The following is a 72,089-nucleotide window of genomic DNA, read 5'->3' as shown; positions in this document are numbered from 1 at the left end:
TTCACTTTGTTATCAGAGGTATTTCCTTTGGCCCTATAGTCTTCAAAGGGATCCGAAATATCTGTTCTCAGATTCCACAGAAATAAGGCTTGCAAAGAGATCCACGACATACAGATGTAACTCTGTGAGTGGAAGTCACACATTACAGAGCAGTTTCTCAGAAAGCTTCTTTCCAGATTTCATCTGAGGATATTTCCTTTTTCTCCATAGCCCTCTAGGGGTCCCAAATATCACTTTGCCAATTCCACAAGAACTGTCTTAGCGAAAGGCTTCTTGAGGGGAAAGCTGTAACTCTGTGAGATGATTTCACAGAACACAAAGAAGTTTCTCAGAAAGCTTCTATCTCTTTGTTATCAGAGGATATTTCCTTTGGCCCTATAGTCTTCAAAGGGATCCGAAATATCTGTTCTCAGATTCCACAGAAATAAGGCTAGCAAAGAGATCCACGAAACACAGATGTAACTCTGTGAGATGAATGAACAGAACACTAAGCAGTTTCTCAGAAAGCTTCTTTCCAGATTTCATCTGAGGATATTTCCTTTTTCACTATAGCCCTCTATGGGCTTCCAAATATCACTTTGCCAATTCCACAAGAACTGTCTTAGCGAAAGGCTTCTTGAGGGGAAAGCTGTAACTCTGTGAGATGATTTCACAGAACACAAAGAAGTTTCTCAGAAAGCTTCTTTCTCTTTGTTATCGGAGGATATTTCCTTTGGCCCTATAGTCTTCAAAGGGATCCGAAATATCTGTTCTCAGATTCCACAGAAATAAGGCTAGCAAAGAGATCCACGAAACACAGATGTAACTCTGTGAGATGAATGAACAGAACACTAAGCAGTTTCTCAGAAAGCTTCTTTCCAGATTTCATCTGAGGATATTTCCTTTTTCACCATAGCCCTCTATGGGCTTCCAAATATCACTTTGCCAATTCCACAAGAACTGTCTTAGCGAAAGGCTTCTTGAGGGGAAAGCTGTACCTCTGTGAGATGATTTCACAGAACACAAAGAAGTTTCTCAGAAAGCTTCTTTCTCTTTGTTATCAGAGGATATTTCCTTTGGCCCTATACTCTTCAAAGGGATCCGAAATATCTGTTCTCAGATTCCACAGAAATAAGGCTAGCAAAGATATCCACGAAATACAGATGTAACTCTGTGAGTGGAAGTCACACATCACAGAGCAGTTTCTCAGAAAGCTTCTTTCCAGATTTCATCTGAGGATATTTCCTTTTTCACGATTGCCCTCTATGGGCTTCCAAATATCACTTTGCCAATTCCACAAGAACTGTCTTAGCGAAAGGCTACTTGAGGGGAAAGCTGTAACTCTGTGAGATGATTTCACAGAACACAAAGAAGTTTCTCAGAAAGCTTCTTTCTCATTGTTATCGGATGATATTTCCTTTGGCCCTATATTCTTCAAAGATATCCGAAATATCTGTTCTCAGATTATACAGAAATAAGGCTAGCAAAGAGATACACGAAATACAGGTAAAACTCTGTGAGTGGAAGTCACACATCACAGATCAGATTCTCAGAAAGCTTCTTTCCAGATTTCATCTGAGGATATTTCCTTTTTCACCATAGCCCTCTATGGGCTTCCAAATATCACTTTGCCAATTCCACAAGAACTGTCTTAGCGAAAGGCTTCTTCAGGGGAAAGCTGTAACTCTGTGAGATGATTTCACAGAACACAAAGAAGTTTCTCAGAAAGCTTCTTTCTCTTTGTTATCGGAGGATATTTCCTTTGGCCCTATAGTCTTCAAAGGGATCCGAAATATCAGTTCTCAGATTCCCCAGAAATAAGGCTAGCAAAGAGATCCCCGAAACACAGATGTAACTCTGTGAGATGAATGAACAGAACACAAAGCAGTTTCTCAGAAAGCTTCTTTCCAGATTTCATCTGAGGATATTTCCTTTTTCACCATAGCCCTCTATGGGCTTCCAAATATCACTTTGCCAATTCCACAAGAACTGTCTTAGCGAAAGGCTTCTTGAGGGGAAAGCTGTAACTCTGTGAGATGATTTCACAGAACACAAAGAAGTTCCTCAGAAAGCTTCTTTCATTTTGTTATCAGAGGATATTTCCTTTGGCCCTATAGTCTTCAAAGGGTTCCGAAATATCTGTTCTCAGATTCCACAGAAATAAGGCTTGCAAAGAGATCCACGAAATACAGATGTAACTCTGTGAGTGGAAGTCACACATCACAGAGCAGTTTCTCAGAAAGCTTCTTTCCAGATTTCATCTGAGGATATTTCCTTTTTCACCATAGCCCTCTAGGGGTTCCAAATATCACTTTGCCAATTCCACAAGAACTGTCTTAGCGAAAGGCTTCTTGAGGGGAAAGCTGTAACTCCGTGAGATGATTTCAAAGAACACAAAGAAGTTTCTCAGAAAGCTTCTTTCTCTTTGTTATCAGAGGATATTTCCTTTGGCCCTATAGTCTTCAAAGGGATCCGAAATATCTGTTCTCAGATTCCACAGAAATAAGGCCAGCAAAGAGATCCACGAAATACAGATGTAACTCTGTGAGTGGAAGTCACACATCACAGAGCAGTTTCTCAGAAAGCTTCTTTCCAGATTTCATCTGAGGATATTTCCTTTTTCACCATAGCCCTCTATGGGCTTCCAAATATCACTTTGCCCATTCCACAAGAACTGTCTTAGCGAAAGGCTTCTTGAGGGGAAAGCTGTAACTCTGTGAGATGATTTCACAGAACACAAAGAAGTTTCTCAGAAAGCTTCTTTCTCTTTGTTATAGGATGATATTTCCTTTGGCCATATAGTCTTCCAAGGGATCCGAAATATCTGTTCTCAGATTCCACAGAAATAAGGCTAGCAAAGAGATCCACGAAATACAGATGTAACTCTGGGAGATGAATGAACAGAACACTAAGCAGTTTCTCAGAAAGCTTCTTTCCAGATTTCATCTGAGGATATTTCCTTTTTCACCATAGCCCTCTATGGGCTTAAAAATATCACTTTTCCAATTCCACAAGAACTGTCTTAGCGAAAGACTTCTTGAGGGGAAAGCTGTAACTCTGTGAGATGATTTCACAGAACACAAAGAAGTTTCTCAGAAAGCTTCTTTGTCTTTGTTATGGCAGGATATTTCCTTTGGCCCTACAGTCTTCAAAGGGATCCGAAATATCTGTTCTCAGATTCCACAGAAATAAGGCTAGCAAAGAGATACACGAAATACAGATGTAACTCTGTGAGATGAATGAACAGAACACTAAGGAGTTTCTCAGAAAGCTTCTTTCCAGATTTCATCTGAGGATATTTCCTTTTTCACCAGAGCCCTCTATGGGCTTCCAAATATCACTTTGCCAATTCCACAAGAACTGTCTTAGCGAAAGGCTTCTTGAGGGGAAAGCTGTAACTCTGTGAGATGATTTCACAGAACACAAAGAAGTTTCTCAGAAAGCTTCTTTCTCTTTGTTATCGGAGGATATTTCCTTTGGCCCTATAGTCCTCAAAGGGATCCGAAATATCTGTTCTCAGATTCCACAGAAATAAGGCTAGCAAAGAGATCCACGAAATACAGATGTAACTCTGTGAGTGGAAGTCACACATCACAGAGCAGTTTCTCAGAAAGCTTCTTTCCAGATTTCATCTGAGGATATTTCCTTTTTCACCATAGCCCTCTAGGGGCTTCCAAATATCACTTTGCCAATTCCACAAGAACTGTCTTAGCGAAAGGCTTCTTGAGGGGAAAGCTGTAACTCTGTGAGATGATTTCATAGAACACAAAGAAGTTTCTCAGAAAGCTTCTTTCTCTTTGTTATCGGATGACATTTCCTTTGGCCCTATAGTCTTCAAAGGGATCCGAAATATCTGTTCTCAGATTCCACAGAAATAAGGCTAGCAAAGAGATCCACGAAATACAGATGTAACTCTGTGAGTGGAAGTCACACATCACAGAGCAGTTTCTCAGAAAGCTTCTTTCCAGATTTCATCTGAGGATATTTCCTTTTTCACCATAGCCCTCTATGGGCTTCCAAATATCACTTTGCCAATTCCACAAGAACTGTCTTAGCGAAAGGCTTCTTGAGGGGAAAGCTGTAGCTCTGTGAGATGATTTCACAGAACACAAAGAAGTTTCTCAGAAAGCTTCTTTCTCTTTGTTATCGGATGATATTTCCTTAGGCCATATAGTCTTCAAAGGGATCCGAAATATCTGTTCTCAGATTCCACAGAAATAAGGCTAGCAAAGAGATCCACGAAACACAGATGTAACTCTGTGAGATGAATGAACAGAACACTAAGCAGTTTCTCAGAAAGCTTCTTTCCAGATTTCATCTGAGGATATTTCCTTTTTCACCATAGCCCTCTATGGGGTTCCAAATATCACTTTGCCAATTCCACAAGAACTGTCTTAGCGAAAGGCTTCTTGAGGGGAAAGCTGTAACTCTGTGAGATGATTTCACAGAACACAAAGAAGTTTCTCAGAAAGCTTCTTTCTCTTTGTTATCAGGGGATATTTCCTTTGGCCCTATAGTCTTCAAAGGGATCCGAAATATCTGTTCTCAGATTCCACAGAAATAAGGCTAGCAAAGAGATCCACGAAATACAGATGTAACTCTGTGAGTGGAAGTCACACATCACAGAGCAGTTTCTCTGAAAGCTTCTTTCCAGATTTCATCTGAGGATATTTCCTATTTCACCATAGCCCTCTATGGGCTTCCAAATATCACTTTGCCAATTCCACAAGAACTGTGTTAGCGAAAGGCTTCTTGAGGGGAAAGCTGTAAGTCTGTGAGATGATTTCACAGAACACAAATAAGTTTCTCAGAAAGCTTCTTTCTCTTTGTTATCGGATGATATTTCCTTTGGCCATATAGTCTTCAAAGGGATCCGAAATATCTGTTCTCAGATTCCACAGAAATAAGGCTAGCAAAGAGATCCACGAAACACAGATGTAACTCTATGAGATGAATGAACAGAACACTAAGCAGTTTCTCAGAAAGCTTCTTTCCAGATTTCATCTGAGGATATTTCCTTTTTCAACATAGCCCTCTATGGGCTTCCAAATATCACTTTGCCAATTCCACAAGAACTGTCTTAGCGAAAGGCTTCTTGAGGGGAAAGCTGTACCTCTGTGAGATGATTTCACAGAACACAAAGAAGTTTCTCAGAAAGCTTCTTTCTCTTTGTTATCAGAGGATATTTCCTTTGGCCCTATAGTCTTCAAAGGGATCCGAAATATCTGTTCTCAGTTTCCACAGAAATAAGGCTAGCAAAGAGATCCACGAAATACAGATGTAACTCTGTGAGTGGAAGTCACACATCACAGAGCAGTTTCTCAGAAAGCTTCTTTCCAGATTTCATCTGAGGATATTTCCTTTTTCACCATAGCCCTCTATGGGCTTCCAAATATCACTTTGCCAATTCCACAAGAACTGTCTTAGCGAAAGGCTTCTTGAGGGGAAAGCTGTAAGTCTGTGAGATGATTTCACAGAACACAAAGAAGTTTCTCAGAAAGCTTCTTTCTCTTTGTTATCAGAGGATATTTCCTTTGGCCCTATAGTCTTCAAAGGGATCCGAAATATCTGTTCTCAGATTCCACAGAAATAAGGCTAGCAAAGATATCCACGAAATACAGATGTAACTCTGTGAGTGGAAGTCACACATCACAGAGCAGTTTCTCAGAAAGCTTCTTTCCAGATTTCATCTGAGGATATTTCCTTTTTCACGATTGCCCTCTATGGGCTTCCAAATATCACTTTGCCAATTCCACAAGAACTGTCTTAGCGAAAGGCTACTTGAGGGGAAAGCTGTAACTCTGTGAGATGATTTCACAGAACACAAAGAAGTTTCTCACAAAGCTTCTTTCTCTTTGTTATCAGAGGATATTTCCTTTGGCCCTATATTCTTCAAAGATATCCGAAATATCTGTTCTCAGATTATACAGAAATAAGGCTAGCAAAGAGATACACGAAATACAGGTAAAACTCTGTGAGTGGAAGTCACACATCACAGATCAGTTTCTCAGAAAGCTTCTTTCCAGATTTCATCTGAGGATATTTCCTTTTTCACCATAGCCCTCTATGGGCTTCCAAATATCACTTTGCCAATTCCACAAGAACTGTCTTAGCGAAAGGCTTCTTGAGGGGAAAGCTGTAACTCTGTGAGATGATTTCACAGAACACAAAGAAGTTTCTCAGAAAGCTTCTTTCTCTTTGTTATCGGAGGATATTTCCTTTGGCCCTATAGTCTTCAAAGGGATCCGAAATATCTGTTCTCAGATTCCACAGAAATAAGGCTAGCAAAGAGATCCCCGAAACACAGATGTAACTCTGTGAGATGAATGAACAGAACAGTGAGCAGTTTCTCAGAAAGCTTCTTTCCAGATTTCATCTGAGGATATTTCCTTTTTCACCATAGCCCTCTATGGGCTTCCAAATATCACTTTGCCAATTCCACAAGAACTGTGTTAGCGAAAGGCTTCTTGAGGGGAAAGCTGTAACTCTGTGAGATGATTTCACAGAACACAAAGAAGTTCCTCTGAAAGCTTCTTTCACTTTGTTATCAGAGGATATTTCCTTTGGCCCTATAGTCTTCAAAGGGATCCGAAATATCTGTTCTCAGATTCCACAGAAATAAGGCTTGCAAAGAGATCCACGAAATACAGATGTAACTCTGTGAGTGGAAGTCACACATTACAGAGCAGTTTCTCAGAAAGCTTCTTTCCAGATTTCATCTGAGGATATTTCCTTTTTCACCATAGCCCTCTAGGGGTCCCAAATATCACTTTGCCAATTCCACAAGAACTGTCTTAGCGAAAGGCTTCTTGAGGGGAAAGCTGTAACTCTGTGAGATGATTTCACAGAACACAAAGAAGTTTCTCAGAAAGCTTCTATCTCTTTGTTATCAGAGGATATTTCCTTTGGCCCTATAGTCTTCAAAGGGATCCGAAATATCTGTTCTCAGATTCCACAGAAATAAGGCTAGCAAAGAGATCCACGAAACACAGATGTAACTCTGTGAGATGAATGAACAGAACACTAAGCAGTTTCTCAGAAAGCTTCTTTCCAGATTTCATCTGAGGATATTTCCTTTTTCACCATAGCCCTCTATGGGCTTCCAAATATCACTTTGCCAATTCCACAAGAACTGTCTTAGCGAAAGGCTTCTTGAGGGGAAAGCTGTAACTCTGTGAGATGATTTCACAGAACAGAAAGAAGTTTCTCAGAAAGCTTCTTTCTCTTTGTTATCGGAGGATATTTCCTTTGGCCCTATAGTCTTCAAAGGGATCCGAAATATCTGTTCTCAGATTCCACAGAAATAAGGCTAGCAAAGAGATCCACGAAACACAGATGTAACTCTGTGAGATGAATGAACAGAACACTAAGCAGTTTCTCAGAAAGCTTCTTTCCAGATTTCATCTGAGGATATTTCCTTTTTCACCATAGCCCTCTATGGGCTTCCAAATATCACTTTGCCAATTCCACAAGAACTGTCTTAGCGAACGGCTTCTTGAGGGGAAAGCTGTACCTCTGTGAGATGATTTCACAGAACACAAAGAAGTTTCTCAGAAAGCTTCTTTCTCTTTGTTATCAGAGGATATTTCCTTTGGCCCTATACTCTTCAAAGGGATCCGAAATATCTGTTCTCAGATTCCACGGAAATAAGGCTAGCAAAGATATCCACGAAATACAGATGTAACTCTGTGAGTGGAAGTCACACATCACAGAGCAGTTTCTCATAAAGCTTCTTTCCAGATTTCATCTGAGGATATTTCCTTTTTCACGATTGCCCTCTATGGGCTTCCAAATATCACTTTGCCAATTCCACAAGAACTGTCTTAGCGAAAGGCTACTTGAGGGGAAAGCTGTAACTCTGTGAGATGATTTCACAGAACACAAAGAAGTTTCTCAGAAAGCTTCTTTCTCTTTGTTATCGGATGATATTTCCTTTGGCCCTATATTCTTCAAAGATATCCGAAATATCTGTTCTCAGATTATACAGAAATAAGGCTAGCAAAGAGATACACGAAATACAGGTAAAACTCTGTGAGTGGAAGTCACACATCACAGATCAGATTCTCAGAAAGCTTCTTTCCAGATTTCATCTGAGGATATTTCCTTTTTCACCATAGCCCTCTATGGGCTTCCAAATATCACTTTGCCAATTCCACAAGAACTGTCTTAGCGAAAGGCTTCTTGAGGGGAAAGCTGTAACTCTGTGAGATGATTTCACAGAACACAAAGAAGTTTCTCAGAAAGCTTCTTTCTCTTTGTTATGGGAGGATATTTCCTTTGGCCCTATAGTCTTCAAAGGGATCCGAAATATCAGTTCTCAGATTCCCCAGAAATAAGGCTAGCAAAGAGATCCCCGAAACACAGATGTAACTCTGTGAGATGAATGAACAGAACACAAAGCAGTTTCTCAGAAAGCTTCTTTCCAGATTTCATCTGAGGATATTTCCTTTTTCACCATAGCCCTCTATGGGCTTCCAAATATCACTTTGCCAATTCCACAAGAACTGTCTTAGCGAAAGGCTTCTTGAGGGGAAAGCTGTAACTCTGTGAGATGATTTCACAGAACACAAAGAAGTTCCTCAGAAAGCTTCTTTCACTTTGTTATCAGAGGATATTTCCTTTGGCCCTATAGTCTTCAAAGGGTTCCGAAATATCTGTTCTCAGATTCCACAGAAATAAGGCTTGCAAAGAGATCCACGAAATACAGATGTAACTCTGTGAGTGGAAGTCACACATCACAGAGCAGTTTCTCAGAAAGCTTCTTTCCAGATTTCATCTGAGGATATTTCCTTTTTCACCATAGCCCTCTACGGGTTCCAAATATCACTTTGCCAATTCCACAAGAACTGTCTTAGCGAAAGGTTTCTTGAGGGGAAAGCTGTAACTCCGTGAGATGATTTCAAAGAACACAAAGAAGTTTCTCAGAAAGCTTCTTTCTCTTTGTTATCAGAGGATATTTCCTTTGGCCCTATAGTCTTCAAAGGGATCCGAAATATCTGTTCTCAGATTCCACAGAAATAAGGCTAGCAAAGAGATCCACGAAATACAGATGTAACTCTGTGAGTGGAAGTCACACATCACAGAGCAGTTTCTCAGAAAGCTTCTTTCCAGATTTCATCTGAGGATATTTCCTTTTTCACCATAGCCCTCTATGGGCTTCCAAATATCACTTTGCCCATTCCACAAGAACTGTCTTAGCGAAAGGCTTCTTGAGGGGAAAGCTGTAACTCTGTGAGATGATTTCACAGAACACAAAGAAGTTTCTCAGAAAGCTTCTTTCTCTTTGTTATCGGATGATATTTCCTTTGGCCATATAGTCTTCCAAGGGATCCGAAATATCTGTTCTCAGATTCCACAGAAATAAGGCTAGCAAAGAGATCCACGAAATACAGATGTAACTCTGGGAGATGAATGAACAGAACACTAAGCAGTTTCTCAGAAAGCTTCTTTCCAGATTTCATCTGAGGATATTTCCTTTTTCACCATAGCCCTCTATGGGCTTAAAAATATCACTTTTCCAATTCCACAAGAACTGTCTTAGCGAAAGACTTCTTGAGGGGAAAGCTGTAACTCTGTGAGATGATTTCACAGAACACAAAGAAGTTTCTCAGAAAGCTTCTTTGTCTTTGTTATGGCAGGATATTTCCTTTGGCCCTACAGTCTTCAAAGGGATCCGAAATATCTGTTCTCAGATTCCACAGAAATAAGGCTAGCAAAGAGATACACGAAATACAGATGTAACTCTGTGAGATGAATGAACAGAACACTAAGCAGTTTCTCAGAAAGCTTCTTTCCAGATTTCATCTGAGGATATTTCCTTTTTCACCAGAGCCCTCTATGGGCTTCCAAATATCACTTTGCCAATTCCACAAGAACTGTCTTAGCGAAAGGCTTTTTGAGGGGAAAGCTGTAACTCTGTGAGATGATTTCACAGAACACAAAGAAGTTTCTCAGAAAGCTTCTTTCTCTTTGTTATCGGAGGATATTTCCTTTGGCCCTATAGTCCTCAAAGGGATCCGAAATATCTGTTCTCAGATTCCACAGAAATAAGGCTAGCAAAGAGATCCACGAAATACAGATGTAACTCTGTGAGTGGAAGTCACACATCACAGAGCAGTTTCTCAGAAAGCTTCTTTCCAGATTTCATCTGAGGATATTTCCTTTTTCACCATAGCCCTCTAGGGGCTTCCAAATATCACTTTGCCAATTCCACAAGAACTGTCTTAGCGAAAGGCTTCTTGAGGGGAAAGCTGTAACTCTGTGAGATGATTTCATAGAACACAAAGAAGTTTCTCAGAAAGCTTCTTTCTCTTTGTTATCGGATGACATTTCCTTTGGCCCTATAGTCTTCAAAGGGATCCGAAATATCTGTTCTCAGATTCCACAGAAATAAGGCTAGCAAAGAGATCCACGAAATACAGATGTAACTCTGTGAGTGGAAGTCACACATCACAGAGCAGTTTCTCAGAAAGCTTCTTTCCAGATTTCATCTGAGGATATTTCCTTTTTCACCATAGCCCTCTATGGGCTTCCAAATATCACTTTGCCAATTCCACAAGAACTGTCTTAGCGAAAGGCTTCTTGAGGGGAAAGCTGTAGCTCTGTGAGATGATTTCACAGAACACAAAGAAGTTTCTCAGAAAGCTTCTTTCTCTTTGTTATCGGATGATATTTCCTTAGGCCATATAGTCTTCAAAGGGATCCGAAATATCTGTTCTCAGATTCCACAGAAATAAGGCTAGCAAAGAGATCCACGAAACACAGATGTAATTCTGTGAGATGAATGAACAGAACACTAAGCAGTTTCTCAGAAAGCTTCTTTCCAGATTTCATCTGAGGATATTTCCTTTTTCACCATAGCCCTCTACGGGCTTCCAAATATCACTTTGCCAATTCCACAAGAACTGTCTTAGCGAAAGGCTTCTTGAGGGGAAAGCTGTAACTCTGTGAGATGATTTCACAGAACACAAAGAAGTTTCTCAGAAAGCTTCTTTCTCTTTGTTATCGGAGGATATTTCCTTTGGCCCTCTAGTCTTCAAAGGGATCCGAAATATCTGTTCTCAGATTCCACAGAAATAAGGATAGCAAAGAGATCCACGAAACACAGATGTAACTCTGTGAGAGGAATGAACAGAACACTAAGCAGTTTCTCAGAAAGCTTCTTTCCAGATTTCATCTGAGGATATTTCCTTTTTCACCATAGCCCTCTATGGGCTTCCAAATATCCCTTTGCCAATTCCACAAGAACTGTGTTAGCGAAAGGCTTCTTGAGGGGAAAGCTGTAACTCTGTGAGATGATTTCACAGAACACAAAGAAGTTTCTCAGAAAGCTTCTTTCTCTTTGTTATCAGAGGATATTTCCTTTGTCCCTATAGTCTTCAAAGGGATCCGAAATATCTGTTTCCAGATTCCACAGAAATAAGGCTAGCAAAGAGATCCACGAAATACAGATGTAACTCTGTGAGATGAATGAACAGAACACTAAGCAGTTTCTCAGAAAGCTTCTTTCCAGATTTCATCTGAGGATATTTCCTTTTTCACCATAGCCCTCTAAGGGCTTCCAAATATCACTTTGCCAATTCCACAAGAACTGTCTTAGCGAAAGGCTTCTTGAGGGGAAAGCTGTAACTCTGTGAGATGATTTCACAGAACACAAAGAAGTTTCTCAGAAAGCTTCTTTCTCTTTGTTATCAGAGGATATTTCCTTTGGCCCTATAGTCTTCAAAGGGATCCTAAATATCTGTTCTCAGATTCCACAGAAATAAGGCTAGCAAAGAGATCCACGAAATACAGATGTAACTCTGTGAGTGGAAGTAACACATCACAGAGCAGTTTCTCAGAAAGATTCTTTCCAGATTTCATCTGAGGATATTTCCTTTTTCACCATAGCCCTCTATGGGCTTCAAAATATCACTTTGCCAATTCCACAAGAACTGTCTTAGCGAAAGGCTACTTGAGGGGAAAGCTGTAACTCTGTGAGATGATTTCACAGAACACAAAGGAGTTTCTCACAAAGCTTCTTTCTCTTTGTTATCGGATGATATTTCCTTTGGCCCTATATTCTTCAAAGATATCCGAAATATCTGTTCTCAGATTATACAGAAATAAGGCTAGCAAAGAGATACACGAAATACAGGTAAAACTCTGTGAGTGGAAGTCACACATCACAGATCAGTTTCTCAGAAAGCTTCTTTCCAGATTTCATCTGAGGATATTTCCTTTTTCACCATAGCCCTCTATGGGCTTCCAAATATCACTTTGCCAATTCCACAAGAACGGTCTTAGCGAAAGGCTTCTTGAGGGGAAAGCTGTAACTCTGTGAGATGATTTCACAGAACACAAAGAAGTTTCTCAGAAAGCTTCTTTCTCTTTGTTATCGGAGGATATTTCCTTTGGCCCTATAGTCTTCAAAGGGATCCGAAATATCTGTTCTCAGATTCCACAGAAATAAGGCTAGCAAAGAGATCCACGAAATACAGATGTAACTCCGTGAGATGAATGAACAGAACACTAAGCAGTTTCTCACAAAGCTTCTTTCCAGATTTCATCTGAGGATATTTCCTTTTTCACCATAGCCCTCTATGGGCTTCCAAATATCACTTTGCCAATTCCACAAGAACTGTCTTAGCGAAAGTCTTCTTGAGGGGAAAGCTGTAACTCTGTGAGATGATTTCACAGAACACAAAGAAGTTTCTCAGAAAGCTTCTTTCACTTTGTTATCAGAGGATATTTCCTTTGGCCCTATAGTCTTCAAAGGGATCCGAAATATCTGTTCTCAGATTCCACAGAAATAAGGCTTGCAAAGAGATCCACGAAATACAGATGTAACTCTGTGAGTGGAAGTCACACATCACAGAGCAGTTTCTCAGAAAGCTTCTTTCCAGATTTCATCTGAGGATAATTCCTTTTTCACCATAGCCCTCTATGGGCTTCCAAATATCACTTTGCCAATTCCACAAGAACTGTCTTAGCGAAAGGCTTCTTGAGGGGAAAGCTGTAGCTCTGTGAGATGATTTCACAGAACACAAAGAAGTTTCTCAGAAAGCTTCTTTCTCTTTGTTATCGGATGATATTTCCTTAGGCCATATAGTCTTCAAAGGGATCCGAAATATCTGTTCTCAGATTCCACAGAAATAAGGCTAGCAAAGAGATCCACGAAACACAGATGTAACTCTGTGAGATGAATGAACAGAACACTAAGCAGTTTCTCAGAAAGCTTCTTTCCAGATTTCATCTGAGGATATTTCCTTTTTCACCATAGCCCTCTACGGGCTTCCAAATATCACTTTGCCAATTCCACAAGAACTGTCTTAGCGAAAGGCTTCTTGAGGGGAAAGCTGTAACTCTGTGAGATGATTTCACAGAACACAAAGACGTTTCTCAGAAAGCTTCTTTCTCTTTGTTATCGGAGGATATTTCCTTTGGCCCTCTAGTCTTCAAAGGGATCCGAAATATCTGTTCTCAGATTCCACAGAAATAAGGATAGCAAAGAGATCCACGAAACACAGATGTAACTCTGTGAGAGGAATGAACAGAACACTAAGCAGTTTCTCAGAAAGCTTCTTTCCAGATTTCATCTGAGGATATTTCCTTTTTCACCATAGCCCTCTATGGGCTTCCAAATATCCCTTTGCCAATTCCACAAGAACTGTGTTAGCGAAAGGCTTCTTGAGGGGAAAGCTGTAACTCTGTGAGATGATTTCACAGAACACAAAGAAGTTTCTCAGAAAGCTTCTTTCTCTTTGTTATCAGAGGATATTTCCTTTGTCCCTATAGTCTTCAAAGGGATCCGAAATATCTGTTTCCAGATTCCACAGAAATAAGGCTAGCAAAGAGATCCACGAAATACAGATGTAACTCTGTGAGATGAATGAACAGAACACTAAGCAGTTTCTCAGAAAGCTTCTTTCCAGATTTCATCTGAGGATATTTCCTTTTTCACCATAGCCCTCTAAGGGCTTCCAAATATCACTTTGCCAATTCCACAAGAACTGTCTTAGCGAAAGGCTTCTCGAGGGGAAAGCTGTAACTCTGTGAGATGATTTCACAGAACACAAAGAAGTTTCTCAGAAAGCTTCTTTCTCTTTGTTATCAGAGGATATTTCCTTTGGCCCTATAGTCTTCAAAGGGATCCTAAATATCTGTTCTCAGATTCCACAGAAATAAGGCTAGCAAAGAGATCCACGAAATACAGATGTAACTCTGTGAGTGGAAGTAACACATCACAGAGCAGTTTCTCAGAAAGATTCTTTCCAGATTTCATCTGAGGATATTTCCTTTTTCACCATAGCCCTCTATGGGGTTCCAAATATCACTTTGCCAATTCCACAAGAACTGTCTTAGCGAAAGGCTACTTGAGGGGAAAGCTGTAACTCTGTGAGATGATTTCACAGAACACAAAGAAGTTTCTCACAAAGCTTCTTTCTCTTTGTTATCGGATGATATTTCCTTTGGCCCTATATTCTTCAAAGATATCCGAAATATCTGTTCTCAGATTATACAGAAATAAGGCTAGCAAAGAGATACACGAAATACAGGTAAAACTCTGTGAGTGGAAGTCACACATCACAGATCAGTTTCTCAGAAAGCTTCTTTCCAGATTTCATCTGAGGATATTTCCTTTTTCACCATAGCCCTCTATGGGCTTCCAAATATCACTTTGCCAATTCCACAAGAACGGTCTTAGCGAAAGGCTTCTTGAGGGGAAAGCTGTAACTCTGTGAGATGATTTCACAGAACAGAAAGAAGTTTCTCAGAAAGCTTCTTTCTCTTTGTTATCGGAGGATATTTCCTTTGGCCCTATAGTCTTCAAAGGGATCCGAAATATCTGTTCTCAGATTCCACAGAAATAAGGCTAGCAAAGAGATCCACGAAATACAGATGTAACTCCGTGAGATGAATGAACAGAACACTAAGCAGTTTCTCACAAAGCTTCTTTCCAGATTTCATCTGAGGATATTTCCTTTTTCACCATAGCCCTCTATGGGCTTCCAAATATCACTTTGCCAATTCCACAAGAACTGTCTTAGCGAAAGGCTTCTTGAGGGGAAAGCTGTAACTCTGTGAGATGATTTCACAGAACACAAAGAAGTTTCTCAGAAAGCTTCTTTCACTTTGTTATCAGAGGATATTTCCTTTGGCCCTATAGTCTTCAAAGGGATCCGAAATATCTGTTCTCAGATTCCACAGAAATAAGGCTTGCAAAGAGATCCACGAAATACAGATGTAACTCTGTGAGTGGAAGTCACACATCACAGAGCAGTTTCTCAGAAAGCTTCTTTCCAGATTTCATCTGAGGATAATTCCTTTTTCACCATAGCCCTCTATGGGCTTCCAAATATCACTTTGCCAATTCCACAAGAACTGTCTTAGCGAAAGGCTTCTTGAGGGGAAAGCTGTAACTCTGTGAGATGATTTCACAGAACACAAAGAAGTTTCTCAGAAAGCTTCTTTCTCTTTGTTATCAGAGGATATTTCCTTTGGCCCTATAGTCTTCAAAGGGATCCGAAATATCTGTTCTCAGATTCCCCAGAAATAAGGCTAGCAAAGAGATCCACGAAATACAGATGTAACTCTGTGAGTGGAAGTCACACATCACAGAGCTGTTTCTCAGAAAGCTTCTTTCCAGATTTCATCTGAGGATATTTCCTTTTTCACCATAGCCCTCTAGGGGCTTCCAAATATCACTTTGCCAATTCCACAAGAACTGTCTTAGCGAAAGGCTTCTTGAGGGGAAAGCTATAACTCTGTGAGATGATTTCACAGAACACAAAGAAGTTTCTCAGAAAGCTTCTTTCTCTTTGTTATCGGATGATATTTCCTTTGGCCATATAGTCTTCAAACGGATCCGAAATATCTGTTCTCAGATTCCACAGAAATAAGGCTAGCAAGGAGATCCACGAAACACAGATGTAACTCTGTGAGATGAATGAACAGAACACTAAGCAGTTTCTCAGAAAGCTTCTTTCCAGATTTCATCTGAGGATATATCCTTTTTCACCATAGCCCTCTATGGGCTTCCAAATATCACTTTGCCAATTCCACAAGAACTGTCTTAGCGAAAGGCTTCTTGAGGGGAAAGCTGTAACTCTGTGAGATGATTTCACAGAACACAAAGAAGTTTCTCAGAAAGCTTCTTTCTCTTTGTTATCAGAGGATATTTCCTTTGGCCCTCTAGTCTTCAAAGGGATCCGAAATATCTGTTCTCAGATTCCACAGAAATAAGGATAGCAAAGAGATCCACGAAATACAGATGTAACTCTGTGAGAGGAATGAACAGAACACTAAGCAGTTTCTCAGAAAGCTTCTTTCCAGATTTCATCTGAGGATATTTCCTTTTTCACCATAGACCTCTATGGGCTTCCAAATATCCCTTTGCCAATTCCACAAGAACTGTCTTAGCGAAAGGCTTCTTGAGGGGAAAGCTGTAACTCTGTGAGATGATTTCACAGAACACAAAGAAGTTTCTCAGAAAGCTTCTTTCTCTTTGTTATCAGAGGATATTTCCTTTGGCCCTATAGTCTTCAAAGGGATCCGAAATATCTGTTCTCAGATTCCACAGAAATAAGGCTAGCAAAGAGATCCACGAAATACAGATGTCACTCTGTGAGATGAATGAAAAGAACACTAAGCAGTTTCTCAGAAAGCTTCTTTCCAGATTTCATCTGAGGATATTTCCTTTTTCACCATAGCCCTCTATGGGCTTCCAAATATCACTTTGCCAATTCCACAAGAACTGTCTTAGCGAAAGGCTTCTTGAGGGGAAAGCTGTAACTCTGTGAGATGATTTCACAGAACACAAAGAAGTTTCTCAGAAAGCTTCTTTCTCTTTGTTATCAGAGGATATTTCCTTTGGCCCTATAGTCTTCAAAGGGATCCGAAATATCTGTTCTCAGATTCCACAGAAATAAGGCTAGCAAAGAGATCCACGAAACACAGATGTAATTCTATGAGATGAATGAACAGAACACTAAGCAGTTTCTCAGAAAGCTTCTTTCCAGATTTCATCTGAGGATATTTCCTTTTTCACCATAGCCCTCTACGGGCTTCCAAATATCACTTTGCCAACTCCACAAGAACTGTCTTAGCGAAAGGCTTCTTGAGGGGAAAGCTGTAACTCTGTGAGATGATTTCACAGAACACAAAGAAGTTTCTCAGAAAGCTTCTTTCTCTTTGTTATCAGAGGATATTTCCTTTGGCCCTATAGTCTTCAAAGGGATCCGAAATATCTGTTCTCAGATTCCACAGAAATAAGGCTAGCAAAGAGATCCACGAAATACAGATGTAACTCTGTGAGTGGAAGTCACACATCACAGAGCAGTGTCTCAGAAAGCTTCTTTCCAGATTTCATCTGAGGATATTTCCTTTTTCACCATAGCCCTCTATGGGCTTCCAAATATCACTTTGCCAATTCCACAAGAACGGTCTTAGCGAAAGGCTTCTTGAGGGGAAAGCTGTAACTCTGTGAGATGATTTCACAGAACACAAAGAAGTTTCTCAGAAAGCTTCTTTCTCTTTGTTATCGGAGGATATTTCCTTTGGCCCTATAGTCTTCAAAGGGATCCGAAATATCTGTTCTCAGATTCCACAGAAATAAGGCTAGCAAAGAGATCCACGAAATACAGATGTAACTCCGTGAGATGAATGAACAGAACACTAAGCAGTTTCTCACAAAGCTTCTTTCCAGATTTCATCTGAGGATATTTCCTTTTTCACCATAGCCCTCTATGGGCTTCCAAATATCACTTTGCCAATTCCACAAGAACTGTCTTAGCGAAAGGCTTCTTGAGGGGAAAGCTGTAACTCTGTGAGATGATTTCACAGAACACAAAGAAGTTTCTCAGAAAGCTTCTTTCACTTTGTTATCAGAGGATATTTCCTTTGGCCCTATAGTCTTCAAAGGGATCCGAAATATCTGTTCTCAGATTCCACAGAAATAAGGCTTGCAAAGAGATCCACGAAATACAGATGTAACTCTGTGAGTGGAAGTCACACATCACAGAGCAGTTTCTCAGAAAGCTTCTTTCCAGATTTCATCTGAGGATAATTCCTTTTTCACCATAGCCCTCTATGGGCTTCCAAATATCACTTTGCCAATTCCACAAGAACTGTCTTAGCGAAAGGCTTCTTGAGGGGAAAGCTGTAGCTCTGTGAGATGATTTCACAGAACACAAAGAAGTTTCTCAGAAAGCTTCTTTCTCTTTGTTATCGGATGATATTTCCTTAGGCCATATAGTCTTCAAAGGGATCCGAAATATCTGTTCTCAGATTCCACACAAATAAGGCTAGCAAAGAGATCCACGAAACACAGATGTAACTCTGTGAGATGAATGAACAGAACACTAAGCAGTTTCTCAGAAAGCTTCTTTCCAGATTTCATCTGAGGATATTTCCTTTTTCACCATAGCCCTCTACGGGCTTCCAAATATCACTTTGCCAATTCCACAAGAACTGTCTTAGCGAAAGGCTTCTTGAGGGGAAAGCTGTAACTCTGTGAGATGATTTCACAGAACACAAAGACGTTTCTCAGAAAGCTTCTTTCTCTTTGTTATCGGAGGATATTTCCTTTGGCCCTCTAGTCTTCAAAGGGATCCGAAATATCTGTTCTCAGATTCCACAGAAATAAGGATAGCAAAGAGATCCACGAAACACAGATGTAACTCTGTGAGAGGAATGAACAGAACACTAAGCAGTTTCTCAGAAAGCTTCTTTCCAGATTTCATCTGAGGATATTTCCTTTTTCACCATAGCCCTCTATGGGCTTCCAAATATCCCTTTGCCAATTCCACAAGAACTGTGTTAGCGAAAGGCTTCTTGAGGGGAAAGCTGTAACTCTGTGAGATGATTTCACAGAACACAAAGAAGTTTCTCAGAAAGCTTCTTTCTCTTTGTTATCAGAGGATATTTCCTTTGTCCCTATAGTCTTCAAAGGGATCCGAAATATCTGTTTCCAGATTCCACAGAAATAAGGCTAGCAAAGAGATCCACGAAATACAGATGTAACTCTGTGAGATGAATGAACAGAACACTAAGCAGTTTCTCAGAAAGCTTCTTTCCAGATTTCATCTGAGGATATTTCCTTTTTCACCATAGCCCTCTAAGGGCTTCCAAATATCACTTTGCCAATTCCACAAGAACTGTCTTAGCGAAAGGCTTCTTGAGGGGAAAGCTGTAACTCTGTGAGATGATTTCACAGAACACAAAGAAGTTTCTCAGAAAGCTTCTTTCTCTTTGTTATCAGAGGATATTTCCTTTGGCCCTATAGTCTTCAAAGGGATCCTAAATATCTGTTCTCAGATTCCACAGAAATAAGGCTAGCAAAGAGATCCACGAAATACAGATGTAACTCTGTGAGTGGAAGTAACACATCACAGAGCAGTTTCTCAGAAAGATTCTTTCCAGATTTCATCTGAGGATATTTCCTTTTTCACCATAGCCCTCTATGGGGTTCCAAATATCACTTTGCCAATTCCACAAGAACTGTCTTAGCGAAAGGCTACTTGAGGGGAAAGCTGTAACTCTGTGAGATGATTTCACAGAACACAAAGAAGTTTCTCACAAAGCTTCTTTCTCTTTGTTATCGGATGATATTTCCTTTGGCCCTATATTCTTCAAAGATATCCGAAATATCTGTTCTCAGATTATACAGAAATAAGGCTAGCAAAGAGATACACGAAATACAGGTAAAACTCTGTGAGTGGAAGTCACACATCACAGATCAGTTTCTCAGAAAGCTTCTTTCCAGATTTCATCTGAGGATATTTCCTTTTTCACCATAGCCCTCTATGGGCTTCCAAATATCACTTTGCCAATTCCACAAGAACGGTCTTAGCGAAAGGCTTCTTGAGGGGAAAGCTGTAACTCTGTGAGATGATTTCACAGAACACAAAGAAGTTTCTCAGAAAGCTTCTTTCTCTTTGTTATCGGAGGATATTTCCTTTGGCCCTATAGTCTTCAAAGGGATCCGAAATATCTGTTCTCAGATTCCACAGAAATAAGGCTAGCAAAGAGATCCACGAAATACAGATGTAACTCCGTGAGATGAATGAACAGAACACTAAGCAGTTTCTCAGAAAGCTTCTTTCCAGATTTCATCTGAGGATATTTCCTTTTTCACCATAGCCCTCTATGGGCTTTCAAATATCACTTTGCCAATTCCACAAGAACTGTCTTAGCGAAAGGCTTCTTGAGGGGAAAGCTGTAACTCTGTGAGATGATTTCACAGAACACAAAGAAGTTTCTCAGAAAGCTTCTTTCACTTTGTTATCAGAGGATATTTCCTTTGGCCCTATAGTCTTCAAAGGGATCCGAAATATCTGTTCTCAGATTCCACAGAAATAAGGCTTGCAAAGAGATCCACGAAATACAGATGTAACTCTGTGAGTGGAAGTCACACATCACAGAGCAGTTTCTCAGAAAGCTTCTTTCCAGATTTCATCTGAGGATAATTCCTTTTTCACCATAGCCCTCTATGGGCTTCCAAATATCACTTTGCCAATTCCACAAGAACTGTCTTAGCGAAAGGCTTCTTGAGGGGAAAGCTGTAACTCTGTGAGATGATTTCACAGAACACAAAGAAGTTTCTCAGAAAGCTTCTTTCTCTTTGTTATCAGAGGATATTTCCTTTGGCCCTATAGTCTTCAAAGGGATCCGAAATATCTGTTCTCAGATTCCACAGAAATAAGGCTAGCAAAGAGATCCACGAAATACAGATGTAACTCTGTGAGTGGAAGTCACACATCACAGAGCTGTTTCTCAGAAAGCTTCTTTCCAGATTTCATCTGAGGATATTTCCTTTTTCACCATAGCCCTCTAGGGGCTTCCAAATATCACTTTGCCAATTCCACAAGAACTGTCTTAGCGAAAGGCTTCTTGAGGGGAAAGCTATAACTCTGTGAGATGATTTCACAGAACACAAAGAAGTTTCTCAGAAAGCTTCTTTCTCTTTGTTATCGGATGATATTTCCTTTGGCCATATAGTCTTCAAACGGATCCGAAATATCTGTTCTCAGATTCCACAGAAATAAGGCTAGCAAGGAGATCCACGAAACACAGATGTAACTCTGTGAGATGAATGAACAGAACACTAAGCAGTTTCTCAGAAAGCTTCTTTCCAGATTTCATCTGAGGATATATCCTTTTTCACCATAGCCCTCTAGGGGCTTCCAAATATCACTTTGCCAATTCCACAAGAACTGTCTTAGCGAAAGGCTTCTTGAGGGGAAAGCTGTAACTCTGTGAGATGATTTCACAGAACACAAAGAAGTTTCTCAGAAAGCTTCTTTCTCTTTGTTATCAGAGGATATTTCCTTTGGCCCTCTAGTCTTCAAAGGGATCCGAAATATCTGTTCTCAGATTCCACAGAAATAAGGATAGCAAAGAGATCCACGAAATACAGATGTAACTCTGTGAGAGGAATGAACAGAACACTAAGCAGTTTCTCAGAAAGCTTCTTTCCAGATTTCATCTGAGGATATTTCCTTTTTCACCATAGACCTCTATGGGCTTCCAAATATCCCTTTGCCAATTCCACAAGAACTGTCTTAGCGAAAGGCTTCTTGAGGGGAAAGCTGTAACTCTGTGAGATGATTTCACAGAACACAAAGAAGTTTCTCAGAAAGCTTCTTTCTCTTTGTTATCAGAGGATATTTCCTTTGGCCCTATAGTCTTCAAAGGGATCCGAAATATCTGTTCTCAGATTCCACAGAAATAAGGCTAGCAAAGAGATCCACGAAATACAGATGTCACTCTGTGAGATGAATGAAAAGAACACTAAGCAGTTTCTCAGAAAGCTTCTTTCCAGATTTCATCTGAGGATATTTCCTTTTTCACCATAGCCCTCTATGGGCTTCCAAATATCACTTTGCCAATTCCACAAGAACTGTCTTAGCGAAAGGCTTCTTGAGGGGAAAGCTGTAACTCTGTGAGATGATTTCACAGAACACAAAGAAGTTTCTCAGAAAGCTTCTTTCTCTTTGTTATCAGAGGATATTTCCTTTGGCCCTATAGTCTTCAAAGGGATCCGAAATATCTGTTCTCAGATTCCACAGAAATAAGGCTAGCAAAGAGATCCACGAAACACAGATGTAATTCTATGAGATGAATGAACAGAACACTAAGCAGTTTCTCAGAAAGCTTCTTTCCAGATTTCATCTGAGGATATTTCCTTTTTCACCATAGCCCTCTACGGGCTTCCAAATATCACTTTGCCAACTCCACAAGAACTGTCTTAGCGAAAGGCTTCTTGAGGGGAAAGCTGTAACTCTGTGAGATGATTTCACAGAACACAAAGAAGTTTCTCAGAAAGCTTCTTTCTCTTTGTTATCAGAGGATATTTCCTTTGGCCCTATAGTCTTCAAAGGGATCCGAAATATCTGTTCTCAGATTCCACAGAAATAAGGCTAGCAAAGAGATCCACGAAATACAGATGTAACTCTGTGAGTGGAAGTCACACATCACAGAGCAGTGTCTCAGAAAGCTTCTTTCCAGATTTCATCTGAGGATATTTCCTTTTTCACCATAGCCCTCTAGGGGCTTCCAAATATCACTTTGCCAATTCCACAAGAACTGTCTTAGCGAAAGGCTTCTTGAGGGGAAAGCTGTAACTCTGTGAGATGATTTCACAGAACACAAAGAAGTTTCTCAGAAAGCTTCTTTCTCTTTGTTATCGGATGATATTACCTTTGGTCATATAGTCTTCAAAGGGATCCGAAATATCTGTTCTCAGATTCCACAGAAATAAGGCTAGCAAAGAGATCCACGAAATACAGATGTAACTCTGTGAGATGAATGAACAGAACACTAAGCAGTTTCTCAGAAAGCTACTTTCCAGATTTCATCTGAGGATATTTCCTTTTTCACCATAGCCCTCTATGGGCTTCCAAGTATCACTTTGCCAATTCCACAAGAACTGTCTTAGCGAAAGGCTTCTTGAGGGGAAAGCTGTAACTCTGTGAGATGATTTCACAGAACACAAAGAAGTTTCTCAGAAAGCTTCTTTCTCTTTGTTATCGGAGGATATTTCCTTTGGCCCTATAGTCTTCAAAGGGATCCGAAATATCTGTTCTCAGATCCCACAGAAATAAGGCTAGCAAACAGATCCACGAAATACAGATGTAAATCTGTGAGATGAATGAACAGAACACTAAGCAGTTTCTCAGAAAGCTTCTTTCCAGATTTCATCTGAGGATATTTCCTTTTTCACCATAGCCCTCTACGGGCTTCCAAATATCACTTTGCCAATTCCACAAGAACTGTCTTAGCGAAAGGCTTCTTGAGGGTAAAGCTGTAACTCTGTGAGATGATTTCATAGAACACAAAGAAGTTTCTCAGAAAGCTTCTTTCTCTTTGTTATCGGATGACATTTCCTTTGGCCCTATAGTCTTCAAAGGGATCCGAAATATCTGTTCTCAGATTCCACAGAAATAAGGCTAGCAAAGAGATCCACGAAATACAGATGTAACTATGTGAGTGGAAGTCACACATCACAGAGCAGTTTCTCAGAAAGCTTCTTTCCAGATTTCATCTGAGGATATTTCCTTTTTCACCATAGCCCTCTATGGGCTTCCAAATATCACTTTGCCAATTCCACAAGAACTGTCTTAGCGAAAGGCTTCTTGAGGGGAAAGCTGTAGCTCTGTGAGATGATTTCACAGAACACAAAGAAGTTTCTCAGAAAGCTTCTTTCTCTTTGTTATCGGATGATATTTCCTTAGGCCATATAGTCTTCAAAGGGATCCGAAATATCTGTTCTCAGATTCCACAGAAATAAGGCTAGCAAAGAGATCCACGAAACACAGATGTAACTCTGTGGGATGAATGAACAGAACACTAAGCAGTTTCTCAGAAAGCTTCTTTCCAGATTTCATCTGAGGATATTTCCTTTTTCACCATAGCCCTCTAGGGGTTCCAAATATCACTTTGCCAATTCCACAAGAACTGTCTTAGCGAAAGGCTTCTTGAGGGGAAAGCTGTAACTCTGTGAGATGATTTCACAGAACACAAAGAAGTTTCTCAGAAAGCTTCTTTCTCTTTGTTATCAGAGGATATTTCCTTTGGCCCTATAGTCTTCAAAGGGATCCGAAATATCTGTTCTCAGATTCCACAGAAATAAGGCTAGCAAATATCCACAAAATACAGATGTAACTCTGTGAGTGGAAGTCACACATCACAGAGCAGTTTCTCAGAAAGCTTCTTTCCAGATTTCATCTGAGGATATTTCCTTTTTCACCATAGCCCTCTATGGGCTTCCAAATATCACTTTGCCCATTCCACAAGAACTGTCTTAGCGAAAGGCTTCTTGAGGGGAAAGCTGTAACTCTGTGAGATGATTTCATAGAACACAAAGAAGTTTCTCAGAAAGCTTCTTTCTCTTTGTTATCGGATGACATTTCCTTTGACCCTATAGTCTTCAAAGGGATCCGAAATATCTGTTCTCAGATTCCACAGAAATAAGGCTAGCAAAGAGATCCACGAAATACAGATGTAACTCTGGGAGATGAATGAACAGAACACTAAGCAGTTTCTCAGAAAGCTTCTTTGCAGATTTCATCTGAGGATATTTCCTTTTTCACCATAGCCCTCTATGGGCTTAAAAATATCACTTCTCCAATTCCACAAGAACTGTCTTAGCGAAAGGCTTCTTGAGGGGAAAGCTGTAACTCTGTGAGATGATTTCACAGAACACAAAGAAGTTTCTCAGAAAGCTTCTTTGTCTTTGTTATGGCAGGATATTTCCTTTGGCCCTATAGTCTTCAAAGGGATCCGAAATATCTGTTCTCAGATTCCACAGAAATAAGGCTAGCAAAGAGATCCACGAAATACAGATGTAACTCTGTGAGATGAATGAACAGAACACTAAGCAGTTTCTCAGAAAGCTTCTTTCCAGATTTCATCTGAGGATATTTCCTTTTTCACCATAGCCCTCTATGGGCTTCCAAATATCACTTTGCCAATTCCACAAGAACTGTCTTAGCGAAAGGCTTCTTGAGGGGAAAGCTGTAACTCTGTGAGATGATTTCACAGAACACAAAGAAGTTTCTCAGAAAGCTTCTTTCTCTTTGTTATCGGAGGATATTTCCTTTGGCCCTATAGTCTTCAAAGGGATCCGAAATATCTGTTCTCAGATTCCACAGAAATAAGGCTAGCAAAGAGATCCACGAAACCCAGATGTAATTCTATGAGATGAATGAACAGAACACTAAGCAGTTTCTCAGAAAGCTTCTTTCCAGATTTCATCTGAGGATATTTCCTTTTTCACCATAGCCCTCAAAGGCTTCCAAATATCACTTTGCCAACTCCACAAGAACTGTCTTAGCGAAAGGCTTCTTGAGGGGAAAGCTGTAACTCTGTGAGATGATTTCACAGAACACAAAGAAGTTTCTCAGAAAGCTTCTTTCTCTTTGTTATCAGAGGATATTTCCTTTGGCCCTATAGTCTTCAAAGGGATCCGAAATATCTGTTCTCAGATTCCACAGAAATAAGGCTAGCAAAGAGATCCACGAAATACCGATGTAACTCTGTGAGTGGAAGTCACACATCACAGAGCAGTTTCTCAGAAAGCTTCTTTCCAGATTTCATCTGAGGATATTTCCTTTTTCACCATAGCCCTCTAGGGGCTTCCAAATATCACTTTGCCAATTCCACAAGAACTGTCTTAGCGAAAGGCTTCTTGAGGGGAAAGCTGTAACTCTGTGAGATGATTTCATAGAACACAAAGAAGTTTCTCAGAAAGCATCTTTCTCTTTGTTATCGGATGACATTTCCTTTGGCCCTATAGTCTTCAAAGGGATCCGAAATATCTGTTCTCAGATTCCACAGAAATAAGGCTAGCAAAGAGATCCACGAAATACAGATGTAACTCTGTGAGTGGAAGTCACACATCACAGAGCAGTTTCTCAGAAAGCTTCTTTCCAGATTTCATCTGAGGATATTTCCATTTTCACCATAGCCCTCTATGGGCTTCCAAATATCACTTTGCCAATTCCACAAGAACTGTCTTAGCGAAAGGCTTCTTGAGGGGAAAGCTGTAGCTCTGTGAGATGATTTCGCAGAACACAAAGAAGTTTCTCAGAAAGCTTCTTTCTCTTTGTTATCGGATGATATTTCCTTAGGCCATATAGTCTTCAAAGGGATCCGAAATATCTGTTCTCAGATTCCACAGAAATAATGCTAGCAAAGAGATCCATGAAACACAGATGTAACTCTGTGAGATGAATGAACAGAACACTAAGCAGTTTCTCAGAAAGCTTCTTTCCAGATTTCATCTGAGGATATTTCCTTTTTCACCATAGCCCTTTACGGGCTTCCAAATATCACTTTGCCAATTCCACAAGAACTGTCTTAGCGAAAGGCTTCTTGAGGGGAAAGCTGTAACTCTGTGAGATGATTTCACAAAACACAAAGACGTTTCTCAGAAAGCTTCTTTCTCTTTGTTATCGGAGGATATTTCCTTTGGCCCTATAGTCTTCAAAGGGATCCGAAATATCTGTTCTCAGATTCCACAGAAATAAGGCTAGCAAAGAGATCCACGAAATAAATATGTAACTCTGTGAGTGGAAGTCACCCATCACAGAGCAGTTTCTCAGAAAGCTTCTTTCCAGATTTCATCTGAGGATATTTCCTTTTTCAACATAGCCCTCTATGGGCTTCCAAATATCACTTTGCCAATTCCACAAGAACTGTCTTAGCGAAAGGCTTCTTGAGGGGAAAGCTATAACTCTGTGAGATGATTTCACAGAACACAAAGAAGTTTCTCAGAAAGCTTCTTTCTCTTTGTTATCGGATGATATTTCCTTTGGCCATATAGTCTTCATAGGGATCCGAAATATCTGTTCTCAGATTCCACAGAAATAAGGTTAGCAAAGAGATCCACGAAACACAGATGTAACTCTGTGAGATGAATGAACAGAACACTAAGCAGTTTCTCAGAAAGCTTCTTTCCAGATTTCATCTGAGGATATTTCCTTTTTCACCATAGCCCTCTATGGGCTTCCAAATATCACTTTGCCAATTCCACAAGAACTGTCTTAGCGAAAGGCTTCTTGAGGGGAAAGCTGTAACTCTGTGAGATGATTTCACAGAACACAAAGAAGTTTCTCAGAAAGCTTCTTTCACTTTTTTATCAGAGGATATTTCCTTTGGCCCTATAGTCTTCAAAGGGATCCGAAATATCTGTTCTCAGATTCCACAGAAATAAGGCTTGCAAAGAGATCCACGAAATACAGATGTAACTCTGTGAGTGGAAGTCACACATGACAGAGCAGTTTCTCAGAAAGCTTCTTTCCGGATTTCATCTGAGGATATTTCCTTTTTCACCATAGCCCTCTATGGGCTTCCAAATATCACTTTGCCAATTCCACAAGAACTGTCTTAGCGAAAGGCTTCTTGAGGGGAAAGCTGTAACTCTGTGAGATGATTTCACAGAACACAAAGAAGTTTCTCAGAAAGCTTCTTTCTCTTTGTTATCGGAGGATATTTCCTTTGGCCCTATAGTCTTCAAAGGGATCCGAAATATCAGTTCTCAGATTCCCCAGAAATAAGGCTAGCAAAGAGATCCCCGAAACACAGATGTAACTCTGTGAGATGAATGAACAGAACACAAAGCAGTTTCTCAGAAAGCTTCTTTCCAGATTTCATCTGAGGATATTTCCTTTTTCACCATAGCCCTCTATGGGCTTCCAAATATCACTTTGCCAATTCCACAAGAACTGTCTTAGCGAAAGGCTTCTTGAGGGGAAAGCTGTAACTCTGTGAGATGATTTCACAGAACACAAAGAAGTTCCTCAGAAAGCTTCTTTCACTTTGTTATCAGAGGATATTTCCTTTGGCCCTATAGTCTTCAAAGGGTTCCGAAATATCTGTTCTCAGATTCCACAGATATAAGGCTTGCAAAGAGATCCACGAAATACAGATGTAACTCTGTGAGTGGAAGTCACACATCACAGAGCAGTTTCTCAGAAAGCTTCTTTCCAGATTTCATCTGAGGATATTTCCTTTTTCACCATAGCCCTCTAGGGGTTCCAAATATCACTTTGCCAATTCCACAAGAACTGTCTTAGCGAAAGGCTTCTTGAGGGGAAAGCTGTAACTCCGTGAGATGATTTCAAAGAACACAAAGAAGTTTCTCAGAAAGCTTCTTTCTCTTTGTTATCAGAGGATATTTCCTTTGGCCCTATAGTCTTCAAAGGGATCCGAAATATCTGTTCTCAGATTCCACAGAAATAAGGCTAGCAAAGAGATCCACGAAATACAGATGTAACTCTGTGAGTGGAAGTCACACATCACAGAGCAGTTTCTCAGAAAGCTTCTTTCCAGATTTCATCTGAGGATATTTCCTTTTTCACCATAGCCCTCTATGGGCTTCCAAATATCACTTTGCCCATTCCACAAGAACTGTCTTAGCGAAAGGCTTCTTGAGGGGAAAGCTGTAACTCTGCGAGATGATTTCACAGAACACAAAGAAGTTTCTCAGAAAGCTTCTTTCTCTTTGTTATCGGATGATATTTCCTTTGGCCATATAGTCTTCCAAGGGATCCGAAATATCTGTTCTCAGATTCCACAGAAATAAGGCTAGCAAAGAGATCCACGAAATACAGATGTAACTCTGGGAGATGAATGAACAGAACACTAAGCAGTTTCTCAGAAAGCTTCTTTCCAGATTTCATCTGAGGATATTTCCTTTTTCACCATAGCCCTCTATGGGCTTAAAAATATCACTTTTCCAATTCCACAAGAACTGTCTTAGCGAAAGACTTCTTGAGGGGAAAGCTGTAACTCTGTGAGATGATTTCACAGAACACAAAGAAGTTTCTCAGAAAGCTTCTTTGTCTTTGTTATGGCAGGATATTTCCTTTGGCCCTACAGTCTTCAAAGGGATCCGAAATATCTGTTCTCAGATTCCACAGAAATAAGGCTAGCAAAGAGATACACGAAATACAGATGTAACTCTGTGAGATGAATGAACAGAACACTAAGCAGTTTCTCAGAAAGCTTCTTTCCAGATTTCATCTGAGGATATTTCCTTTTTCACCAGAGCCCTCTATGGGCTTCCAAATATCACTTTGCCAATTCCACAAGAACTGTCTTAGCGAAAGGCTTTTTGAGGGGAAAGCTGTAACTCTGTGAGATGATTTCACAGAACACAAAGAAGTTTCTCAGAAAGCTTCTTTCTCTTTGTTATCGGAGGATATTTCCTTTGGCCCTATAGTCCTCAAAGGGATCCGAAATATCTGTTCTCAGATTCCACAGAAATAAGGCTAGCAAAGAGATCCACGAAATACAGATGTAACTCTGTGAGTGGAAGTCACACATCACAGAGCAGTTTCTCAGAAAGCTTCTTTCCAGATTTCATCTGAGGATATTTCCTTTTTCACCATAGCCCTCTAGGGGCTTCCAAATATCACTTTGCCAATTCCACAAGAACTGTCTTAGCGAAAGGCTTCTTGAGGGGAAAGCTGTAACTCTGTGAGATGATTTCATAGAACACAAAGAAGTTTCTCAGAAAGCTTCTTTCTCTTTGTTATCGGATGACATTTCCTTTGGCCCTATAGTCTTCAAAGGGATCCGAAATATCTGTTCTCAGATTCCACAGAAATAAGGCTAGCAAAGAGATCCACGAAATACAGATGTAACTCTGTGAGTGGAAGTCACACATCACAGAGCAGTTTCTCAGAAAGCTTCTTTCCAGATTTCATCTGAGGATATTTCCTTTTTCACCATAGCCCTCTATGGGCTTCCAAATATCACTTTGCCAATTCCACAAGAACTGTCTTAGCGAAAGGCTTCTTGAGGGGAAAGCTGTAGCTCTGTGAGATGATTTCACAGAACACAAAGAAGTTTCTCAGAAAGCTTCTTTCTCTTTGTTATCGGATGATATTTCCTTAGGCCATATAGTCTTCAAAGGGATCCGAAATATCTGTTCTCAGATTCCACAGAAATAAGGCTAGCAAAGAGATCCACGAAACACAGATGTAACTCTGTGAGATGAATGAACAGAACACTAAGCAGTTTCTCAGAAAGCTTCTTTCCAGATTTCATCTGAGGATATTTCCTTTTTCACCATAGCCCTCTATGGGCTTCCAAATATCCCTTTGCCAATTCCACAAGAACTGTGTTAGCGAAAGGCTTCTTGAGGGGAAAGCTGTAACTCTGTGAGATGATTTCACAGAACACAAAGAAGTTTCTCAGAAAGCTTCTTTCTCTTTGTTATCAGAGGATATTTCCTTTGTCCCTATAGTCTTCAAAGGGATCCGAAATATCTGTTTCCAGATTCCACAGAAATAAGGCTAGCAAAGAGATCCACGAAATACAGATGTAACTCTGTGAGATGAATCAACAGAACACTAAGCAGTTTCTCAGAAAGCTTCTTTCCAGATTTCATCTGAGGATATTTCCTTTTTCACCATAGCCCTCTAAGGGCTTCCAAATATCACTTTGCCAATTCCACAAGAACTGTCTTAGCGAAAGGCTTCTTGAGGGGAAAGCTGTAACTCTGTGAGATGATTTCACAGAACACAAAGAAGTTTCTCAGAAAGCTTCTTTCTCTTTGTTATCAGAGGATATTTCCTTTGGCCCTATAGTCTTCAAAGGGATCCTAAATATCTGTTCTCAGATTCCACAGAAATAAGGCTAGCAAAGAGATCCACGAAATACAGATGTAACTCTGTGAGTGGAAGTAACACATCACAGAGCAGTTTCTCAGAAAGATTCTTTCCAGATTTCATCTGAGGATATTTCCTTTTTCACCATAGCCCTCTATGGGGTTCCAAATATCACTTTGCCAATTCCACAAGAACTGTCTTAGCGAAAGGCTACTTGAGGGGAAAGCTGTAACTCTGTGAGATGATTTCACAGAACACAAAGAAGTTTCTCACAAAGCTTCTTTCTCTTTGTTATCGGATGATATTTCCTTTGGCCCTATATTCTTCAAAGATATCCGAAATATCTGTTCTCAGATTATACAGAAATAAGGCTAGCAAAGAGATACACGAAATACAGGTAAAACTCTGTGAGTGGAAGTCACACATCACAGATCAGTTTCTCAGAAAGCTTCTTTCCAGATTTCATCTGAGGATATTTCCTTTTTCACCATAGCCCTCTATGGGCTTCCAAATATCACTTTGCCAATTCCACAAGAACGGTCTTAGCGAAAGGCTTCTTGAGGGGAAAGCTGTAACTCTGTGAGATGATTTCACAGAACACAAAGAAGTTTCTCAGAAAGCTTCTTTCTCTTTGTTATCGGAGGATATTTCCTTTGGCCCTATAGTCTTCAAAGGGATCCGAAATATCTGTTCTCAGATTCCACAGAAATAAGGCTAGCAAAGAGATCCACGAAATACAGATGTATCTCCGTGAGATGAATGAACAGAACACTAAGCAGTTTCTCACAAAGCTTCTTTCCAGATTTCATCTGAGGATATTTCCTTTTTCACCATAGCCCTCTATGGGCTTCCAAATATCACTTTGCCAATTCCACAAGAACTGTCTTAGCGAAAGGCTTCTTGAGGGGAAAGCTGTAACTCTGTGAGATGATTTCACAGAACACAAAGAAGTTTCTCAGAAAGCTTCTTTCACTTTGTTATCAGAGGATATTTCCTTTGGCCCTATAGTCTTCAAAGGGATCCGAAATATCTGTTCTCAGATTCCACAGAAATAAGGCTTGCAAAGAGATCCACGAAATACAGATGTAACTCTGTGAGTGGAAGTCACACATCACAGAGCAGTTTCTCAGAAAGCTTCTTTCCAGATTTCATCTGAGGATAATTCCTTTTTCACCATAGCCCTCTATGGGCTTCCAAATATCACTTTGCCAATTCCACAAGAACTGTCTTAGCGAAAGGCTTCTTGAGGGGAAAGCTGTAACTCTGTGAGATGATTTCACAGAACACAAAGAAGTTTCTCAGAAAGCTTCTTTCTCTTTGTTATCAGAGGATATTTCCTTTGGCCCTATAGTCTTCAAAGGGATCCGAAATATCTGTTCTCAGATTCCACAGAAATAAGGCTAGCAAAGAGATCCACGAAATACAGATGTAACTCTGTGAGTGGAAGTCACACATCACAGACCTGTTTCTCAGAAAGCTTCTTTCCAGATTTCATCTGAGGATATTTCCTTTTTCACCATAGCCCTCTAGGGGCTTCCAAATATCACTTTGCCAATTCCACAAGAACTGTCTTAGCGAAAGGCTTCTTGAGGGGAAAGCTATAACTCTGTGAGATGATTTCACAGAACACAAAGAAGTTTCTCAGAAAGCTTCTTTCTCTTTGTTATCGGATGATATTTCCTTTGGCCATATAGTCTTCAAACGGATCCGAAATATCTGTTCTCAGATTCCACAGAAATAAGGCTAGCAAGGAGATCCACGAAACACAGATGTAACTCTGTGAGATGAATGAACAGAACACTAAGCAGTTTCTCAGAAAGCTTCTTTCCAGATTTCATCTGAGGATATATCCTTTTTCACCATAGCCCTCTATGGGCTTCCAAATATCACTTTGCCAATTCCACAAGAACTGTCTTAGCGAAAGGCTTCTTGAGGGGAAAGCTGTAACTCTGTGAGATGATTTCACAGAACACAAAGAAGTTTCTCAGAAAGCTTCTTTCTCTTTGTTATCAGAGGATATTTCCTTTGGCCCTATAGTCTTCAAAGGGATCCTAAATATCTGTTCTCAGATTCCACAGAAATAAGGCTAGCAAAGAGATCCACGAAATACAGATGTCACTCTGTGAGATGAATGAAAAGAACACTAAGCAGTTTCTCAGAAAGCTTCTTTCCAGATTTCATCTGAGGATATTTCCTTTTTCACCATAGCCCTCTATGGGCTTCCAAATATCACTTTGCCAATTCCACAAGAACTGTCTTAGCGAAAGGCTTCTTGAGGGGAAAGCTGTAACTCTGTGAGATGATTTCACAGAACACAAAGAAGTTTCTCAGAAAGCTTCTTTCTCTTTGTTATCAGAGGATATTTCCTTTGGCCCTATAGTCTTCAAAGGGATCCGAAATATCTGTTCTCAGATTCCACAGAAATAAGGCTAGCAAAGAGATCCACGAAACACAGATGTAATTCTATGAGATGAATGAACAGAACACTAAGCAGTTTCTCAGAAAGCTTCTTTCCAGATTTCATCTGAGGATATTTCCTTTTTCACCATAGCCCTCTACGGGCTTCCAAATATCACTTTGCCAACTCCACAAGAACTGTCTTAGCCAAAGGCTTCTTGAGGGGAAAGCTGTAACTCTGTGAGATGATTTCACAGAACACAAAGAAGTTTCTCAGAAAGCTTCTTTCTCTTTGTTATCAGAGGATATTTCCTTTGGCCCTAGAGTCTTCAAAGGGATCCGAAATATCTGTTCTCAGATTCCACAGAAATAAGGCTAGCAAAGAGATCCACGAAATACAGATGTAACTCTGTGAGTGGAAGTCACACATCACAGAGCAGTTTCTCAGAAAGCTTCTTTCCAGATTTCATCTGAGGATATTTCCTTTTTCACCATAGCCCTCTAGGGGCTTCCAAATATCACTTTGCCAATTCCACAAGAACTGTCTTAGCGAAAGGCTTCTTGAGGGGAAAGCTGTAACTCTGTGAGATGATTTCACAGAACACAAAGAAGTTTCTCAGAAAGCTTCTTTCTCTTTGTTATCGGATGATATTACCTTTGGTCATATAGTCTTCAAAGGGATCCGAAATATCTGTTCTCAGATTCCACAGAAATAAGGCTAGCAAAGAGATCCACGAAATACAGATGTAACTCTGTGAGATGAATGAACAGAACACTAAGCAGTTTCTCAGAAAGCTACTTTCCAGATTTCATCTGAGGATATTTCCTTTTTCACCATAGCCCTCTATGGGCTTCCAAGTATCACTTTGCCAATTCCACAAGAACTGTCTTAGCGAAAGGCTTCTTGAGGGGAAAGCTGTAACTCTGTGAGATGATTTCACAGAACACAAAGAAGTTTCTCAGAAAGCTTCTTTCTCTTTGTTATCGGAGGATATTTCCTTTGGCCCTATAGTCTTCAAAGGGATCCGAAATATCTGTTCTCAGATCCCACAGAAATAAGGCTAGCAAAGAGATCCACGAAATACAGATGTAAATCTGTGAGATGAATGAACAGAACACTAAGCAGTTTCTCAGAAAGCTTCTTTCCAGATTTCATCTGAGGATATTTCCTTTTTCACCATAGCCCTCTACGGGCTTCCAAATATCACTTTGCCAATTCCACAAGAACTGTCTTAGCGAAAGGCTTCTTGAGGGTAAAGCTGTAACTCTGTGAGATGATTTCATAGAACACAAAGAAGTTTCTCAGAAAGCTTCTTTCTCTTTGTTATCGGATGACATTTCCTTTGGCCCTATAGTCTTCAAAGGGATCCGAAATATCTGTTCTCAGATTCCACAGAAATAAGGCTAGCAAAGAGATCCACGAAATACAGATGTAACTCTGTGAGTGGAAGTCACACATCACAGAGCAGTTTCTCAGAAAGCTTCTTTCCAGATTTCATCTGAGGATATTTCCTTTTTCACCATAGCCCTCTATGGGCTTCCAAATATCACTTTGCCAATTCCACAAGAACTGTCTTAGCGAAAGGCTTCTTGAGGGGAAAGCTGTAGCTCTGTGAGATGATTTCACAGAACACAAAGAAGTTTCTCAGAAAGCTTCTTTCTCTTTGTTATCGGATGATATTTCCTTAGGCCATATAGTCTTCAAAGGGATCCGAAATATCTGTTCTCAGATTCCACAGAAATAAGGCTAGCAAAGAGATCCACGAAACACAGATGTAACTCTGTGGGATGAATGAACAGAACACTAAGCAGTTTCTCAGAAAGCTTCTTTCCAGATTTCATCTGAGGATATTTCCTTTTTCACCATAGCCCTCTAGGGGTTCCAAATATCACTTTGCCAATTCCACAAGAACTGTCTTAGCGAAAGGCTTCTTGAGGGGAAAGCTGTAACTCTGTGAGATGATTTCACAGAACACAAAGAAGTTTCTCAGAAAGCTTCTTTCTCTTTGTTATCAGAGGATATTTCCTTTGGCCCTATAGTCTTCAAAGGGATCCGAAATATCTGTTCTCAGATTCCACAGAAATAAGGCTAGCAAATATCCACAAAATACAGATGTAACTCTGTGAGTGGAAGTCACACATCACAGAGCAGTTTCTCAGAAAGCTTCTTTCCAGATTTCATCTGAGGATATTTCCTTTTTCACCATAGCCCTCTATGGGCTTCCAAATATCACTTTGCCCATTCCACAAGAACTGTCTTAGCGAAAGGCTTCTAGAGGGGAAAGCTGTAACTCTGTGAGATGATTTCATAGAACACAAAGAAGTTTCTCAGAAAGCTTCTTTCTCTTTGTTATCGGATGACATTTCCTTTGGCCCTATAGTCTTCAAAGGGATCCGAAATATCTGTTCTCAGATTCCACAGAAATAAGGCTAGCAAAGAGATCCACGAAATACAGATGTAACTCTGGGAGATGAATGAACAGAACACTAAGCAGTTTCTCAGAAAGCTTCTTTGCAGATTTCATCTGAGGATATTTCCTTTTTCACCATAGCCCTCTATGGGCTTAAAAATATCACTTCTCCAATTCCACAAGAACTGTCTTAGCGAAAGGCTTCTTGAGGGGAAAGCTGTAACTCTGTGAGATGATTTCACAGAACACAAAGAAGTTTCTCAGAAAGCTTCTTTGTCTTTGTTATGGCAGGATATTTCCTTTGGCCCTATAGTCTTCAAAGGGATCCGAAATATCTGTTCTCAGATTCCACAGAAATAAGGCTAGCAAAGAGATCCACGAAATACAGATGTAACTCTGTGAGATGAATGAACAGAACACTAAGCAGTTTCTCAGAAAGCTTCTTTCCAGATTTCATCTGAGGATATTTCCTTTTTCACCATAGCCCTCTATGGGCTTCCAAATATCACTTTGCCAATTCCACAAGAACTGTCTTAGCGAAAGGCTTCTTGAGGGGAAAGCTGTAACTCTGTGAGATGATTTCACAGAACACAAAGAAGTTTCTCAGAAAGCTTCTTTCTCTTTGTTATCGGAGGATATTTCCTTTGGCCCTATAGTCTTCAAAGGGATCCGAAATATCTGTTCTCAGATTCCACAGAAATAAGGCTAGCAAAGAGATCCACGAAACCCAGATGTAATTCTATGAGATGAATGAACAGAACACTAAGCAGTTTCTCAGAAAGCTTCTTTCCAGATTTCATCTGAGGATATTTCCTTTTTCACCATAGCCCTCTACAGGCTTCCAAATATCACTTTGCCAACTCCACAAGAACTGTCTTAGCGAAAGGCTTCTTGAGGGGAAAGCTGTAACTCTGTGAGATGATTTCACAGAACACAAAGAAGTTTCTCAGAAAGCTTCTTTCACTTTTTTATCAGAGGATATTTCCTTTGGCCCTATAGTCTTCAAAGGGATCCGAAATATCTGTTCTCAGATTCCACAGAAATAAGGCTTGCAAAGAGATCCACGAAATACAGATGTAACTCTGTGAGTGGAAGTCACACATGACAGAGCAGTTTCTCAGAAAGCTTCTTTCCGGATTTCATCTGAGGATATTTCCTTTTTCACCATAGCCCTCTATGGGCTTCCAAATATCACTTTGCCAATTCCACAAGAACTGTCTTAGCGAAAGGCTTCTTGAGGGGAAAGCTGTAACTCTGTGAGATGATTTCACAGAACACAAAGAAGTTTCTCAGAAAGCTTCTTTCTCTTTGTTATCAGAGGATATTTCCTTTGGCCCTATAGTCTTCAAAGGGATCCGAAATATCTGTTCTCAGATTCCACAGAAATAAGGCTAGCAAAGAGATCCACGAAATACAGATGTAACTCTGTGAGTGGAAGTCACACATCACAGAGCAGTTTCTCAGAAAGCTTCTTTCCAGATTTCATCTGAGGATATTTCCTTTTTCACCATAGCCCTCTAGGGGCTTCCAAATATCACTTTGCCAATTCCACAAGAACTGTCTTAGCGAAAGGCTTCTTGAGGGGAAAGCTGTAACTCTGTGAGATGATTTCACAGAACACAAAGAAGTTTCTCAGAAAGCTTCTTTCTCTTTGTTATCGGATGATATTTCCTTTGGTCATATAGTCTTCAAAGGGATCCGAAATATCTGTTCTCAGATTCCACAGAAATAAGGCTAGCAAAGAGATCCACGAAATACAGATGTAACTCTGTGAGATGAATGAACAGAACACTAAGCAGTTTCTCAGAAAGCTACTTTCCAGATTTCATCTGAGGATATTTCCTTTTTCACCATAGCCCTCTAGGGGCTTCCAAATATCACTTTGCCAATTCCACAAGAACTGTCTTAGCGAAAGGCTTCTTGAGGGGAAAGCTGTAACTCTGTGAGATGATTTCACAGAACACAAAGAAGTTTCTCAGAAAGCTTCTTTCTCTTTGTTATCGGAGGATATTTCCTTTGGCCCTATAGTCTTCAAAGGGATCCGAAATATCTGTTCTCAGATCCCACAGAAATAAGGCTAGCAAAGAGATCCACGAAATACAGATGTAACTCTGTGAGATGAATGAACAGAACACTAAGCAGTTTCTCAGAAAGCTTCTTTCCAGATTTCATCTGAGGATATTTCCTTTTTCACCATAGCCCTCTATGGGCTTCCAAATATCACTTTGCCAATTCCACAAGAACTGTCTTAGCGAAAGGCTTCTTGAGGGTAAAGCTGTAACTCTGTGAGATGATTTCATAGAACACAAAGAAGTTTCTCAGAAAGCTTCTTTCTCTTTGTTATCGGATGACATTTCCTTTGGCCCTATAGTCTTCAAAGGGATCCGAAATATCTGTTCTCAGATTCCACACAAATAAGGCTAGCAAAGAGATCCACGAAATACAGTTGTAACTCTGTGAGTGGAAGTCACACATCACAGAGCAGTTTCTCAGAAAGCTTCTTTCCAGATTTCATCTGAGGATATTTCCTTTTTCACCATAGCCCTCTATGGGCTTCCAAATATCACTTTGCCCATTCCACAAGAACTGTCTTAGCGAAAGGCTTCTTGAGGGGAAAGCTGTAACTCTGTGAGATGATTTCACAGAACACAAAGAAGTTTCTCAGAAAGCTTCTTTCTCGTTGTTATCGGATGATATTTCCTTTGGCCATATAGTCTTCAAATGGATCCGAAATATCTGTTCTCAGATTCCACAGAAATAAGGCTAGCAAAGAGATCCACGAAATACAGATGTAACTCTGGGAGATGAATGAACAGAACACTAAGCAGTTTCTCAGAAAGCTTCTTTGCAGATTTCATCTGAGGATATTTCCTTTTTCACCATAGCCCTCTATGGGCTTAAAAATATCACTTCTCCAATTCCACAAGAACTGTCTTAGCGAAAGGCTTCTTGAGGGGAAAGCTGTAACTCTGTGAGATGATTTCACAGAACACAAAGAAGTTTCTCAGAAAGCTTCTTTGTCTTTGTTATGGCAGGATATTTCCTTTGGCCCTATAGTCTTCAAAGGGATCCGAAATATCTGTTCTCAGATTCCACAGAAATAAGGCTAGCAAAGAGATCCACGAAATACAGATGTAACTCTGTGAGATGAATGAACAGAACACTAAGCAGTTTCTCAGAAAGCTTCTTTCCAGATTTCATCTGAGGATATTTCCTTTTTCACCATAGCCCTCTATGGGCTTCCAAATATCACTTTGCCAATTCCACAAGAACTGTCTTAGCGAAAGGCTTCTTGAGGGGAAAGCTGTAGCTCTGTGAGATGATTTCACAGAACACAAAGAAGTTTCTCAGAAAGCTTCTTTCTCTTTGTTATCGGATGATATTTCCTTAGGCCATATAGTCTTCAAAGGGATCCGAAATATCTGTTCTCAGATTCCACAGAAATAATGCTAGCAAAGAGATCCACGAAACACAGATGTAACTCTGTGAGATGAATGAACAGAACACTAAGCAGTTTCTCAGAAAGCTTCTTTCCAGATTTCATCTGAGAATATTTCCTTTTTCACCATAGCCCTCTACGGGCTTCCAAATATCACTTTGCCAATTCCACAAGAACTGTCTTAGCGAAAGGCTTCTTGAGGGGAAAGCTGTAACTCTGTGAGATGATTTCACAAAACACAAAGACGTTTCTCAGAAAGCTTCTTTCTCTTTGTTATCGGAGGATATTTCCTTTGGCCCTATAGTCTTCAAAGGGATCCGAAATATCTGTTCTCAGATTCCACAGAAATAAGGCTAGCAAAGAGATCCACGAAATACAGATGTAACTCTGTGAGTGGAAGTCACCCATCACAGAGCAGTTTCTCAGAAAGCTTCTTTCCAGATTTCATCTGAGGATATTTCCTTTTTCACCATAGCCCTCTATGGGCTTCCAAATATCACTTTGCCAATTCCACAAGAACTGTCTTAGCGAAAGGCTTCTTGAGGGGAAAGCTATAAGTCTGTGAGATGATTTCACAGAACACAAAGAAGTTTCTCAGAAAGCTTCTTTCTCTTTGTTATCGGATGATATTTCCTTTGGCCATATAGTCTTCAAAGGGATCCGAAATATCTGTTCTCAGATTCCACAGAAATAAGGCTAGCAAAGAGATCCACGAAACACAGATGTAACTCTGTGAGAGGAATGAACAGAACACTAAGCAGTTTCTCAGAAAGCTTCTTTCCAGATTTCATCTGAGGATATTTCCTTTTTCACCATAGCCCTCTAGGGGTTCCAAATATCACTTTGCCAATTCCACAAGAACTGTCTTAGCGAAAGGCTTCTTGAGGGGAAAGCTGTAACTCTGTGAGATGATTTCACAGAACACAAAGAAGTTTCTCAGAAAGCTTCTTTCTCTTTGTTATCAGAGGATATTTCCTTTGGCCCTATAGTCTTCAAAGGGATCCGAAATATCTGTTCTCAGATTCCACAGAAATAAGGCTAGCAAATATCCACGAAATACAGATGTAACTCTGTGAGTGGAAGTCACACATCACAGAGCAGTTTCTCAGAAAGCTTCTTTCCAGATTTCATCTGAGGATATTTCCTTTTTCACCATAGCCCTCTATGGGCTTCCAAATATCACTTTGCCCATTCCACAAGAACTGTCTTAGCGAAAGGCTTCTTGAGGGGAAAGCTGTAACTCTGTGAGATGATTTCACAGAACACAAAGAAGTTTCTCAGAAAGCTTCTTTCTCTTTGTTATCGGATGATATTTCCTTTGGCCATATAGTCTTCAAATGGATCCGAAATATCTGTTCTCAGATTCCACAGAAATAAGGCTAGCAAAGAGATCCACGAAATACAGATGTAACTCTGGGAGATGAATGAACAGAACACTAAGCAGTTTCTCAGAAAGCTTCTTTGCAGATTTCATCTGAGGATATTTCCTTTTTCACCATAGCCCTCTATGGGCTTAAAAATATCACTTCTCCAATTCCACAAGAACTGTCTTAGCGAAAGGCTTCTTGAGGGGAAAGCTGTAACTCTGTGAGATGATTTCACAGAACACAAAGAAGTTTCTCAGAAAGCTTCTTTGTCTTTGTTATGGCAGGATATTTCCTTTGGCCCTATAGTCTTCAAAGGGATCCGAAATATCTGTTCTCAGATTCCACAGAAATAAGGCTAGCAAAGAGATCCACGAAATACAGATGTAACTCTGTGAGATGAATGAACAGAAAACTAAGCAGTTTCTCAGAAAGCTTCTTTCCAGATTTCATCTGAGGATATTTCCTTTTTCACCATAGCCCTCTATGGGCTTCCAAATATCACTTTGCCAATTCCACAAGAACTGTCTTAGCGAAAGGCTTCTTGAGGGGAAAGCTGTAACTCTGTGAGATGATTTCACAGAACACAAAGAAGTTTCTCAGAAAGCTTCTTTCTCTTTGTTATCGGAGGATATTTCCTTTGGCCCTATAGTCTTCAAAGGGATCCGAAATATCTGTTCTCAGATTCCACAGAAATAAGGCTAGCAAAGAGATCCACGAAACCCAGATGTAATTCTATGAGATGAATGAACAGAACACTAAGCAGTATCTCAGAAAGCTTCTTTCCAGATTTCATCTGAGGATATTTCCTTTTTCACCATAGCCCTCTACAGGCTTCCAAATATCACTTTGCCAACTCCACAAGAACTGTCTTAGCGAAAGGCTTCTTGAGGGGAAAGCTGTAACTCTGTGAGATGATTTCACAGAACACAAAGAAGTTTCTCAGAAAGGTTCTTTCTCTTTGTTATCAGAGGATATTTCCTTTGGCCCTATAGTCTTCAAAGGGATCCGAAATATCTGTTCTCAGATTCCACAGAAATAAGGCTAGCAAAGAGATCCACGAAATACAGATGTAACTCTGTGAGTGGAAGTCACACATCACAGAGCAGTTTCTCAGAAAGCTTCTTTCCAGATTTCATCTGAGGATATTTCCTTTTTCACCATAGCCCTCTATGGACTTCCAAATATCACTTTGCCAATTCCACAAGAACTGTCTTAGCGAAAGGCTTCTTGAGGGGAAAGCTATAACTCTGTGAGATGATTTCACAGAACACAAAGAAGTTTCTCAGAAAGCTTCTTTCTCTTTGTTATCGGATGATATTTCCTTTGGCCATATAGTCTTCAAAGGGATCCGAAATATCTGTTCTCAGATTCCACAGAAATAAGGCTAGCAAAGAGATCCACGAAACACAGATGTAACTCTGTGAGAGGAATGAACAGAACACTAAGCAGTTTCTCAGAAAGCTTCTTTCCAGATTTCATCTGAGGATATATCCTTTTTCACCATAGCCCTCTATGGGCTTCCAAATATCACTTTGCAAATTCCACAAGAACTGTCTTAGCGAAAGGCTTCTTGAGGGGAAAGCTGTAACTCTGTGAGATGATTTCACAGAACACAAAGAAGTTTCTCAGAAAGCTTCTTTCTCTTTGTTATCGGAGGATATTTCCTTTGGCCCTATAGTCTTCAAAGGGATCCGAAATATCTGTTCTCAGATTCCACAGAAATAAGGCTAGCAAAGAGATCCACGAAATACAGATGTAACTCTGTGAGAGGAATGAACAGAACACTAAGCAGTTTCTCAGAAAGCTTCTTTCCAGATTTCATCTGAGGATATTTCCTATTTCACCATAGACCTCTATGGGCTTCCAAATATCCCTTTGCCAATTCCACAAGAACTGTCTTAGCGAAAGGCTTCTTGAGGGGAAAGCTGTAACTCTGTGAGATGATTTCACAGAACACAAAGAAGTTTCTCAGAAAGCTTCTTTCTCTTTGTTATCAGAGGATATTTCCTTTGGCCCTATAGTCTTCAAAGGGATCCGAAATATCTGTTCTCAGATTCCACAGAAATAAGGCTAGAAAAGAGATCCACGAAATACAGATGTAACTCTGTGAGATGAATGAACAGAACACTAAGCAGTTTCTCAGAAAGTTTCTTTCCAGATTTCATCTGACGATATTTCCTTTTTCACCATAGCCCTCTATGGGCTTCCAAATATCACTTTGCCAATTCCACAAGAACTGTCTTAGCGAAAGGCTTCTTGAGGGGAAAGCTGTAACTCTGTGAGATGATTTCACAGAACACAAAGAAGTTTCTCAGAAAGCTTCTTTCTCTTTGTTATCAGAGGATATTTCCTTTGGCCCTATAGTCTTCAAAGGGATCCGAAATATCTGTTCTCAGATTCCACAGAAATAATGCTAGCAAAGAGATCCACGAAACACAGATGTAATTCTATGAGATGAATGAACAGAACACTAAGCAGTTTCTCAGAAAGCTTCTTTCCAGATTTCATCTGAGGATATTTCCTTTTTCACCATAGCCCTCTACGGGCTTCCAAATATCACTTTGCCAACTCCACAAGAACTGTCTTAGCGAAAGGCTTCTTGAGGGGAAAGCTGTAACTCGGTGAGATGATTTCACAGAACACAAAGAAGTTTCTCAGAAAGCTTCTTTCTCTTTGTTATCAGAGGATATTTCCTTTGGCCCTATAGTCTTCAAAGGAATCCGAAATATCTGTTCTCAGATTCCACAGAAATAAGGCTAGCAAAGAGATCCACGAAATACAGATGTAACTCTGTGAGTGGAAGTCACACATCACAGAGCAGTTTCTCAGAAAGCTTCTTTCCAGATTTCATCTGAGGATATTTCCTTTTTCACCATAGCCCTCTAGGGGCTTCCAAATATCACTTTGCCAATTCCACAAGAACTGTCTTAGCGAAAGGCTTCTTGAGGGGAAAGCTGTAACTCTGTGAGATGATTTCACAGAACACAAAGAAGTTTCTCAGAAAGCTTCTTTCTCTTTGTTATCGGAGGATATTTCCTTTGGCCCTATAGTCTTCAAAGGGATCCGAAATATCTGTTCTCAGATTCCACAGAAATAAGGCTAGCAAAGAGATCCACGAAACACAGATGTAACTCCGTGAGATGAATGAACAGAACACTAAGCAGTTTCTCACAAAGCTTCTTTCCAGATTTCATCTGAGGATATTTCCTTTTTCACCATAGCCCTCTACGGGCTTCCAAATATCACTTTGCCAATTCCACAAGAACTGTCTTAGCGAAAGGCTTCTTGAGGGGAAAGCTGTAACTCTGTGAGATGATTTCACAGAACACAAAGAAGTTTCTCAGAAAGCTTCTTTCACTTTGTTATCAGAGGATATTTCCTTTGGCCCTATAGTCTTCAAAGGGATCCGAAATATCTGTTCTCAGATTCCACAGAAATAAGGCTTGCAAAGAGATCCACGAAATACAGATGTAACTCTGTGAGTGGAAGTCACACATCACAGAGCAGTTTCTCAGAAAGCTTCTTTCTAGATTTCATCTGAGGATATTTCCTTTTTCACCATAGCCCTCTATGGGCTTCCAAATATCACTTTGCCAATTCCACAAGAACTGTCTTAGCGAAAGGCTTCTTGAGGGGAAAGCTGTAACTCTGTGAGATGATTTCACAGAACACAAAGAAGTTTCTCAGAAAGCTTCTTTCTCTTTGTTATCAGAGGATATTTCCTTTGGCCCTATAGTCTTCAAAGGGATCCGAAATATCTGTTCTCAGATTCCACAGAAATAAGGCTAGCAAAGAGATCCACGAAATACAGATGTAACTCTGTGAGTGGAAGTCACACATCACAGAGCTGTTTCTCAGAAAGCTTCTTTCCAGATTTCATCTGAGGATATTTCCTTTTTCACCATAGCCCTCTATGGGCTTCCAAATATCACTTTGCCAATTCCACAAGAACTGTCTTAGCGAAAGGCTTCTTGAGGGGAAAGCTGTAACTCTGTGAGATGATTTCACAGAACACAAAGAAGTTTCTCAGAAAGCTTCTTTCTCTTTGTTATCGGAGGATATTTCCTTTGGCCCTATAGTCTTCAAAGGGATCCGAAATACCTGTTCTCAGATTCCACAGAAATAAGGATAGCAAAGAGATCCACGAAACACAGATGTAACTCTGTGAGAGGAATGAACAGAACACTAAGCAGTTTCTCAGAAAGCTTCTTTCCAGATTTCATCTGAGGATATTTCCTTTTTCACCATAGCCCTCTATGGGCTTCCAAATATCACTTTGCCAATTCCACAAGAACTGTCTTAGCGAAAGGCTACTTGAGGGGAAAGCTGTAACTCTGTGAGATGATTTCACAGAACACAAAGAAGTTTCTCAGAAAGCTTCTTTCACTTTGTTATCAGAGGATATTTCCTTTGGCCCTATAGTCTTCAAAGGGATCCGAAATATCTGTTCTCAGATTCCACAGAAATAAGGCTTGCAAAGAGATCCACGAAATACAGATGTAACTCTGTGAGTGGAAGTCACACATCACAGAGCAGTTTCTCAGAAAGCTTCTTTCTAGATTTCATCTGAGGATATTTCCTTTTTCACCATAGCCCTCTATGGGCTTCCAAATATCACTTTGCCAATTCCACAAGAACTGTCTTAGCGAAAGGCTTCTTGAGGGGAAAGCTGTAACTCTGTGAGATGATTTCACAGAACACAAAGAAGTTTCTCAGAAAGCTTCTTTCTCTTTGTTATCAGAGGATATTTCCTTTGGCCCTATAGTCTTCAAAGGGATCCGAAATATCTGTTCTCAGATTCCACAGAAATAAGGCTAGCAAAGAGATCCACGAAATACAGATGTAACTCTGTGAGTGGAAGTCACACATCACAGAGCTGTTTCTCAGAAAGCTTCTTTCCAGATTTCATCTGAGGATATTTCCTTTTTCACCATAGCCCTCTATGGGCTTCCAAATATCACTTTGCCAATTCCACAAGAACTGTCTTAGCGAAAGGCTTCTTGAGGGGAAAGCTGTAACTCTGTGAGATGATTTCACAGAACACAAAGAAGTTTCTCAGAAAGCTTCTTTCTCTTTGTTATCGGAGGATATTTCCTTTGGCCCTATAGTCTTCAAAGGGATCCGAAATACCTGTTCTCAGATTCCACAGAAATAAGGATAGCAAAGAGATCCACGAAACACAGATGTAACTCTGTGAGAGGAATGAACAGAACACTAAGCAGTTTCTCAGAAAGCTTCTTTCCAGATTTCATCTGAGGATATTTCCTTTTTCACCATAGCCCTCTATGGGCTTCCAAATATCACTTTGCCAATTCCACAAGAACTGTCTTAGCGAAAGGCTACTTGAGGGGAAAGCTGTAACTCTGTGAGATGATTTCACAGAACACAAAGAAGTTTCTCAGAAAGCTTCTTTCTCTTTGTTATCGGATGATAATTCCTTTGGCCCTATATTCTTCAAAGATATCCTAAATATCTGTTCTCAGATTATACAGAAATAAGGCTAGCAAAGAGATACACGAAATACACGTAAAACTCTGTGCGTGGAAGTCACACATCACAGATCAGTTTCTCAGAAAGCTTCTTTCCAGATTTCATCTGAGGATATTTCCTTTTTCACCATAGCCCTCTATGGGCTTCCAAATATCACTTTGCCAATTCCACAAGAACTGTCTTAGCGAAAGGCTTCTTGAGGGGAAAGCTGTAACTCTGTGAGATGATTTCACAAAACACAAAGAAGTTTCTCAGAAAGCTTCTTTCTCTTTGTTATCGGAGGATATTTCCTTTGGCCCTATAGTCTTCAAAGGGATCCGAAATATCTGTTCTCAGATTCCACAGAAATAAGGCTAGCAAAGAGATCCACGAAACACAGATGTAACTCTGTGAGATGAATGAAGAGAACACTAAGCAGTTTCTTAGAAAGCTTCTTTCCAGATTTCATCTGAGGATATTTCCTTTTTCACCATAGCCCTCTAAGGGCTTCCAAATATCACTTTGCCAATTCCACAATAACTGTCTTAGCGAAAGGCTTCTTGAGGGGAAAGCTGTAACTCTGTGAGATGATTTCACAGAACACAAAGAAGTTTCTCAGAAAGCTTCTTTCACTTTTTTATCAGAGGATATTTCCTTTGGCCCTATAGTCTTCAAAGGGATCCGAAATATCTGTTCTCAGATTCCACAGAAATAAGGCTTGCAAAGAGATCCACGAAATACAGATGGAACTCTGTGAGTGGAAGTCACACATGACAGAGCAGTTTCTCAGAAAGCTTCTTTCCGGATTTCATCTGAGGATATTTCCTTTTTCACCATAGCCCTCTATGGGCTTCCAAATATCACTCTGCCAATTCCACAAGAACTGTCTTAGCGTAAGGCTTCTTGAGGGGAAAGCTGTAACTCTGTGAGATGATTTCACAGAACACAAAGAAGTTTCTCAGAAAGCTTCTTTCTCTTTGTTATCGGATGATATTTCCTTTGGCCATATAGTCTTCAAAGGGATCCGAAATATCTGTTCTCAGATTCCACAGAAATAAGGCTAGCAAAGAGATCCACGAAACACAGATGTAACTCTGTGAGATGAATGAACAGAACACTAAGCAGTTTCTCAGAAAGCTTCCTTCCAGATTTCATCTGAGGATATATCCTTTTTCACCATAGCCCTCTATGGTCTTCCAAATATCACTTTGCCAATTCCACAAGAACTGTCTTAGCGAAAGGCTTCTTGAGGGGAAAGCTGTAACTCTGTGAGATGATTTCACAGAACACAAAGAAGTTTCTCAGAAAGCTTCTTTCTCTTTGTTATCGGAGGATATTTCCTTTGGCCCTATAGTCTTCAAAGGGATCCGAAATATCTGTTCTCAGATTCCACAGAAATAAGGATAGCAAAGAGATCCACGAAATACAGATGTAACTCTGTGAGAGGAATGAACAGAACACTAAGCAGTTTCTCAGAAAGCTTCTTTCCAGATTTCATCTGAGGATATTTCCTTTTTCACCATAGACCTCTATGGGCTTCCAAATATCCCTTTGCCAATTCCACAAGAACTGTCTTAGCGAAAGGCTTCTTGAGGGGAAAGCTGTAACTCTGTGAAATGATTTCACAGAACACAAAGAAGTTTCTCAGAAAGCTTCTTTCTCTTTGTTATCAGAGGATATTTCCTTTGGCCCTATAGTCTTCAAAGGGATCCGAAATATCTGTTCTCAGATTCCACAGAAATAAGGCTAGCAAAGAGATCCACGAAATACAGATGTAACTCTGTGAGATGAATGAACAGAACACTAAGCAGTTTCTCAGAAAGCTTCTTTCCAGATTTCATCTGAGGATATTTCCTTTTTCACCATAGCCCTCTATGGGCTTCCAAATATCACTTTGCCAATTCCACAAGAACTGTCTTAGCGAAAGGCTTCTTGAGGGGAAAGCTGTAACTCTGTGACATGATTTCACAGAACACAAAGAAGTTTCTCAGAAAGCTTCTTTCTCTTTGTTATCAGAGGATATTTCCTTTGGCCCTATAGTCTTCAAAGGGATCCGAAATATCTGTTCTCAGATTCCACAGAAATAAGGCTAGCAAAGAGATCCACGAAATACAGATGTAACTCTGTGAGTGGAAGTCACACATCACAGAGCAGTTTCTCAGAAAGCTTCTTTCCAGATTTCATCTGAGGATATTTCCTTTTTCACCATAGCCCTCTATGGGCTTCCAAATATCACTTTGCCAATTCCACAAGAACTGTCTTAGCGAAAGGCTACTTGAGAGGAAAACTGTAACTCTGTGAGATGATTTCACAGAACACAAAGAAGTTTCTCAGAAAGCTTCTTTCTCTTTGTTATCGGATGATATTTCCTTTGGCCCTATATTCTTCAAAGATATCCGAAATATCTGTTCTCAGATTATACAGAAATAAGGCTAGCAAAGAGATACACGAAATACAGGTAAAACTCTGTGAGTGGAAGTCACACATCACAGATCAGTTTCTCAGAAAGCTTCTTTCCAGATTTCATCTGAGGATAATTCCTTTTCCACCATAGCCCTCTATGGGCTTCCAAATATCACTTTGCCAATTCCACAAGAACTGACTTAGCGAAAGGCTTCTTGAGGGGAAAGCTGTAACTCTGTGAGATGATTTCACAGAACACAAAGAAGTTTCTCAGAAAGCTTCTTTCTCTTTGTTATCGGAGGATATTTCCTTTGGCCCTATAGTCTTCAAAGGGATCCGAAATATCTGTTCTCAGATTCCACAGAAATAAGGCTAGCAAAGAGATCCACGAAACACAGATGTAACTCTGTGAGATGAATTAACAGAACACTAAGCAGTTTCTTAGAAAGCTTCTTTCCAGATTTCATCTGAGGATATTTCCTTTTTCACCATAGCCCTCTATGTTCTTCCAAATATCACTTTGCCAATTCCACAAGAACTGTCTTAGCGAAAGGCTTCTTGAGGGGAAAGCTGTAACTCTGTGAGATGATTTCACAGAACACAAAGAAGTTTCTCAGAAAGCTTCTTTCACTTTTTTATCAGAGGATATTTCCTTTGGCCCTATAGTCTTCAAAGGGATCCGAAATCTCTGTTCTCAGATTCCACAGAAATAAGGCTTGCAAAGAGATCCACGAAATACAGATGTAACTCTGTGAGTGGAAGTCACACATCAGAGAGCAGTTTCTCAGAAAGCTTCTTTCCAGATTTCATCTGAGGATATTTCCTTTTTCACCATAGCCCTCTATGGGCTTCCAAATATCACTTTGCCAATTCCACAAGAAGTGTCTTAGCGAAAGGCTTCTTGAGGGGAAAGCTGTAACTCTGTGAGATGATTTCACAGAACACAAAGAAGTTTCTCAGAAAGCTTCTTTCTCTTTGTTATCGGATGATATTTCCTTTGGCCATATAGTCTTCAAAGGCATCCGAAATATCTGTTCTCAGATTCCACAGAAATAAGGCTAGCAAAGAGATCCACGAAACACAGATGTAACTCTGTGAGATGAATGAACAGAACACTAAGCAGTTTCTCAGAAAGCTTCTTTCCAGATTTCATCTGAGGATATTTCCTTTTTCACCGTAGCCCACTATGGGCTTCCAAATATCACTTTGCCAATTCCACAAGAACTGTCTTAGCGAAAGGCTACTTGAGGGGGAAGCTGTAACTCTGTAAGATGATTTCAGAGAACACAAAGTAGTTTCTCAGAAAGCTTCTTTCTCTTTGTTATCGGAGGATATTTCCTTTGGCCCTATAGTCTTCAAAGGGATCCGAAATAGCTGTTCTCAGATTCCACAGAAATAAGGCTAGCAAAGAGATCCACGAAACACAAATGTAACTCTGTGAGATGAATGAACAGAACACTAAGCAGTTTCTCAGAAAGCTTCTTTCCAGATTTCATCTGAGGATATTTCCTTTTTCACCATAGCCCTCTATGGGCTTACAAATATCACTTTGCCAATTCCACAAGAACTGTCTTGGCGAAAGGCTACTTGAGGGGAAAGCTGTAACTCTGTGAGATGATTTCAGAGAACACAAAGTAGTTTCTCAGAAAGCTTCTTTCTCTTTGTTATCGGAGGATATTTCATTTGGCCCTATAGTCTTCAAAGGGATCCGAAATAGCTGTTCTCAGATTCCACAGAAATAAGGCTTGCAAAGAGATCCACGAAACACAAATGTAACTCTGTGAGATGAATGAACAGAACACTAAGCAGTTTCTCAGAAAGCTTCTTTCCAGATTTCATCTGAGGATATTTCCTTTTTCACCATAGCCCTCTATGGGGTTCCAAATATCACTTTGCCAATTCCACAAGAACTGTCTTAGCGAAAGGCTTCTTGAGGGGAAAGCTGTAACTCTGTGAGATGATTTCTCAGAAGACAAAGAAGTTTCTCAGAAAGCTTCTTTCTCTTTGTTATCGGAGGATATTTCCTTTGGCCCTATAGTCTTCAAAGTTATCCGAAATATCTGTTCTCAGATTCCACAGAAATAAGGCTAGCAAAGAGATCCACGAAACACAGATGTAACTCTGTGAGATGAATGAAGAGAACACTAAGCAGGTTCTCAGAAAGCTTCTTTCCAGATTTCATCTGAGGATATTTCCTTTTTCACCATAGCCCTCTATGGGCTTCCAAATATCACTTTGCAAATTCCACAAGAACTGTCTAAGCGAAAGGCTTCTTGAGGGGAAAGCTGTAACTCTGTGAGATGATTTCACAGAACACAAAGAAGTTTCTCAGAAAGCTTCTTTCTCTTTGTTATCAGAGGATATTTCCTTTGGCCCTATAGTCTTCAAAGGGATCCGAAATATCTGTTCTCAGATTCCACAGAAATAAGGCTAGCAAAGAGATCCACGAAATACAGATGTAACTCTGTGTGTGGAAGTCACACATCACAGAGCAGTTTCTCAGAAAGCTTCTTTCCAGATTTCATCTGAGGATATTTCCTTTTTCACCATAGCCCTCTATGGGCTTCCCAATATCACTTTGCCAATTCCACAAGAACTGTCTTAGCGAAAGGCTTCTTGAGGGGAAAGCTGTAACTCTGTGAGATGATTTCACAGAACACAAAGAAGTTTCTCAGAAAGCTTCTTTCTCTTTGTTATCAGAGGATATTTCCTTTGGCCCTATAGTCCACAAAGGGATCCGAAATATCTGTTCTCAGATTCCACAGAAATAAGGCTAGCAAAGAGATCCACGAAATACAGATGTAACTCTGTGAGTGGAAGTCAAACATCACAGAGCAGTTTCTCAGAAAGCTTCTTTCCAGATTTCATCTGAGGATATTTCCTTTTTCACCATAGCCCTCTATGAGCTTACAAATATCACTTTGCCAATTCCACAAGAACTGTCTTAGCGAAAGGCTACTTGAGGGGAAAGCTGTAACTCTGTGAGATGATTTCACAGAACACAAAGAAGTTTCTCAGAAAGCTTCTTTCTCTTTGTTATCGGAGGATATTTCCTTTGGCCCTATAGTCTTCAAAGGGATCCGAAATAGCTGTTCTCAGATTCCACAGAAATAAGGCTAGCAAAGAGATCCACGAAACACAAATGTAACTCTGTGAGATGTATGAACAGAACACTAAGCAGTTTCTCAGAAAGCTTCTTTCCAGATTTCATCTGAGGATATTTCCTTTTTCACCATAGCCCTCTATGGGCTTCCAAATATCACTTTGCCAATTCCACAAGAACTGTCTTAGCGAAAGGCTTCTTGAGGGGAAAGCTGTAACTCTGTGAGATGATTTCACAGAACACAAAGAACTTTCTCAGAAAGCTTCTTTCTCTTTGTTATCGGAGGATATTTCCTTTGGCCCTATAGTCTTCAAAGGGATCCGAAATATCTGTTCTCAGATTCCACAGAAATAAGGATAGCAAAGAGATCCACGAAACACAGATGTAACTCTGTGAGATGAAAGAACAGAACACTAAGCAGTTTCTCAGAAAGCTTCTTTCCAGATTTCATCTGAGGATATTTCCTTTTTCACCATAGCCCTCTATGGGCTTCCAAATATCACTTTGCCAATTCCACAAGAACTGTCTTAGCGAAAGGCTTCTTGAGGGGAAAGCTGTAACTCTGTGAGATGATTTCACAGAACACAAAGAAGTTACTCAGAAAGCTTCTTTCTCTTTGTTATCGGAGGATATTTCCTTTGGCCCTATAGTTTTCAAAGGGATCCGAAATATCTGTTCTCAGATTCCACAGAAATAAGGCTAGCAAAGAGATCCACGAAATACAGATGTAACTCTTTGAGATGAAAGAACAGAACACTAAGCAGTTTCTCAGAAAGCTTCTTTCCAGATTTCATCTGAGGATATTTCCTTTTTCACCATAGCCCTCTAAGGGCTTCCAAATATCACTTTGCCAATTCCACAAGAACTGTCTTAGCGAAAGGCTTCTTGAGGGGAAAGCTGTAACTCTGTGAGATGATTTCACAGAACACAAAGAAGTTTCTCAGAAAGCTTCTTTCTCTTTGTTATCAGAGGATATTTCCTTTGGCCCTATAGTCTTCAAAGGGATCCGAAATATCTGTTCTCAGATTCCACAGAAATAAGGCTAGCAAAGAGATCCACGAAATACAGATGTAACTCTGTGAGATGAATGAACAGAACAGTAAGCAGTTTCTCAGAAAGCTTCTTTGCAGATTTCATCTGAGGATATTTCCTTTTTCACCATAGCCCTCTATGGGCTTCCAAATATCACTTTGCCAATTCCACAAGAACTGTCTTAGCGAAAGGCTTCTTGAGGGGAAAGCTGTAACTCTGTGAGATGATTTCACAGAACACAAAGAAGTTTCTCAGAAAGCTTCTTTCTCTTTGTTATCGGAGGATATTTCCTTCGGCCCTATAGTTTTCAAAGGGATCCGAAATATCTGTTCTCAGATTCCACAGAAATAAGGCTAGCAAAGAGATCCACGAAATACAGATGTAACTCTTTGAGATGAAAGAACAGAACACTAAGCAGTTTCTCAGAAAGCTTCTTTCCAGATTTCATCTGAGGATATTTCCTTTTTCACCATAGCCCTCTAAGGGCTTCCAAATATCACTTTGCCAATTCCACAAGAACTGTCTTAGCGAAAGGCTTCTTGAGGGGAAAGCTGTAACTCTGTGAGATGATTTCACAGAACACAAAGAAGTTTCTCAGAAAGCTTCTTTCTCTTTGTTATCAGAGGATATTTCCTTTGGCCCTATAGTCTTCAAAGGGATCCGAAATATCTGTTCTCAGATTCCACAGAAATAAGGCTAGCAAAGAGATCCACGAAATACAGATGTAACTCTGTGAGATGAATGAACAGAACACTAAGCAGTTTCTCAGAAAGCTTCTTTCCAGATTTCATCTGAGGATATTTCCTTTTTCACCATAGCCCTGTAAGGGCTTCCAAATATCACTTTGCCAATTCCACAAGAACTGTCTTAGCGAAAGGCTTCTTGAGGGGAAAGCTGTAACTCTGTGAGATGATTTCACAGAACACAAAGAAGTTTCTCAGAAAGCTTCTTTCTCTTTGTTATCGGAGGATATTTCCTTTGGCCCTATAGTCTTCAAAGGGATCCGAAATAGCTGTTCTCAGATTCCACAGAAATAAGGCTAGCAAAGAGATCCACGAAACACAGATGTAACTCTGTGAGATGAATGAACAGAACACTAAGCAGTTTCTCAGAAAGCTTCTTTCCAGATTTCATCTGAGGATATTTCCTTTTTCACAATAGCCCTCTATGGGCTTCCAAATATCACTTTTCCAATTCCACAAGAACTGTATTAGCGAAAGGCTTCTTGAGGGGAAAGCTGTAACTCTGTGAGATGATTTCACAGAACACAAAGAAGCTTCTCAGAAAGCTTCTTTCTCTTTGTTATCAGAGGATATTTCCTTTGGCCCTATAGTCTTCAAAGGGATCCGAAATATCTGTTCTCAGATTCCACAGAAATAAGGCTAGCAAAGAGATCCACGAAATACAGATGTAACTCTGTGAGATGAATGAACAGAACACTAAGCAGTTTCTCAGAAAGCTTCTTTCCAGATTTCATCTGAGGATATTTCCTTTTTCACCATAGCCCTCTATGGGCTTCCAAATATCACTTTGCCAATTCCACAAGAACTGTCTTAGCGAAAGGCTTCTTGAGGGGAAAGCTGTAACTCTGTGAGATGATTTCACAGAACACAAAGAAGTTTCTCAGAAAGCTTCTTTCTCTTTGTTATCGGAGGATATTTCCTTTGGCCCTATAGTCTTAAAAGGGATCCGAAATATCTGTTCTCAGATTATACAGAAATAAGGCTAGCAAAGAGATACACGAAATACAGGTAAAACTCTGTGATTGGAAGTCACACATCACAGAGCAGTTTCTCAAAAAGCTTCTTTCCAGATTTCATCTGAGGATATTTCCTTTTTCACCATAGCCCTCTTTGGGCTTCCAAATATCACTTTGCCAATTCCACAAGAACTGTCTTAGCGAAAGGCTTCTTGAGGGGAAAGCTGTAACTCTGTGAGATGATTTCACAGAACACAAAGAAGTTTCTCAGAAAGCTTCTTTCTCTTTGTTATCGGAGGATATTTCCTTTGGCCCTATAGTCTTCAAAGGGATCCGAAATATCTGTTCTCAGATTCCACACAAATAAGGCTAGCAAAGAGATCCACGAAACACAGATGTAACTCTGTGAGATGAATGAACAGAACACTAAGCAGTTTCTCAGAAAGCTTCTTTCCAGATTTCATCTGAGGATATTTCCTTTTTCACCATAGCCCTCTATGGGCTTCCAAATATCACTTTCCCAATTCCACAAGAACTGTCTTAGCGAAAGGCTTCTTGAGGGGAAAGCTGTAACTCTGTGAGATGATTTCACAGAACACAAAGAAGTTTCTCAGAAAGCTTCTTTCTCTTTGTTATCGGAGGATATTTCCTTTGGCCCTATAGTCTTCAAAGGGATCCGAAATATCTGTTCTCAGATTCCACAGAAATAAGGCTAGCAAAGAGATCCACGAAACACAGATGTAACTCCGTGAGATGAATGAACAGAACACTAAGCAGTTTCTCACAAAGCTTCTTTCCAGATTTCATCTGAGGATATTTCCTTTTTCACCATAGCCCTCTACGGGCTTCCAAATATCACTTTGCCAATTCCACAAGAACTGTCTTAGCGAAAGGCTTCTTGAGGGGAAAGCTGTAACTCTGTGAGATGATTTCACAGAACACAAAGAAGTTTCTCAGAAAGCTTCTTTCACTTTGTTATCAGAGGATATTTCCTTTGGCCCTATAGTCTTCAAAGGGATCCGAAATATCTGTTCTCAGATTCCACAGAAATAAGGCTTGCAAAGAGATCCACGAAATACAGATGTAACTCTGTGAGTGGAAGTCACACATCACAGAGCAGTTTCTCAGAAAGCTTCTTTCTAGATTTCATCTGAGGATATTTCCTTTTTCACCATAGCCCTCTATGGGCTTCCAAATATCACTTTGCCAATTCCACAAGAACTGTCTTAGCGAAAGGCTTCTTGAGGGGAAAGCTGTAACTCTGTGAGATGATTTCACAGAACACAAAGAAGTTTCTCAGAAAGCTTCTTTCTCTTTGTTATCAGAGGATATTTCCTTTGGCCCTATAGTCTTCAAAGGGATCCGAAATATCTGTTCTCAGATTCCACAGAAATAAGGCTAGCAAAGAGATCCACGAAATACAGATGTAACTCTGTGAGTGGAAGTCACACATCACAGAGCTGTTTCTCAGAAAGCTTCTTTCCAGATTTCATCTGAGGATATTTCCTTTTTCACCATAGCCCTCTATGGGCTTCCAAATATTACTTTGCCAATTCCACAAGAACTGTCTTAGCGAAAGGCTTCTTGAGGGGAAAGCTATAACTCTGTGAGATGATTTCACAGAACACAAAGAAGTTTCTCAGAAAGCTTCTTTCTCTTTGTTATCGGAGGATATTTCCTTTGGCCATATAGTCTTCATAGGGATCCGAAATATCTGTTCTCAGATTCCACAGAAATAAGGCTAGCAAAGAGATCCACGAAACACAAATGTAACTCTGTGAGATGAATGAACAGAACACTAAGCAGTTTCTCAGAAAGCTTCTTTCCAGATTTCATCTGAGGATATATCCTTTTTCACCATAGCCCTCTATGGGCTTCCAAATATCACTTTGCCAATTCCACAAAAACTGTCTTAGCGAAAGGCTTCTTGAGGGGAAAGCTGTAACTCTGTAAGATGATTTCACAGAACACAAAGAAGTTTCTCAGAAAGCTTCTTTCTCTTTGTTATCGGAGGATATTTCCTTTGGCCCTATAGTCTTCAAAGGGATCCGAAATACCTGTTCTCAGATTCCACAGAAATAAGGATAGCAAAGAGATCCACGAAACACAGATGTAACTCTGTGAGAGGAATGAACAGAACACTAAGCAGTTTCTCAGAAAGCTTCTTTCCAGATTTCATCTGAGGATATTTCCTTTTTCACCATAGCCCTCTATGGGCTTCCAAATATCACTTTGCCAATTCCACAAGAACTGTCTTAGCGAAAGGCTACTTGAGGGGAAAGCTGTAACTCTGTGAGATGATTTCACAGAACACAAAGAAGTTTCTCAGAAAGCTTCTTTCTCTTTGTTATCGGATGATAATTCCTTTGGCCCTATATTCTTCAAAGATATCCGAAATATCTGTTCTCAGATTATACAGAAATAAGGCTAGCAAAGAGATACACGAAATACAGGTAAAACTCTGTGCGTGGAAGTCACACATCACAGATCAGTTTCTCAGAAAGCTTCTTTCCAGATTTCATCTGAGGATATTTCCTTTTTCACCATAGCCCTCTATGGGCTTCCAAATATCACTTTGCCAATTCCACAAGAACTGTCTTAGCGAAAGGCTTCTTGAGGGGAAAGCTGTAACTCTGTGAGATGATTTCACAGAACACAAAGAAGTTTCTCAGAAAGCTTCTTTCTCTTTGTTATCGGAGGATATTTCCTTTGGCCCTATAGTCTTCAAAGGGATCCGAAATAGCTGTTCTCAGATTCCACAGAAATAAGGCTAGCAAAGAGATCCACGAAACACAGATGTAACTCTGTGAGATGAATGAACAGAACACTAAGCATTTTCTCAGAAAGCTTCTTTCCAGATTTCATCTGAGGATATTTCCTTTTTCACAATAGCCCTCTATGGGCTTCCAAATATCACTTTGCCAATTCCACAAGAACTGTATTAGCGAAAGGCTTCTTGAGGGGAAAGCTGTAACTCTGTGAGATGATTTCACAGAACACAAAGAAGCTTCTCAGAAAGCTTCTTTCTCTTTGTTATCAGAGGATATTTCCTTTGGCCCTATAGTCTTCAAAGGGATCCGAAATATCTGTTCTCAGATTCCACAGAAATAAGGCTAGCAAAGAGATGCACGAAATACAGATGTAACTCTGTGAGATGAATGAACAGAACACTAAGCAGTTTCTCAGAAAGCTTCTTTCCAGATTTCATCTGAGGATATTTCCTTTTTCACCATAGCCCTCTATGGGCTTCCAAATATCACTTTGCCAATTCCACAAGAACTGTCTTAGCGAAAGGCTTCTTGAGGGGAAAGCTGTAACTCTGTGAGATGATTTCACAGAACACAAAGAAGTTTCTCAGAAAGCTTCTTTCTCTTTGTTATCGGAGGATATTTCCTTTGGCCCTATAGTCTTAAAAGGGATCCGAAATATCTGTTCTCAGATTATACAGAAATAAGGCTAGCAAAGAGATACACGAAATACAGGTAAAACTCTGTGATTGGAAGTCACACATCACAGAGCAGTTTCTCAAAAAGCTTCTTTCCAGATTTCATCTGAGGATATTTCCTTTTTCACCATAGCCCTCTTTGGGCTTCCAAATATCACTTTGCCAATTCCACAAGAACTGTCTTAGCGAAAGGCTTCTTGAGGGGAAAGCTGTAACTCTGTGAGATGATTTCACAGAACACAAAGAAGTTTCTCAGAAAGCTTCTTTCTCTTTGTTATCGGAGGATATTTCCTTTGGCCCTATAGTCTTCAAAGGGATCCGAAATATCTGTTCTCAGATTCCACACAAATAAGGCTAGCAAAGAGATCCACGAAACACAGATGTAACTCTGTGAGATGAATGAACAGAACACTAAGCAGTTTCTCAGAAAGCTTCTTTCCAGATTTCATCTGAGGATATTTCCTTTTTCACCATAGCCCTCTATGGGCTTCCAAATATCACTTTCCCAATTCCACAAGAACTGTCTTAGCGAAAGGCTTCTTGAGGGGAAAGCTGTAACTCTGTGAGATGATTTCACAGAACACAAAGAAGTTTCTCAGAAAGCTTCTTTCTCTTTGTTATCGGAGGATATTTCCTTTGGCCCTATAGTCTTCAAAGGGATCCGAAATATCTGTTCTCAGATTCCACAGAAATAAGGCTAGCAAAGAGATCCACGAAACACAGATGTAACTCCGTGAGATGAATGAACAGAACACTAAGCAGTTTCTCACAAAGCTTCTTTCCAGATTTCATCTGAGGATATTTCCTTTTTCACCATAGCCCTCTACGGGCTTCCAAATATCACTTTGCCAATTCCACAAGAACTGTCTTAGCGAAAGACTTCTTGAATGGAAAGCTGTAACTCTGTGAGATGATTTCACAGAACACAAAGAAGTTTCTCAGAAAGCTTCTTTCACTTTGTTATCGGATGATATTTCCTTTGGCCCTATAGTCTTCAAAGGGATCCGAAATATCTGTTCTCAGATTCCACAGAAATAAGGCTTGCAAAGAGATCCACGAAATACAGATGTAACTCTGTGAGTGGAAGTCACACATCACAGAGCAGTTTCTCAGAAAGCTTCTTTCTAGATTTCATCTGAGGATATTTCCTTTTTCACCATAGCCCTCTATGGGCTTCCAAATATCACTTTGCCAATTCCACAAGAACTGTCTTAGCGAAAGGCTTCTTGAGGGGAAAGCTGTAACTCTGTGAGATGATTTCACAGAACACAAAGAAGTTTCTCAGAAAGCTTCTTTCTCTTTGTTATCAGAGGATATTTCCTTTGGCCCTATAGTCTTCAAAGGGATCCGAAATATCTGTTCTCAGATTCCACAGAAATAAGGCTAGCAAAGAGATCCACGAAATACAGATGTAACTCTGTGAGTGGAAGTCACACATCACAGAGCTGTTTCTCAGAAAGCTTCTTTCCAGATTTCATCTGAGGATATTTCCTTTTTCACCATAGCCCTCTATGGGCTTCCAAATATTACTTTGCCAATTCCACAAGAACTGTCTTAGCGAAAGGCTTCTTGAGGGGAAAGCTATAACTCTGTGAGATGATTTCACAGAACACAAAGAAGTTTCTCAGAAAGCTTCTTTCTCTTTGTTATCGGATGATATTTCCTTTGGCCATATAGTCTTCATAGGGATCCGAAATATCTGTTCTCAGATTCCACAGAAATAAGGCTAGCAAAGAGATCCACGAAACACAAATGTAACTCTGTGAGATGAATGAACAGAACACTAAGCAGTTTCTCAGAAAGCTTCTTTCCAGATTTCATCTGAGGATATATCCTTTTTCACCATAGCCCTCTATGGGCTTCCAAATATCACTTTGCCAATTCCACAAAAACTGTCTTAGCGAAAGGCTTCTTGAGGGGAAAGCTGTAATTCTGTGAGATGATTTCACAGAACACAAAGAAGTTTCTCAGAAAGCTTCTTTCTCTTTGTTATCGGAGGATATTTCCTTTGGCCCTATAGTCTTCAAAGGGATCCGAAATACCTGTTCTCAGATTCCACAGAAATAAGGATAGCAAAGAGATCCACGAAACACAGATGTAACTCTGTGAGAGGAATGAACAGAACACTAAGCAGTTTCTCAGAAAGCTTCTTTCCAGATTTCATCTGAGGATATTTCCTTTTTCACCATAGCCCTCTATGGGCTTCCAAATATCACTTTGCCAATTCCACAAGAACTGTCTTAGCGAAAGGCTACTTGAGGGGAAAGCTGTAACTCTGTGAGATGATTTCACAGAACACAAAGAAGTTTCTCAGAAAGCTTCTTTCTCTTTGTTATCGGATGATAATTCCTTTGGCCCTATATTCTTCAAAGATATCCGAAATATCTGTTCTCAGATTATACAGAAATAAGGCTAGCAAAGAGATACACGAAATACAGGTAAAACTCTGTGCGTGGAAGTCACACATCACAGATCAGTTTCTCAGAAAGCTTCTTTCCAGATTTCATCTGAGGATATTTCCTTTTTCACCATAGCCCTCTATGGGCTTCCAAATATCACTTTGCCAATTCCACAAGAACTGTCTTAGCGAAAGGCTTCTTGAGGGGAAAGCTGTAACTCTGTGAGATGATTTCACAAAACACAAAGAAGTTTCTCAGAAAGCTTCTTTCTCTTTGTTATCGGAGGATATTTCCTTTGGCCCTATAGTCTTCAAAGGGATCCGAAATATCTGTTCTCAGATTCCACAGAAATAAGGCTAGCAAAGAGATCCACGAAACACAGATGTAACTCTGTGAGATGAATGAAGAGAACACTAAGCAGTTTCTTAGAAAGCTTCTTTCCAGATTTCATCTGAGGATATTTCCTTTTTCACCATAGCCCTCTAAGGGCTTCCAAATATCACTTTGCCAATTCCACAAGAACTGTCTTAGCGAAAGGCTTCTTGAGGGGAAAGCTGTAACTCTGTGAGATGATTTCACAGAACACAAAGAAGTTTCTCAGAAAGCTTCTTTCACTTTTTTATCAGAGGATATTTCCTTTGGCCCTATAGTCTTCAAAGGGATCCGAAATCTCTGTTCTCAGATTCCACAGAAATAAGGCTTGCAAAGAGATCCACGAAATACAGATGTAACTCTGTGAGTGGAAGTCACACATCAGAGAGCAGTTTCTCAGAAAGCTTCTTTCCAGATTTCATCTGAGGATATTTCCTTTTTCACCATAGCCCTCTATGGGCTTCCAAATATCACTTTGCCAATTCCACAAGAAGTGTCTTAGCGAAAGGCTTCTTGAGGGGAAAGCTGTAACTCTGTGAGATGATTTCACAGAACACAAAGAAGTTTCTCAGAAAGCTTCTTTCTCTTTGTTATCGGATGATATTTCCTTTGGCCATATAGTCTTCAAAGGCATCCGAAATATCTGTTCTCAGATTCCACAGAAATAAGGCTAGCAAAGAGATCCACGAAACACAGATGTAACTCTGTGAGATGAATGAACAGAACACTAAGCAGTTTCTCAGAAAGCTTCTTTCCAGATTTCATCTGAGGATATTTCCTTTTTCACCATAGCCCACTATGGGCTTCCAAATATCACTTTGCCAATTCCACAAGAACTGTCTTAGCGAAAGGCTACTTGAGGGGGAAGCTGTAACTCTGTAAGATGATTTCAGAGAACACAAAGTAGTTTCTCAGAAAGCTTCTTTCTCTTTGTTATCGGAGGATATTTCCTTTGGCCCTATAGTCTTCAAAGGGATCCGAAATAGCTGTTCTCAGATTCCACAGAAATAAGGCTAGCAAAGAGATCCACGAAACACAAATGTAACTCTGTGAGATGAATGAACAGAACACTAAGCAGTTTCTCAGAAAGCTTCTTTCCAGATTTCATCTGAGGATATTTCCTTTTTCACCATAGCCCTCTATGGGCTTACAAATATCACTTTGCCAATTCCACAAGAACTGTCTTAGCGAAAGGCTACTTGAGGGGAAAGCTGTAACTCTGTGAGATGATTTCAGAGAACACAAAGTAGTTTCTCAGAAAGCTTCTTTCTCTTTGTTATCGGAGGATATTTCCTTTGGCCCTATAGTCTTCAAAGGGATCCGAAATAGCTGTTCTCAGATTCCACAGAAATAAGGCTAGCAAAGAGATCCACGAAACACAAATGTAACTCTGTGAGATGAATGAACAGAACACTAAGCAGTTTCTCAGAAAGCTTCTTTCCAGATTTCATCTGAGGATATTTCCTTTTTCACCATAGCCCTCTATGGGCTTCCAAATATCACTTTGCCAATTCCACAAGAACTGTCTTAGCGAAAGGCTTCTTGAGGGGAAAGCTGTAACTCTGTGAGATGATTTCACAGAACACAAAGAAGTTTCTCAGAAAGCTTCTTTCTCTTTGTTATCAGAGGATATTTCCTTTGGCCCTATAGTCCACAAAGGGATCCGAAATATCTGTTCTCAGATTCCACAGAAATAAGGCTAGCAAAGAGATCCACGAAATACAGATGTAACTCTGTGAGTGGAAGTCAAACATCACAGAGCAGTTTCTCAGAAAGCTTCTTTCCAGATTTCATCTGAGGATATTTCCTTTTTCACCATAGCCCTCTATGAGCTTACAAATATCACTTTGCCAATTCCACAAGAACTGTCTTAGCGAAAGGCTACTTGAGGGGAAAGCTGTAACTCTGTGAGATGATTTCACAGAACACAAAGAAGTTTCTCAGAAAGCTTCTTTCTCTTTGTTATCGGAGGATATTTCCTTTGGCCCTATAGTCTTCAAAGGGATCCGAAATAGCTGTTCTCAGATTCCACAGAAATAAGGCTAGCAAAGAGATCCACGAAACACAAATGTAACTCTGTGAGATGTATGAACAGAACACTAAGCAGTTTCTCAGAAAGCTTCTTTCCAGATTTCATCTGAGGATATTTCCTTTTTCACCATAGCCCTCTATGGGCTTCCAAATATCACTTTGCCAATTCCACAAGAACTGTCTTAGCGAAAGGCTTCTTGAGGGGAAAGCTGTAACTCTGTGAGATGATTTCACAGAACACAAAGAACTTTCTCAGAAAGCTTCTTTCTCTTTGTTATCGGAGGATATTTCCTTTGGCCCTATAGTCTTCAAAGGGATCCGAAATATCTGTTCTCAGATTCCACAGAAATAAGGCTAGCAAAGAGATCCACGTAACACAGATGTAACTCTGTGAGATGAAAGAACAGAACACTAAGCAGTTTCTCAGAAAGCTTCTTTCCAGATTTCATCTGAGGATATTTCCTTTTTCATCATAGCCCTCTATGGGCTTCCAAATATCACTTTGCCAATTCCACAAGAACTGTCTTAGCGAAAGGCTTCTTGAGGGGAAAGCTGTAACTCTGTGAGATGATTTCACAGAACACAAAGAAGTTTCTCAGAAAGCTTCTTTCTCTTTGTTATCGGAGGATATTTCCTTTGGCCCTATAGTTTTCAAAGGGATCCGAAATATCTGTTCTCAGATTCCACAGAAATAAGGCTAGCAAAGAGATCCACGAAATACAGATGTAACTCTTTGAGATGAAAGAACAGAACACTAAGCAGTTTCTCAGAAAGCTTCTTTCCAGATTTCATCTGAGGATATTTCCTTTTTCACCATAGCCCTCTAAGGGCTTCCAAATATCACTTTGCCAATTCCACAAGAACTGTCTTAGCGAAAGGCTTCTTGAGGGGAAAGCTGTAACTCTGTGACATGATTTCACAGAACACAAAGAAGTTTCTCAGAAAGCTTCTTTCTCTTTGTTATCAGAGGATATTTCCTTTGGCCCTATAGTCTTCAAAGGGATCCGAAATATCTGTTCTCAGATTCCACAGAAATAAGGCTAGCAAAGAGATCCACGAAATACAGATGTAACTCTGTGAGATGAATGAACAGAACACTAAGCAGTTTCTCAGAAAGCTTCTTTGCAGATTTCATCTGAGGATATTTCCTTTTTCACCATAGCCCTCTATGGGCTTCCAAATATCACTTTGCCAATTCCACAAGAACTGTCTTAGCGAAAGGCTTCTTGAGGGGAAAGCTGTAACTCTGTGAGATGATTTCACAGAACACAAAGAAGTTTCTCAGAAAGCTTCTTTCTCTTTGTTATCGGAGGATATTTCCTTTGGCCCTATAGTTTTCAAAGGGATCCGAAATATCTGTTCTCAGATTCCACAGAAATAAGGCTAGCAAAGAGACCCACGAAATACAGATGTAACTCTTTGAGATGAAAGAACAGAACACTAAGCAGTTTCTCAGAAAGCTTCTTTCCAGATTTCATCTGAGGATATTTCCTTTTTCACCATAGCCCTCTAAGGGCTTCCAAATATCACTTTGCCAATTCCACAAGAACTGTCTTAGCGAAAGGCTTCTTGAGGGGAAAGCTGTAACTCTGTGAGATGATTTCACAGAACACAAAGAAGTTTCTCAGAAAGCTTCTTTCTCTTTGTTATCAGAGGATATTTCCTTTGGCCCTATAGTCTTCAAAGGGATCCGAAATATCTGTTCTCAGATTCCACAGAAATAAGGCTAGCAAAGAGATCCACGAAATACAGATGTAACTCTGTGAGATGAATGAACAGAACACTAAGCAGTTTCTCAGAAAGCTTCTTTCCAGATTTCATCTGAGGATATTTCCTTTTTCACCATAGCCCTGTAAGGGCTTCCAAATATCACTTTGCCAATTCCACAAGAACTGTCTTAGCGAAAGGCTTCTTGAGCGGAAAGCTGTAACTCTGTGAGATGATTTCACAGAACACAAAGAAGTTTCTCAGAAAGCTTCTTTCTCTTTGTTATCGGAGGATATTTCCTTTGGCCCTATAGTCTTCAAAGGGATCCGAAATAGCTGTTCTCAGATTCCACAGAAATAAGGCTAGCAAAGAGATCCACGAAACACAGATGTAACTCTGTGAGATGAATGAACAGAACACTAAGCAGTTTCTCAGAAAGCTTCTTTCCAGATTTCATCTGAGGATATTTCCTTTTTCACAATAGCCCTCTATGGCATTCCAAATATCACTTTGCCAATTCCACAAGAACTGTATTAGCGAAAGGCTTCTTGAGGGGAAAGCTGAAACTCTGTGAGATGATTTCACAGAACACAAAGAAGCTTCTCAGAAAGCTTCTTTCTCTTTGTTATCAGAGGATATTTCCTTTGGCCCTATAGTCTTCAAAGGGATCCGAAATATCTGTTCTCAGATTCCACAGAAATAAGGCTAGCAAAGAGATCCACGAAATACAGATGTAACTCTGTGAGATGAATGAACAGAACACTAAGCAGTTTCTCAGAAAGCTTCTTTCCAGATTTCATCTGAGGATATTTCCTTTTTCACCATAGCCCTCTATGGGCTTCCAAATATCACTTTGCCAATTCCACAAGAACTGTCTTAGCGAAAGGCTTCTTGAGGGGAAAGCTGTAACTCTGTGAGATGATTTCACAGAACACAAAGAAGTTTCTCAGAAAGCTTCTTTCTCTTTGTTATCGGAGGATATTTCCTTTGGCCCTATAGTCTTAAAAGGGATCCGAAATATCTGTTCTCAGATTATACAGAAATAAGGCTAGCAAAGAGATACACGAAATACAGGTAAAACTCTGTGATTGGAAGTCACACATCACAGAGCAGTTTCTCAAAAAGCTTCTTTCCAGATTTCATCTGAGGATATTTCCTTTTTCACCATAGCCCTCTTTGGGCTTCCAAATATCACTTTGCCAATTCCACAAGAACTGTCTTAGCGAAAGGCTTCTTGAGGGGAAAGCTGTAACTCTGTGAGATGATTTCACAGAACACAAAGAAGTTTCTCAGAAAGCTTCTTTCTCTTTGTTATCGGAGGATATTTCCTTTGGCCCTATAGTCTTCAAAGGGATCCGAAATAGCTGTTCTCAGATTCCACAGAAATAAGGCTAGCAAAGAGATCCACGAAACACAGATGTAACTCTGTGAGATGAATGAACAGAACACTAAGCAGTTTCTCAGAAAGCTTCTTTCCAGATTTCATCTGAGGATATTTCCTTTTTCACAATAGCCCTCTATGGGCTTCCAAATATCACTTTGCCAATTCCACAAGAACTGTATTAGCGAAAGGCTTCTTGAGGGGAAAGCTGTAACTCTGTGAGATGATTTCACAGAACACAAAGAAGCTTCTCAGAAAGCTTCTTTCTCTTTGTTATCAGAGGATATTTCCTTTGGCCCTATAGTCTTCAAAGGGAACCGAAATATCTGTTCTCAGATTCCACAGAAATAAGGCTAGCAAAGAGATGCACGAAATACAGATGTAACTCTGTGAGATGAATGAACAGAACACTAAGCAGTTTCTCAGAAAGCTTCTTTCCAGATTTCATCTGAGGATATTTCCTTTTTCACCATAGCCCTCTATGGGCTTCCAAATATCACTTTGCCAATTCCACAAGAACTGTCTTAGCGAAAGGCTTCTTGAGGGGAAAGCTGTAACTCTGTGAGATGATTTCACAGAACACAAAGAAGTTTCTCAGAAAGCTTCTTTCTCTTTGTTATCGGAGGATATTTCCTTTGGCCCTATAGTCTTAAAAGGGATCCGAAATATCTGTTCTCAGATTATACAGAAATAAGGCTAGCAAAGAGATACACGAAATACAGGTAAAACTCTGTGATTGGAAGTCACACATCACAGAGCAGTTTCTCAAAAAGCTTCTTTCCAGATTTCATCTGAGGATATTTCCTTTTTCACCATAGCCCTCTTTGGGCTTCCAAATATCACTTTGCCAATTCCACAAGAACTGTCTTAGCGAAAGGCTTCTTGAGGGGAAAGCTGTAACTCTGTGAGATGATTTCACAGAACACAAAGAAGTTTCTCAGAAAGCTTCTTTCTCTTTGTTATCGGAGGATATTTCCTTTGGCCCTATAGTCTTCAAAGGGATCCGAAATATCTGTTCTCAGATTCCACACAAATAAGGCTAGCAAAGAGATCCACGAAACACAGATGTAACTCTGTGAGATGAATGAACAGAACACTAAGCAGTTTCTCAGAAAGCTTCTTTCCAGATTTCATCTGAGGATATTTCCTTTTTCACCATAGCCCTCTATGGGCTTCCAAATATCACTTTCCCAATTCCACAAGAACTGTCTTAGCGAAAGGCTTCTTGAGGGGAAAGCTGTAACTCTGTGAGATGATTTCACAGAACACAAAGAAGTTTCTCAGAAAGCTTCTTTCTCTTTGTTATCGGAGGATATTTCCTTTGGCCCTATAGTCTTCAAAGGGATCCGAAATATCTGTTCTCAGATTCCACAGAAATAAGGCTAGCAAAGAGATCCACGAAACACAGATGTAACTCCGTGAGATGAATGAACAGAACACTAAGCAGTTTCTCACAAAGCTTCTTTCCAGATTTCATCTGAGGATATTTCCTTTTTCACCATAGCCCTCTACGGGCTTCCAAATATCACTTTGCCAATTCCACAAGAACTGTCTTAGCGAAAGGCTTCTTGAGGGGAAAGCTGTAACTCTGTGAGATGATTTCACAGAACACAAAGAAGTTTCTCAGAAAGCTTCTTTCACTTTGTTATCAGAGGATATTTCCTTTGGCCCTATAGTCTTCAAAGGGATCCGAAATATCTGTTCTCAGATTCCACAGAAATAAGGCTTGCAAAGAGATCCACGAAATACAGATGTAACTCTGTGAGTGGAAGTCACACATCACAGAGCAGTTTCTCAGAAAGCTTCTTTCCAGATTTCATCTGAGGATATTTCCTTTTTCACCATAGCCCTCTATGGGCTTCCAAATATCACTCTGCCAATTCCACAAGAACTGTCTTAGCGAAAGGCTTCTTGAGGGGAAAGCTGTAACTCTGTGAGATGATTTCACAGAACACAAAGAAGTTTCTCAGAAAGCTTCTTTCTCTTTGTTATCGGATGATATTTCCTTTGGCCATATAGTCTTCAAAGGGATCCGAAATATCTGTTCTCAGATTCCACAGAAATAAGGCTAGCAAAGAGATCCACGAAACACAGATGTAACTCTGTGAGATGAATGAACAGAACACTAAGCAGTTTCTCAGAAAGCTTCCTTCCAGATTTCATCTGAGGATATATCCTTTTTCACCATAGCCCTCTATGGTCTTCCAAATATCACTTTGCCAATTCCACAAGAACTGTCTTAGCGAAAGGCTTCTTGAGGGGAAAGCTGTAACTCTGTGAGATGATTTCACAGAACACAAAGAAGTTTCTCAGAAAGCTTCTTTCTCTTTGTTATCGGAGGATATTTCCTTTGGCCCTATAGTCTTCAAAGGGATCCGAAATATCTGTTCTCAGATTCCACAGAAATAAGGATAGCAAAGAGATCCACGAAATACAGATGTAACTCTGTGAGAGGAATGAACAGAACACTAAGCAGTTTCTCAGAAAGCTTCTTTCCAGATTTCATCTGAGGATATTTCCCTTTTCACCATTGACCTCTATGGGCTTCCAAATATCCCTTTGCCAATTCCACAAGAACTGTCTTAGCGAAAGGCTTCTTGAGGGGAAAGCTGTAACTCTGTGAGATGATTTCACAGAACACAAAGAAGTTTCTCAGAAAGCTTCTTTCTCTTTGTTATCAGAGGATATTTCCTTTGGCCCTATAGTCTTCAAAGGGATCCGAAATATCTGTTCTCAGATTCCACAGAAATAAGGCTAGCAAAGAGATCCACGAAATACAGATGTAACTCTGTGAGATGAATGAACAGAACACTAAGCAGTTTCTCAGAAAGCTTCTTTCCAGATTTCATCTGAGGATATTTCCTTTTTCACCATAGCCCTCTATGGGCTTCCAAATATCACTTTGCCAATTCCACAAGAACTGTCTTAGCGAAAGGCTTCTTGAGGGGAAAGCTGTAACTCTGTGACATGATTTCACAGAACACAAAGAAGTTTCTCAGAAAGCTTCTTTCTCTTTGTTATCAGAGGATATTTCCTTTGGACCTATAGTCTTCAAAGGGATCCGAAATATCTGTTCTCAGATTCCACAGAAATAAGGCTAGCAAAGAGATCCACGAAATACAGATGTAACTCTGTGAGTGGAAGTCACACATCACAGAGCAGTTTCTCAGAAAGCTTCTTTCCAGATTTCATCTGAGGATATTTCCTTTTTCACCATAGCCCTCTATGGGCTTCCAAATATCACTTTGCCAATTCCACAAGAACTGTCTTAGCGAAAGGCTACTTGAGAGGAAAGCTGTAACTCTGTGAGATGATTTCACAGAACACAAGGAAGTTTCTCAGAAAGCTTCTTTCTCTTTGTTATCGGATGATATTTCCTTTGGCCCTATATTCTTCAAAGATATCCGAAATATCTGTTCTCAGATTATACAGAAATAAGGCTAGCAAAGAGATACACGAAATACAGGTAAAACTCTGTGAGTGGAAGTCACACATCACAGATCAGTTTCTCAGAAAGCTTCTTTCCAGATTTCATCTGAGGATAATTCCTTTTCCACCATAGCCCTCTATGGGCTTCCAAATATCACTTTGCCAATTCCACAAGAACTGTCTTAGCGAAAGGCTTCTTGAGGGGAAAGCTGTAACTCTGTGAGATGATTTTACAGAACACAAAGAAGTTTCTCAGAAAGCTTCTTTCTCTTTGTTATCGGAGGATACTTCCTTTGGCCCTATAGTCTTCAAAGGGATCCGAAATATCTGTTCTCAGATTCCACAGAAATAAGGCTAGCAAAGAGATCCACGAAACACAGATGTAACTCTGTGAGATGAATTAACAGAACACTAAGCAGTTTCTTAGAAAGCTTCTTTCCAGATTTCATCTGAGGATATTTCCTTTTTCACCATAGCCCTCTATGGGCTTCCAAATATCACTTTGCCAATTCCACAAGAACTGTCTTAGCGAAAGGCTTCTTGAGGGGAAAGCTGTAACTCTGTGAGATGATTTCACAGAACACAAAGAAGTTTCTCAGAAAGCTTCTTTCCCTTTTTTATCAGAGGATATTTCCTTTGGCCCTATAGTCTTCAAAGGGATCCGAAATATCTGTTCTCAGATTCCACAGAAATAAGGCTTGCAAAGAGATCCACGAAATACAGATGTAACTCTGTGAGTGGAAGTCACACATCACAGAGCAGTTTCTCAGAAAGCTTCTTTCCAGATTTCATCTGAGGATATTTCCTTTTTCACCATAGCCCTCTATGGGCTTCCAAATATCACTTTGCCAATTCCACAAGAAGTGTCTTAGCGAAAGGCTTCTTGAGGGGAAAGCTGTAACTCTGTGAGATGATTTCACAGAACACAAAGAAGTTTCTCAGAAAGCTTCTTTCTCTTTGTTATCGGATGATATTTCCTTTGGCCATATAGTCTTCAAAGGCATCCGAAATATCTGTTCTCAGATTCCACAGAAATAAGGCTAGCAAAGAGATCCACGAAACACAGATGTAACTCTGTGAGATGAATGAACAGAACACTAAGCAGTTTCTCAGAAAGCTTCTTTCCAGATTTCATCTGAGGATATTTCCTTTTTCACCGTAGCCCACTATGGGTTTCCAAATATCACTTTGCCAATTCCACAAGAACTGTCTTAGCGAAAGGCTACTTGAGGGGAAAGCTGTAACTCTGTGAGATGATTTCAGAGAACACAAAGTAGTTTCTCAGAAAGCTTCTTTCTCTTTGTTATCGGAGGATATTTCCTTTGGCCCTATAGTCTTCAAAGGGATCCGAAATAGCTGTTCTCAGATTCCACAGAAATAAGGCTAGCAAAGAGATCCACGAAACACAAATGTAACTCTGTGAGATGAATGAACAGAACACTAAGCAGTTTCTCAGAAAGCTTCTTTCCAGATTTCATCTGAGGATATTTCCTTTTTCACCATAGCCCTCTATGGGCTTACAAATATCACTTTGCCAATTCCACAAGAACTGTCTTAGCGAAAGGCTACTTGAGGGGAAAGCTGTAACTCTGTGAGATGATTTCAGAGAACACAAAGTAGTTTCTCAGAAAGCTTCTTTCTCTTTGTTATCGGAGGATATTTCCTTTGGCCCTATAGTCTTCAAAGGGATCCGAAATAGCTGTTCTCAGATTCCACAGAAATAAGGCTAGCAAAGAGATCCACGAAACACAAATGTAACTCTGTGAGATGAATGAACAGAACACTAAGCAGTTTCTCAGAAAGCTTCTTTCCAGATTTCATCTGAGGATATTTCCTTTTTCACCATAGCCCTCTATGGGCTTCCAAATATCACTTTGCCAATTCCACAAGAACTGTCTTAGCGAAAGGCTTCTTGAGGGGAAAGCTGTAACTCTGTGAGATGATTTCACAGAACACAAAGAAGTTTCTCAGAAAGCTTCTTTCTCTTTGTTATCGGAGGATATTTCCTTTGGCCCTATAGTCTTCAAAGGGATCCGAAATAGCTGTTCTCAGATTATACAGAAATAAGGCTAGCAAAGAGATACACGAAATACAGGTAAAACTCTGTGATTGGAAGTCACACATCACAGAGCAGTTTCTCAAAAAGCTTCTTTCCAGATTTCATCTGAGGATATTTCCTTTTTCACCATAGCCCTCTTTGGGCTTCCAAATATCACTTTGCCAATTCCACAAGAACTGTCTTAGCGAAAGGCTTCTTGAGGGGAAAGCTGTAACTCTGTGAGATGATTTCACAGAACACAAAGAAGTTTCTCAGAAAGCTTCTTTCTCTTTGTTATCGGAGGATATTTCCTTTGGCCCTATAGTCTTCAAAGGGATCCGAAATATCTGTTCTCAGATTCCACACAAATAAGGCTAGCAAAGAGATCCACGAAACACAGATGTAACTCTGTGAGATGAATGAACAGAACACTAAGCAGTTTCTCAGAAAGCTTCTTTCCAGATTTCATCTGAGGATATTTCCTTTTTCACCATAGCCCTCTATGGGCTTCCAAATATCACTTTCCCAATTCCACAAGAACTGTCTTAGCGAAAGGCTTCTTGAGGGGAAAGCTGTAACTCTGTGAGATGATTTCACAGAACACAAAGAAGTTTCTCAGAAAGCTTCTTTCTCTTTGTTATCGGAGGATATTTCCTTTGGCCCTATATTCTTCAAAGGGATCCGAAATATCTGTTCTCAGATTCCACAGAAATAAGGCTAGCAAAGAGATCCACGAAACACAGATGTAACTCCGTGAGATGAATGAACAGAACACTAAGCAGTTTCTCACAAAGCTTCTTTCCAGATTTCATCTGAGGATATTTCCTTTTTCACCATAGCCCTCTACGGGCTTCCAAATATCACTTTGCCAATTCCACAAGAACTGTCTTAGCGAAAGGCTTCTTGAGGGGAAAGCTGTAACTCTGTGAGATGATTTCACAGAACACAAAGAAGTTTCTCAGAAAGCTTCTTTCACTTTGTTATCAGAGGATATTTCCTTTGGCCCTATAGTCTTCAAAGGGATCCGAAATATCTGTTCTCAGATTCCACAGAAATAAGGCTTGCAAAGAGATCCACGAAATACAGATGTAACTCTGTGAGTGGAAGTCACACATCACAGAGCAGTTTCTCAGAAAGCTTCTTTCCAGATTTCATCTGAGGATATTTCCTTTTTCACCATAGCCCTCTATGGGCTTCCAAATATCACTCTGCCAATTCCACAAGAACTGTCTTAGCGAAAGGCTTCTTGAGGGGAAAGCTGTAACTCTGTGAGATGATTTCACAGAACACAAAGAAGTTTCTCAGAAAGCTTCTTTCTCTTTGTTATCGGATGATATTTCCTTTGGCCATATAGTCTTCAAAGGGATCCGAAATATCTGTTCTCAGATT

Source organism: Macaca fascicularis, chromosome 8 (assembly GCF_037993035.2).
Source record: "Macaca fascicularis isolate 582-1 chromosome 8, T2T-MFA8v1.1".
Classification (NCBI taxonomy): Eukaryota; Metazoa; Chordata; class Mammalia; order Primates; family Cercopithecidae; genus Macaca; species Macaca fascicularis.
Note: the sequence above shows the minus strand (reverse complement) of the source record.